Here is a 72,089-nt window from a genome sequence, read left to right as displayed (position 1 = left end):
GAGGACATTTGGGTGTCAAGAAGACACTCGGTAAACTGGCAAAATATTTTACTTGGCCAAAGATGAAGGAAACAGTAGCTGATCATGTGCGACGTTGCCACGTCTGTCAAGTGACAGGCAAGCCAGCACACACACCTGCAACTCTCATTAACATCACCGTGGATGGTGAACCATTCTCACGTCTTATTATTGATTGTGTTGGTCCTTTGCCTAGAACCAAACTGGGGAATCAAAACTTATTTACTATTATGGACACTGCAACACGCTATCCCGAAGCTATTCTTATGAGAAAAATTAATGCACGTGCTATTGTGAGAGCGCTGATGAAATTTCTCTCCCAGGTTGGATTGCCACGAGAGAGACAGTCAGATCAGGGATCTAACTTCACCTTCATCTTCCCACCTAGGAATAAAGTCTGTACTTTCAACCAGCTATCATCCACAGTCACAAGGTGCTCTAGAGAGATTTCATCAGACATTGAAGTCTATGATGAGAGCTTATTGTGAACATTTTTCTAGAGACTGGGATGAGGGTATACCTTTTCTTCTGTTCGCTATGAGAGAAAGTGAGCAAGAAAGTCTCGGGTTTAGTCCATTTGAATTAATATTCGGACACCAAGTGCGTGGTCCTCTCGCAGTGTTAAAAGACGTGTGGACAGGAAAATCAAATCCATTATTGAGCACTTCACCTTCATTAATGCGGCAACATTTGACAGCCGCTAGAGAGCTAGCTTCGAAAAATCTAGTTTCAGCCCAAGCTAGAATGAAGCAACATTATGACAAGCGTGCTGTCTCTCGCTCTTTTGAAGCAGGAGATAAGGTGATGGCTCGGAAATTAGTACCAGGTCATGCTCTACAAGCCAGGTATGATGGTCCCCTGGAAGTAGTGAAAAAGCTTAGCGACGTAAATTATTTGGTACGTACGCCAGGGAAAAAGAGATCTAATCATGTGTACCATGTTAACCAGCTTAAGACATACTACGCTAGTCCTCTACCTGCTACATCTATTCTTCCTAGAACAGAGGAAGAAAACGTCAGTCTACCTGACATCTCTAGAGGTACAGAGGTGCGTTTAGAAAATTCAGTGACTCTACAATCACTAGACGATTTTCTTAGTAACCTTGGGATTGATAAAGCTGGTGATATTAAAAACATGATTTTGCATTTCCTTGAATTGTTCAGTGATGTTCCTAAACGTTGTACTCTGGGTGTACATGCCGTTGATGTACAGGGAGCGTCACCCATTAAGCAATCACCATATAGGATGAGTCCAACGAAGCATAAAGCATTGAGAGAAGAGGTTGATTTTCTGTTGTCTCACGGACTTATTGAGCGCAGTAAAAGTCCATGGGCATCTCCATGTATTTTAGTGCCTAAACCTGACAGTAGTTTCAGGATGTGCACTGATTACAGGAAAGTGAATTCTGTCACCTTACATGACGGTTATCCTCTTCCTCGCATTGACGACCTTATTGACTGTGTGTCAGGAGCCCAGTTTGTCAGCCGTTTAGATCTCTTACGAGGCTATTATCAAGTCCCGCTTACTGAACGTGCTCAAGAAATATCTGCTTTTACTGTTCAAGATGGATTGTTTAACTACCTCGTCACCCCCTTCGGCCTATGTAACGCGGCTTCTTCATTCCAACGTGTAATGAACGAGTTGACCCACAACTTAGAGGGAGTGGAAGCCTACCTTGACGACTTAGTGGTGTACAGTGACGAGTGGGAACAACACTTGACGCATCTCAGAGCATTGTTTGAGAGACTGGCGCACTACAACTTCACTGTTAACTTAGCTAAATGTAGTTTTGGTCAAGCCAAGATTACCTATCTAGGCTTTTGTATCGGCCAAGGTGAGGTTGCTCCTATTGAGGCTAAGGTTCGTGCAATTTCTGAATTTCCAGTGCCACAGGATAGGAAGGGAGTACAGAGATACCTGGGTATGGCAGGATATTATCGCAGGTTCTGTCCAAACTTTTCTCAGATTGCAGCTCCTCTCACTGAGCTTACTAGTAGCAAAGTTCAGTTCATCTGGACTAGAGATTGTTCATCTCGTTCAAAAGATTGAAACGTTTGCTCTCCTCTGCTCCTGTGTTGAAGAGTCCTAATTTCAATCTTCCCTTCTTTTTCCATATAGATGCGAGTGCTTATGCAGTGGGTGCTGTGCTGCTCCAACAGTCAACATCCACTGACATTCTCCATCCTATATGTTACTATTCATCTAAGCTTAAACGACACCAGAAAAATTATGCCACTATTGAGAAAGAAGCTCTAGCTCTTGTGGTGTCCTTGGAACATTTTGACGTGTATTTAGGCACTTCCCCATTTAAAATTAACGTTTTTTCAGACCACAATCCACTCACCTACATAAATACAACGAAGTGTAAAAATGCTAGGATCATGAGGTGGGCACTCAGAATCCAGCCTTACTCTATTAGTATAAAACATATCAGTGGTCATTGTAATGTAACTGCTGACGCTCTGTCACGTTCTTAGTAATTATCAGTTACATTAAATTAATGTAATTTTATACCCAAGTACCTTTTGTTACTTGCTATGTCAAATTCAGTAAAGTAACGCAATCTCTCTAGCCCATGTTAATTATGTATACTCATGTCTAATTAATCTATTTATATATTCACAGTAGTGGGGATATGTGTGTAAGGCGACAGAAGCTGAGTGATGAGTTTGTAGTGTTGGTGTTGTGTGGGCGATGCTACTGCATGGCGGAGCAGTCCTGCCGCAGAGTCCCCCCCACTACACACCTTAAGCTGTTTCATACTCAGATGTCCATACTGCATAGCATTCCACAACCACTACTTAAGAGTGGAATGCTGTCTCCTGTCTATCGCACAAGACTATTGTTTATATGCAGTCTCCTCTACTATGACCGAGCCTCAACAAGTCATGCTTGTCTACTCTATCCTGTCTCTACACTGATGTACATAACCACGAGTATGCAGAGATACGATACTGAGTATTGCCCTAGTACCAGGGGCATAATAGTGATATAGACACTAAAATATAGAAGTGCTTGGCACAAGATTGACTCTCATTTATTTTTATATTAAATTATTAATGTGACATGAGTAATCAGTAATAATGTTAAAGACATTAACGCAACTCCTAGTGCGACCATTTGTCGTGTTGGGGGGGAGTGTTGCAACCCCTGAATGGGTCACAATGTATATCATGTATATTATGTATATGTATATAATGTATATTACCTCTTCATATAATTTTATATTGCTTATATTTGCGATAATAGCTAAATCGTAAATATATTGCTTTATATTATTATTTGACTTAGTTACTTTTGTTAGGTAGGATGTAACATATTATGTGCTCATAGTTCAAGTCTTGATTGTCTAATTACTGTAATTTTCGCTGGTGGCTCGTTACTCTGCCGGCTTCTCATTGTTGCTGAGCAGCAACTGTCCACGGAGATATCACGTGATCGAGGGGGGGGTGATCACACCTCGCCTGAAGTATTCAGTCTGGCCTAGACTCGCTTGGTGGTTGGACGTATTCCTGACAAGTGCCTAAATCTCCCTTATTGGCCCTTGTTGGAAGATCGTCTGTCTGATTATTGTTGTAGGTTCTGGAGACTCTGTTCACAGAACATTGTATAGACTTAGTGATTTTCGACGTTGTACTGAGGTTGTGTGTCGCATAGACACTCTGAGCAACTCAGGTCCTGAGCTGTAGCTTCTGACCTAACTTGTACTGGTATCTGTGTACTGTCACCGTCGGGGATTTTCTTATGCTGAACTTAGATTCAGTAGTATGGGAGTTTTGTGACTTTTGTGGAGGATCTAGCTGTCGTTATATTATCTCCTTGTTCCTGATTGTGTCGCAGTTGCTTGTTATATTGTTGTTCGGCTTATCAGTCGTTTTATTGTTCAAGCAGACTGTTCTGATTGCCAGTTGGTCAAGAAGTTAGTTTATGTGAGGACTTTGTCAGTCACTTGTTTAAGTCTAGTCGAGTCGTGAGACATAGCGAACTACTTAGAGCACTTACACACATACACACAAACTTATTTGTATTTTGTATTATTAAATGTTAATGTACCAGATGGTACTTAAGACATAAATATGTGATATGTGCTTTCAGCACAATAATACTGTACACGAGAGAAGTGATTAATATTATTTTGATTACTGTGATTAATTTAATTTAATTTAATTTAATTTGATGTACGCCTAGACAACTTAATTTTTAATAAATTTATTAAATTTTAATTTCTCTAGTTAGTAGCCTACCAGTTGTAATCCTGAAGCACTATTGAATCATACTGAATTCTAATGGATAATTGGACCAGGATTCTGACTAATTGTTGCTAAAACCCAGTAACAGGCTGGATGCTAGAAGGGCAGTCCTTTCTGGTATTCACTGGAGATCTCTAAGCTTTTTAGAATCGCGTTTTTTGTAACAAGCAGCAACTTCAAATTAATGGAAAGTTGAAAGACCTAGGAGTGAATATCACTTCGATCGTCGTTACTCATGTACTCACAATGATCGTCGTTACTCATGCACTCACAATGATGGTCGTTACTCATGCACTCACAATGATCGTTGTTACTCATGTACTCACAATGATCGTTGTTACTCATGCACTCACAATGATATTCGTTACTCATGCACTCACAATGATCGTCGTTACTCATGCACTCACAATGATCGTCGTTACTCATGCACTCACAATGATCGTCGTTACTCATGCACTCACAATGATCGTCGTTACTCATGCACTCACAATGATCGTCGTTACTCATGCACTCACAATGATCGTCGTTACTCATGCACTCACAATGATCGTCGTTACTCATGTACTCAAAATGATGGTCGTTACTCATGCACTCACAATGATCGTCGTTACTCATGCACTCACAATGATCGTCGTTACTCATGCACTCACAATGATCGTCGTTACTCATGCACTCACAATGATCGTCGTTACTCATGCACTCACAATGATCGTCGTTACTCATGCACTCACAATGATCGTCGTTACTCATGCACTCACAATGATCGTCGTTACTCATGCACTCACAATGATCGTCGTTACTCATGCACTCACAATGACCGTCGTTACTCATGTACTCAAAATGATGGTCGTTACTCATGCACTTACAGTGGAATTAACAGGATCTGAAATAAGACATTGTGAATCGTGAGGGAAATTACGAAAATAGGGATAATTGTATATTGCATGTCGGGCCCAGGAGATAAGACTCGACCCCAGCATCAATAAGTGAAAGAAGGCAGACAGCCGTTCCTCGTAGCAGCAGCTCTTGGACTAAGTCAAGAGAGGAACAAAGTAAACGAGAATCTGGAGAAGTATTGGCTGGATTTATTGGCTTTTCTTTCTCCAGACCTCTTCAATATTGGTGTGTCTCGCCTCTCCCTCTTCTTCCCTTCACACACTCCTGCTAGTTTATGTATTTAGGGTCTAGGAGAAAGAAAGGGAAGATTGTGAAGATAAGAAACATGAAAAACTGAGAGAAATAAAGTAAGAGAAAACAAAAGAACAGACATGTGGAACAGGATTCGCTGATAGATTATTGATTTCTCTGGTAACTCAGGTGGAGAGAAACAATAAAATAGAAGATGGAGATGGCTCAAAAAGAGGAGAGAGGAACAGGAAGAAAGGGTTTGGGAGAAGATGGATCGAGGGGAAAATGGACAAAGGGAGGAAAGAATGATACAGAAGATGCTGAGGTGTTCCTGAGGGGGAGAGGGGATACAACTTGAAGAGAAGGGTACAGAATAAGAGGGTTACAGAAGAAGAGGGATTGAGGAGTAGATGGACACAGAGAGAGATGCGAGATATAGGAGGTGAGAGGTACAGACATGGAGGAAAGAATACCTGGAGGGTGGATCGGGGGTCAACGCCCCCGCAGCTCGGCCCATGACCAGGAATTGAACATGGGAACAGAAAGAGAAAGAAAGGGATACGGGAGTAGAAGAAATGAGTGAGAAGAATAAAATAGGGTAACAGTTGGTAAAGAGGGAAACATAGAAATGAGAATTATATAGGAACAGGAGAATGATTCAATATATTAAGTGTAAAGAAAGAATTCAGAGCTATTAGTAATGCAAAAAGAAAAGAATTCAGAAGATAGAGAAGAATAAAACATGAGAAAATGAATACATGATGAGGACAGGGATACAATAAAACAAGGATACCGTAGGGTGGGAAGAGAGCAGGAACAAGTGAACATTAAAATGGTATAAAATACCGACAGGTTGTTAGGTAACACACATATGCAACAGTTAGGTATCTTTATTTCGAAACGTTTCGCCTACACAGTAGGCTTCTTCAGTCGAGTACAGAAAAGTTGATAGAAGCAGAAGATACTTGAAGACGATGTAATCAGTCCATCATCCTTGAAGTTTTGAGGTGGTCAGTCCCTCAGTCTGGAGAAGAGTATTGTTCCAGACTGAGGGACTGACCACCTCAAAACTTCAAGGGTGATGGACTGATTATATCGTCTTCAAGTATCTTCTGCTTCTATCAACTTTTCTGTACTCGACTGAAGAAGCCTACTGTGTAGGCGAAACGTTTCGAAATAAAGATACCTAACTGTTGCATATGTGTCTTACCTAACAACAGGAACAAGTGCGGTGAAAAGGAAGAAGAAAAGGGTGTGGGAGGAGCAGAAGTTTACAGGAGGACAAGGAGAGTCAACAGGAGTAACCAAACTGTAGAGAATTTTTTTGTTTTGCAGTTAAACTGTGGCTCTCAGAAGACTAATAAAGCCTTTTAATTCATACAGAATTTATGAGAAAGTATATTCTGAGAGTTGAGTCCTCCATTAATAGTGTTCATTACCGGCAAGTAGATGATCATGACTTACGTTGTTCCTGTACTACAGACTAAGAGACTCATTACTTTCTATCAAGTCTGTGTTACTGATCACCTCAAAACTACCTCTCCACTTTACCATCTCCAGTGTTGTTTTATTGTATTCGATTGAAGTATTTTGTTTTGCAATAATAATACCTAAATGTTGCGACGTGTCTGATTCATGAATTTGTCGGTATTGTGTACCGACTGAGCAACACTGCAGTATTGTGTACCGACCGAGCAACACCACAGTATTGTGTACCGACCGAGCAACACCACAGTATTGTGTACCGACCGAGCAACACCACAGTATTGTGTACCGACCGAGCAACACCACAGTATTGTGTACCGACTGAGCAACACCACAGTATTGTGTACCGACTGAGCAACACCACAGTATTGTGTACAGACTGAGCAACACCACAGTATTGTGTACCGACTGAGCAACACCACAGTATTGTGTACCGACTGAGCAACACCACAGTATTGTGTACCGACTGAGCAACACTGCAGTATTGTGTACCGACCGAGCAACACCACAGTATTGTGTACCGACTGAGCAACACCACAGTATTGTGTACCGACTGAGCAACACCACAGTATTGTGTACCGACTGTGTACCGACATTGTGTACCGACACCACACCGAGCAACACCACAGTATTGTATTGTGTACCGACTGAGCAACACCACAGTATTGTGTACAGACTGAGCAACACCACAGTATTGTGTACCGACCGAGCAACACCACAGTATTGTGTACCGACTGAGCAACACCACAGTATTGTGTACCGACTGAGCAACACCACAGTATTGTGTACCGACTGAGCAACACCACAGTATTGTGTACCGACTGAGCAACACCACAGTATTGTGTACCGACTGAGCAACACCACAGTATTGTGTACCGACTGAGCAACACCACAGTATTGTGTACCGACTGAGCAACACCACAGTATTGTGTACCGACTGAGCAACACTGCAGTATTGTGTACCGACCGAGCAACACCACAGTATTGTGTACCGACTGAGCAACACCACAGTATTGTGTACCGACTGAGCAACACCACAGTATTGTGTACCGACTGAGCAACACCACAGTATTGTGTACCGACCGAGCAACACCACAGTATTGTGTACCGACTGAGCAACACCACAGTATTGTGTACCGACCGAGCAACACCACAGTATTGTGTACCGACTGAGCAACACCACAGTATTGTGTACCGACTGAGCAACACCACAGTATTGTGTTCCGACCGAGCAACACCCCAGTATTGTGTACCGACCGAGCAACACCACAGTATTGTGTACCGACTGAGCAACACCACAGTATTGTGTACCGACCGAGCAACACCACAGTATTGTGTACCGACCGAGCAACACCACAGTATTGTGTACCGACCGAGCAACACCGCAGTACTGTGTACCGACCGATCAACACCGAGCAACACCACAGTATTGTGTACCGACTGAGCAACACCACAGTATTGTGTACCGACCGAGCAACACCACAGTATTGTGTACCGACTGAGCAACACCACAGTATTGTGTACCGACTGAGCAACACCACAGTATTGTGTACCGACCGAGCAACACCACAGTATTGTGTACCGACCGAGCAACACCACAGTATTGTGTACCGACCGAGCAACACCACAGTATTGTGTACCGACTGTGCAACACCACAGTATTGTGTACCGACCGAGCAACACCACAGTATTGTGTACCGACCGAGCAACACCGAGCAACACCACAGTATTGTGTACCGACAACACTACAGAGCAACACCACAGTATTGTGTACCGACCGAGCAACACCACAGTATTGTGTACCGACCGAGCAACACCACAGTATTGTGTACCGACCGAGCAACACCACAGTATTGTGTACCGACCGAGCAACACCACAGTATTGTGTACCGACCGAGCAACACCACAGTATTGTGTACCGACCGAGCAACACCACAGTATTGTGTACCGACCGAGCAACACCACAGTATTGTGTACCGACCGAGCAACACCACAGTATTGTGTACCGACTGAGCAACACCACAGTATTGTGTACCGACCGAGCAACACCACAGTATTGTGTACCGACCGAGCAACACCACAGTATTGTGTACCGACCGACTAACACCACAGTATTGTGTACCGACCGAGCCGACCGACTAACACCACAGTATTGTGTACCGACCGAGCAACACCGCAGTAACACCACAGTATTGTGTACCGACCGAGCAACACCACAGTATTGTGTACCGACCGAGCAACACCGCAGTATTGTGTACCGACCGAGCAACACCACAGTATTGTGTACCGACCGAGCAACACCACAGTATTGTGTACCGACCGAGCAACACGGCAGTACCGACCGACCACCACAGTATTGTGTACCGACCGAGCAACACCACAGTATTGTGTACCGACCGAGCAACACCACAGTATTGTGTACCGACCGAGCAACACCACAGTATTGTGTACCGACTGTGCAACACCACAGTATTGTGTACCGACCGAGCAACACCACAGTATTGTGTACCGACCGACTAACACCACAGTATTGTGTACCGACCGAGCAACACCACAGTATTGTGTGCCGACCGAGCAACACCGCAGTATTGTGTACCGACCGAGCAACACCACAGGATTGTGTACCGACCGAGCAACACCACAGTATTGTGTACCGACCGACTAACACCACAGTATTGTGTACCGACCGAGCAACACCACAGGATTGTGTACCGACCGAGCAACACCACAGGATTGTGTACCGACCGACTAACACCACAGTATTGTGTACCGACCGACTAACACCACAGTATTGTGTACCGACCGAGCAACACCACAGTATTGTGTACCGACCGACTAACACCACAGTATTGTGTACCGACCGAGCAACACCACAGAATTGTGTGCCGACCGAGCAACACCGCAGTATTGTGTACCGACCGACTAACACCACAGTATTGTGTACCGACCGAGTAACACCGCAGTATTGTGTACCGACCGAGCTAACACCACAGTATTGTGTACCGACCGACTAACACCACAGTATTGTGTACCGACCGAGCTAACACCACAGTATTGTGTACCGACCGACTAACACCACAGTATTGTGTACCGACCGACTAACACCACAGTATTGTGTACCGACCGACTAACACCACAGTATTGTGTACCGACCGACTAACACCACAGTATTGTGTACCGACCGACTAACACCACAGTATTGTGTACTGACCGACTAACACCACAGTATTGTGTACCGACCGACTAACACCACAGTATTGTGTACCGACCGACTAACACCACAGTATTGTGTACCGACCGACTAACACCACAGTATTGTGTACCGACCGACTAACACCACAGTATTGTGTACCGACCGACTAACACCACAGTATTGTGTACCGACCGACTAACACCACAGTATTGTGTACCGACCGACTAACACCACAGTATTGTGTACCGAACGACTAACACCACAGTATTGTGTACTGACCGACTAACACCACAGTATTGTGTACCGACCGACTAACACCACAGTATTGTGTACCGACCGACTAACACCACAGTATTGTGTACTGACCGACTAACACCACAGTATTGTGTACCGACCGACTAACACCACAGTATTGTGTACCGACCGACTAACACCACAGTATTGTGTACCGACCGACTAACACCACAGTATTGTGTACCGACCGAGCAACACCACAGTATTGTGTACCGACCGACTAGCACCACAGTATTGTGTACCGACCGAGCAACACCGCAGTATTGTGTACCGACCGACTAACACCACAGTATTGTGTACCGACCGACTAACACCACAGTATTGTGTACCGACCGACTAACACCACAGTATTGTGTACCGACCGACTAACACCACAGTATTGTGTACCGACCGACTAACACCACAGTATTGTGTACCGACCGACTAACACCACAGTATTGTGTACTGACCGACTAACACCACAGTATTGTGTACCGACCGACTAACACCACAGTATTGTGTACTGACCGACTAACACCACAGTATTGTGTACCGACCGACTAACACCACAGTATTGTGTACTGACCGACTAACACCACAGTATTGTGTACCGACCGACTAACACCACAGTATTGTGTACCGACCGACTAACACCACAGTATTGTGTACCGACCGACTAACACCACAGTATTGTGTACCGACCGACTAACACCACAGTATTGTGTACCGACCGACTAACACCACAGTATTGTGTACTGACCGACTAACACCACAGTATTGTGTACTGACCGACTAACACCACAGTATTGTGTACTGACCGACTAACACCACAGTATTGTGTACTGACCGACTAACACCACAGTATTGTGTACTGACCGACTAACACCACAGTATTGTGTACTGACCGACTAACACCACAGTATTGTGTACCGACCGACTAACACCGCAGTATCTTGGTAAAGGGAATATTTTTGTTATGCTGATAACATGTGTTCAGCATTACCTGCTTCCATTAGGGACGTTCCTCGCCAGAGACCTCAACTTCGGCTGCTACAAATCACTTCTGATTCAATACATAGCCTCAGGCGAGGCCTCTACCTCAAATTAAGGGGCTGATCTTCTATGAAGGCTAAGGGACTGATTCCTACTCAAAATTACCTCTCTTCTTCTACTGTCTCCAGTGACAATCTCCAATATTCAAGCTTGTTACGCAAACGAAACGATTCACCCACAAAGACACCTGAATGGTGGACATGTGATGTTCTCTTCAACTCGGTGCTTTTCCGATAATGTCAGACTTTTCTGCTGGTGTGGCTAGTTTATTGTGCTTCTAATATCCATACAATAGATGGGATCGGAGGAACATGTACATTCCCAGTTAGCCTCAGAGCAAAGTTGTAAAATCTATTGTAAGTATACATTAAGAAAAATATGACTTACAAATTATCGTATTAACCTATTACAATAAATATTACGAAATATAATCCAAATCTTTTTGTCATTTTAATTATAAATGAAAGTTTACAGATCTCAAATGATAGTTCACTATCATTATATTACATTATTATTTAACAATAATGTACAAAGTGTCGAAGATAAATATGATATTGATTCTATACCTTGCCATTAGTTTGAGAATTTTTTGTCATGTATCAAACTGCCAAAAGAACTTGTAATTCTTCCTATATCTGGTTATTACAACATCAGTTGCTTTGTTTACATTGTAAATTTCTCGGCAATAATGCATATTTAATTCAACATTTCACAGTGGCGGGAGTGTTTTGAATGGGACTTAACAGGCTGGGGAAAAAATGGGAGCAGGAAACTGACGTTCACGGCGGCCTAAGGATTGATATAGGCCTCACTTCATAATAGGAAGTGTGGTAACTGTTTCTGGTGAAGAGTGAGGGAACGTAATTTGCGGGACCACTGTAATAAAATGGTAAAATTAGTGAATAATGGTAGATGTCTGGGGGAACTAGCGCGACGCCATGACGAGTGTTCAAAGGAAAATACCCGTGATTTAGTCACCACTCATAGGGCTCAAATCTTAATGTATCGACTTCTAACGTGTGCAGAATTAATGATACGTTAACTCGTATTGTGAACTGTGAAGTAATCTGTGATAATAACACTAAGTTTAAGGGAATGTGTGAAGTGAACTGAGTCGCCGTTCTCCGAGTGAACACATCTAAGTGTGCGTAGAACCCGGAGGTGTTCGGAGTTTTGTCTTCTAAAGTCGAACCTACCCAAGTGATATCATAACCCTGATGAAAGACGAACCGTATCGGTTTAGAAGGACATCGAAAGGAGATGGTGAATGGAGGAAAGAAGGAGCATCAACCACCCACAGTTAAGTAACCTTTCTAGTTATAGCAGACTGATACTGGCCAGTTAGTTATGTTATAATATGATAGGTATTGTGGGTGATCCAACTGCATCAAGGGACCACCAGAGAAAATCTGGTAAGTGGTGGTATTATATACAAGTGTTTTCCATTGATGGATATATATTTGTGTAACCTACTCCACCTTTTCCTTCAGTCAATCTAATATAATGCATACAGTCCACAAGTAATTAGTAGTACCGTACCTGTTTGTGCTATCCTCTTCAAAGTATAGTACTGGTCTAGGATAGATATGGGTAAGATTCATTCATATGATAAAAGAAACGACCTAATTAAAGCTGCAATTACAATGAAAAATGGAGTGTACATCAACGAGTGTCTGACAAGAAAACGTCAAAACCTTCTGATAAGGTTGAGAAAATTTAAACAGGAAAACAAAATACATCAGTGTTTCACTCGAGATGGGAAAATACTAGTTAGGAAAACATCAACAGGACAACAATACACCATCTCAAATGAACATGATTTTTCTACCTTCCTTAGAAAAGCTGACATTTCTGTAACAAATTAAAAAAGTGTACTTAACACATATATACGTGTGGTGCATATAGTGTATGTTACTATTATATTATTATGCATTTTTATCTTTTTTACTAGCTAATACCAGCTACCTCAAATACTTTTTATTTATTTTTAATTGCTATTAATTGCTCATAATTTCGTGTTGCAAGTCAAATCTTACTCCTAAATTAATGTTATTCATGGTTACTACCTGTCCATTTAATTTTGTTTACCACTACTTGTTTTAGTCTCTTTTATATTGTGTGTTCAATTAGTGTATATTACAATTACATTATTGTGCAATTCCCAAAACTATCATTTGCTAGCTAGTACCAACTACCTCATATATTTTTTTTTTTACTTTTTATAGTGCAATTAATTGCTCAACTTATTATATATTACAAGTCAGATCTTACTCCCAAATCAATATTATATCATAGTAACTATCTGTCCATTGAACTTTGTTTAACACTACTTAGTTTAGTCCCTTATATATTTTCTCCTTTATTTTAGCTTTATATAACTACCTTAGTTCATATATTCACAATTGTTAAAATAATCAAGGTGCTATTCTCAGGTGCTAAAGTGTAATAAGTTCACTATTTTGCTATTATATTCCCAAGCTACTTTATTTGATCATCACTTTATTTGTTCACCACAAATTATTTTAGTTCCTTTTATATTGTCACCTTTATTTTAGGTTTAAAGAACTACCTTAGTTCATGTATTTACATTTGTTAAAATAATTCAGGTGCTATTTTTTAGCTTTAGAATATTTACTTTGTCTTATACTTAATTCTAACTATAGATTCACTATAAATCTTATGATTACAAGCATTGATCCTGATACAAACCTCTTATTTAATGACTTAAATGAATCAAACAGTAACTGTAACTACACAATAGAACAATCAAAGGCACTTCTCAGAGCCAACAATAACATAAATGATTTAACTACAATATCAGATCTTTAAGCAAACATTACGATGACCTCATAGCATTACTAAATTCCCTGCATGCCAGTATGTCCATCATTACTCTCACTGAAACCTGGCTAAAGCCTGATACTACAGATGTCTATGTCATTCCTGGTTACACAGCCATACACAACTATAGACCAGATCAACAAGGGGGTGGCACAGCTATGTACTACTCAGACCAACTAGAATGCATCAATAATACTTGCACAAGGGATGAACGTGGGAATATATAATAGCTAAATTCAAATCCAAATACCTACAAAAACCTCTCACAGTGATAAACATCTACATAGTTCCACAGTCAAACATTAGCTGTTTTAGTGACAACCTAGAAAGTATGATAACTGATGCACGCATGAACAAAGGTCACTTACTACTCTCAGGTGACTTCAGTATAAATCTCCTGCAAGACCAGGACCCACACGTTACTGAATTCACAAACACTATGAGTAACTGCATGTTACTACCAACAGTAACAAAACCTACAAGAATTACAGAGACTAGTGTTTCCCTACTAGACCACATCTGGACCAACATCATATCCCCTTTAAAGTCAGGCATAATCACAGATAATACCACACCATTACCCTACCTTCCTCATAATTAATCTAGGCAAATTACCCCAAGACACTACTAAAGTCACTTTCAGACTTCACAATGAGGCAGCCATTAATAACTTCACAACAGCAGTGACAAACATTGACTGACACACTGAGCTAGAAAACAATACAGATATTGACGAATGTATTAATAAATTTCTATAAAAGACCCAATACCTTTATAACAAGCACTGCCCTAAAAAAAATAAACAGATGACAGCGAAGAGACTGAACAGTCCCTGGCTAACACCCAGCATCCTCAAATCCATAAATACAAAGCACCTATACGAAAACAGTACAGAATGGGTCACATATCCAGAGACCAAACAAAACGTTACTCGTCAATCCTAACCAGCCTGATAAGAAGGGCTAAAAAATTGTATTATGAGAACAGATCATCCAACTTAAAAGGTGATATAAAAAAGACGTGGAAAACCCTATCAGAAATTCTAGGAACAAAAAAAGATATCAGGAAATAGCGCAATTGAACTAACTAAACCAGATGAACCCCAACTCCCACCAACTGAAACAGCAAACAGACTCAATGATTTCTTCACCATAGGAAAAAAACCTTGCCAATAAAATCCCAAGCTCAAATACCCCACCCAATAACTACCTCACTGGCAACTACCCAGACACACTGTTGTTCCTAGTTCCGACTAACCCAACAGAAGTCTCCCTTATCAACACACTTAAAAACAAGTCAGGAGATTTAAATACCTTACCACCCTTGATACACAAAAAAAAAGCGTCGCAAGTGCTGTCACCAATCATTGCAACACTCGAACAAATCCATCGAATCCTCTACCTTCCCTACAGTTCTCAAAATAGCGAGGGTCACCCCGATACATAAAGGAAGAGACCAAACAGACTTGAATAACTATAGGCCAATATCCAGCTTACACCCTCTCTCTAAAATCTTCGAAAAATTAATTCATAAGCGAATCTATTCCTGCCTCATCTCCCACAACATACTCAACCCCTGTCAGTTCGGGTTCAGGCCTAATAAAAATACGAATGATGCTATTATACACATGCTAGAGCAAATATACACCGTACTAGAGAAAAAAGAAGTCCCACTGGGGATCTTCATTGATTTACGTAAAGCTTTTGATACAGTTGACCATGACTTGCTCCACATAAAATTGTCACACTATGGTAAGAGAGGGCACTCCCTCAACTACCTCAAGTCATACCTCAGCAACAGAAGCCAATATGTGAACACAAATGGAGCAAACTCTTCCACACAGCTAATTACAGTTGATGTCCCACAGGGAAGTGTCCTTGGTTCTCCTCTCTTTCTCGTTTACATAAACGACCTACCAAATGCATCGCAACTACTCAAACCCACACTATTTGCAGATGACACTACATTCGTCTTCTCTCACCCGAGCCCAGTCAGTCTAGCCAATACTGTAAATACCGAATTACAGAAAATATCTGCCTGGATGATGACTAACAAACTTACTGTCAACATTGATAAAACTTACTTCATTCAGTTTGGAAACAGAGCTACAGATGTCCCTCTAAACATAATGATAAACGGATCACCTATCACAAACCTCACAGAGGGAAAATTCTTAGGAATCCACCTTGATAGTAGACTCAAATTTCAAACACATGTACAACAAATTTCCAATTATTATTATTATAATAAAAAATAAGCGCTAAGCCACAAGGGCTATACAGCGCTGCAGGGTAGGGAGGGAAGCGAGGGTATCGGGCGGCAGAAGGGGGGAGGGATGATTAGTAGGTTACAGAAAACAGCAGGGCAGGGGGTAGTGCAGGGGTAGAGGGAAGCAAGAGATTGAGGTTGAAAGGGCTGAAGGTATCATCAGAGTTTGTGGAGTAAGTCAGTTGTTGTTAAAAAGTCAATGAGAGAGTCCGGATGAAAGGTGGGTCCATCAGCGAGAAGGGAAGGTAGAGAAAGAGAAGACGGCGTTGGAGGTAAATTCTGCATGCTCGTTGATAAAGTGGGCAGTCTAACAGAATGTGGCTGACCGATAATGAAACCTGACAATTCTCACAGAGAGGAGCAGGGCGCCTCTCCACGAGATATCCATGAGTAAGACGAGTATGGCCAATGTGAAAGCGGGAGAGAGTAGGCTCCCAACCTCGACACTGGTGGCAAGAAGACGGCCAGTAACCTATACTCGGTTTAATAGAACAAAATTTGTTATTGAGCAGAGCAGATCAACGGTGTTGCCAACGGGTGTGAAGGTAGGTAGCTATTACAGCAAAACAGTCCGGAAATGGAACACCTCTACATGAAATTGGTAGGTCATGTACTGTTGACCTCGCAGCAGTGTCTGCTTGGTCATTGCCCTGTACGTCAACATGACCAGGGACCCAACAAAAAACAATATGTTTATGCTTGGTAGAGATACGGCGTAGCCAAAATTGGATAAGGAGGACTAGAGGGTGAAGTGTATCAAATTTCCGTATAGCCTGTAGAGCACTAAGGGAGTCTGAGACAACCACAAATGATGACACAGGCATAGATGCAATACGAATAAGTGCTGCAAAAATGGCATACAATTCAGCAGTAAAAATGCTAGCCGAAGATAGTAAATGCCCTTGTACGATGCTGTCTAGAAACACTGCTGCGAATCCGACGCCATCAGAAGATTAAGAGCCATCTGTGTACACAGCGATGGCATGAGAATGAGAGTGGAAGTGGTCAAAAAAAAGAGAGCTGGAAGCGACCGTAGGCAGTTGGGCTTTCGAGCAAGGGAGTGAGAAAGAACAGACCCGAACAGCTGGAACTTCCCAGGGGGGTAGGGAAAAGTGAGATGCTACATGAACATATAAAGGCGGTAACTGAAGGAAAGACAAGAGCGAATGTAGGCGAAGAGAGAAGGGACGGAGCAAACAGGGGCGGCGAACAAATAAAGAATGTCTACTAATATCATTGATCATTCTATAAATGGAAGGATTGCGGAGATCGTAAGAGCGTACATAGTAGCGAAGGCAATGGGTATCACGGCGATCAGACAAGGATGGAACATTCGCTTTTGCATAGAGGCTCTCAACAGGGGAAGAGCGAAAAGCACCAAGTCATAAACGTAATCCTTGGTGATGGATGGGGCTAAGGCTAGAAAGAGCAGCAGGAGAGGTTGCTGAATAGATCTGGTCACCATAATCGAGTTTTGATAAAATGAGGGCTGAATGTAGGAGGAGAGTTCGATGATCAGCTCCCAATGAAAGATGAGCAAGGGTTTTAAGAAGGCTCACCGGCTGTGACAAATTGCCTTCAGAGAGGTAATGTGAGGTTTCCAGGATAACCTACGGTCAAAGAGAAGGCCTAGAAACCTGACTGTATCACGTTCAGGGATACGGGAGCCATAGAGGTACAAAGGATGATCGGAGATGACAGAGCATCTAGTGAAAGTAATTTGGTGAGTTTTGGTACTGGAAAATTTAAACCCATGCATGGTGGCTCAATTGGAAACACGGTTGGCCGCATGCTGGAGAGAAACTGGGATGAGGTCCTGGTAGACAGTAATGGTGAAGCTGGAGGTGCTGTCCTGGGAGACAGTAATGGTGAAGCTGGAGATTTTGTCCAGGAAGTCGGGAATTATACGCAGGAAGGAATGCATAAAAATTACCTCATTGGAGACAGGAGCCGTAGTGGGGAAACAAGTGTAGTCAAAGTTAAGATAAAACCAATATTGCAAAATAGAAATACCACAGGAAATAGCAAACAAGAGGACTCCACTAGCAATAGTGAGGATATATTACCAAAAACAACTGGTGGGAGCTCCATTGTTGGTGCTAGGGAGGATAGAAGTAAGACAGGGAAACATGCACCAACAGGGAATACAGTCACAGAAACCCAAGGCAAACGGAAACCAAGCCTGTGCACATACTATGCACTTGGTATCTGCTGGCATGGGAAATCTGGAAAAACAGATGGGACGTGCAACTATGACCACCCTAGAAAATGCCTTGCCCATATGACAACAGGAAAATGCAAACTCCCTTCCTGTAAGCTTTTTCACCCAGAAATGTGTGCCTCTTCAGTACAGGAAAGACTGTCCTATAACTTAAATTGCCAGGCACACCATCTAAAGGGGACAAAAAGATACAAAGCATCCAGGCCATGGGAAAACCTGGGTAGCCACAGCCACTCAAGAGGGAGAGGTTTTTTAGTGCCAGGAAGGAAAAAAAAAAATGGCAGGAAATGACAGAAATCGTACACCAAATCCAGTCATTCCTGGAGTGGAACCACAGTCGATGGCCTCCACTCCAAACCAACAGATACAGTTACTAATGCCGAACCCCCCCCACCCCCAGTACCAACAATACCACCAGTCCGATGACATTCTTCTTGGCAAATATACAGGGTCTAAAGCCAGCAACAAACAACAAAATACCTTTCATCCGTGGACTGCTTGCAGAGGCAAAGGCAATGTTCGCGGCTTTCACTGAGACCCACATAAAGGATCACTTGGACAACGAAATAAGGATCCCAGGTTACAACCTATACAGATGTGACAGAGTGAACAGGCAAAAAGAGGGGAAGGGGGGTTGGCCTGTACATTGCAGAGTCACTTGTTTGCACAGAACTGCTTTGCCTCAAATGATGTAGTGGAAGTTTTAGCAGTAAAGATCGAGAACCAAAACCTAGTCATTGTGGTAGTCTACAAGCCTCCGGATGCAACATCCCAGCAATTCCAGGAACAGCTGTTAAAAATTGACCACTGTCCGGAAAATCTTCCAGCTCCTGCACCCAACATCTTGCTCCTGGGGGATTTCAACTTAAGGCACCTAAAATGGAGGAATATAGTAAATAATATTGTTGCAGTAATAACACCAGGAGGCAGCTCTGATGAAAACTCACACTCACACGAGCTTTTAAATCTCTGCACAAAATTCAATTTAAACCAGCAAATAATAGAGCCTACTAGACTGGAGAATACACTAGACCTCATCTTCACTAATAATGATGATCTGATACGAAATGTCACCATATCAAAAACAATATACTCAGATCACAACATAATTGAAGTGGAAATATAAACACATATGCAGTATAATGTGATCCTTTATTGACAACGTTTCACCCACACAGTGGGCTTTTTCAAGTCACACACAGATCTACCTGGGGTGGAAGGTACGGGAGTATTTATAGTCATGTTCAGAATGTTGAGGTCAGGTGGAGAATGCTGCATCTGATGATCTACCGGGTGGAGTTATAGAGTCTTGGGTAGCTTGGCAGGGGTATTGGACAAGTTGTGAGTAGACCTTCTGTAGTGTTCTATGTTCTTATGTGGGATAGCGATGAAGAAGTTTCTTGGCGAGTTGTTCAGCTATGTTATAGAAGCCGTTGTTCTGGTTGAAATTGTTGGTTATAGAGATAAGCGATGATTCCAGGATTCTTCGGTATTGAGTGTTGTTTTCTGTGGCGATAAGTCTTGAGTTTCTGTAGTTAATTAAATGGTTTTGTGAATTGCGATGTTGTACACAGGCATTCCTTGTATCGTCAGTCCTGCTTGCATATTGGTGTTCTGAAATACGTGTTTGGAGGTCTCTTGATGTTTCGCCCACATATAATTTGTTGCAGTCATTACAAGGGATTATGTATACCCCTGCAGAGGATGGAGGCTTGTCCTGTCTACTACTGGTGATGTCCTTGATGGTCGTGGTTGTGGAGGTAGATACTTGGAATGATGTATTGGAAAAGATGTTGGAAACATGTTTGGCATTCGTAACATCAATATCAGGAACAAGAAACTTTCCAACCTTGACGTGACTTCCCTATTCACCAAAGTACCTACTACACATGGCTGCTCTCGCTTACAAGTTGTACATCTTAGCAGGTATAAGGATGTAAAGCTCTTAAACTATATCATCAAGGTCGTCATCCGAGGCGGAGTCTTGATGGAAGGGATATTAACCTTACATGTCACTTGTTCACTACTAATCAGGAATTCTTTAATCCTTAATATAAGGAATAATGTAGGTTAGGTAAGACTGGCCAGGAAATAGAATACATGTTCCCTGACGTGGGGGTTGGTCATATTATGATGTAGTTCAGCTGGGCTTGTGAGGTCCCTGGGGAGACCTAAATTAACCAATTATATGGTCACCTTGCCTTGGCAAATGTCTGTCAGAGACACGCCTTTTCGGGTTATGTATCAGCTCCTTTGTTCGTCACTGGCGTCAGATCTCGGCGTCAGGTCGTACACGTGGTGCACACCTCATTGTGGAGAGTGTTTGGACCACCATGTAAGCCCAAGGAACAGCTGAGCAGAAGAGATTCGTGCGGAGCTCTGGCCTCGGTGCAGAGCTCTGAGCAGAGAGACTTTGAGCAGAGCTGCTGCTGGGGTGCAGGGCTCGGGAGAAGGCTGCTGAAGTCTCTTGAGGAGACTGTTGGAGACATTGGGCAGAGTACTGGCTTCGAGCAGTACTCGCAGTACTCGTGCTGTGTAGGTCTTGTGACCTTTGACTTAGTTCCTGTGGTGAACTGTCCTCTGAACCCTACTGTAAGTTATATTCTCTTTCGTCTAGTTGATTGTATTCCCTGTCTCATTGCTTATATGTACCATCCCATTTATCTAAACACAGTAATGTTCTCCTGTTCCCAAATATATTATTGCACAAAGACTTAATAATAAACTGTGTTTGAGTAGAATAGTGATATTCACTGTCCCCGTTATTTGCTCTTTTATCCATTATTTTATTTCAAGTAGTGAGAGGGTGAGTAGTGTGGTGAGCAGAGTTAATGAGAGGTGACCTCACATTACCGACCTCAGCACTCATCTCTCCTACCTACCTCCGCAGCGCGTCACCTACCTCCGCTAATCATACCTACCTACCACCTCGCCTGCCTATCCCCTGCCTATACATACTCCCTTACTCCCATATTCCCCGATTATGCTTACGTTCCATTACACCCACCTACATAACAATATGATGACCGGCCATGTAACTTTTCATCATCTGACTAAGACCTTCCACTGGCTAACTCAGTTTTTTACATGTATGTATAATGTTTGTCAGAAAACAGGACAAGAGTTTCCTGACGTTAGTCTTAGTCATATAATGACCCCCAGAGTCTTTTTTTACATGTGTATGCAGATTATTAAATGCAAGCCATTAAACTGACAGGTAAAGAGTTAAAATCAATACTGCGAATAGTTAGATCAAAGTCTTATTACATAAAAAGTCTGCAACATTACTGGAAAAGTCTACATACATTTATATTCATATACACGACAAAAACATTGATATACCTAGCTTAATGTTAGAGATGGGAACACTAACTTAGTTACCATTCTTCTTTGTAATGTTGTAAACGTTACTAGTTAAATAATTAGCAAATGTTGGCACATCATTTCACAAATTGTAATATACATAAAAATATACAGACTATATTACACAAAGGAAGATGTAAATAAAATTAATATGCATTAAATATGTATAATAGGGAGATGAATTGCCAATAATAACGAAAGTGTTTTTCAAGTCTTTTTTTTAACTAAAGAAATAAAGATATATAGAGAAGAGAAATATTTTTTAGTAACATAATTTAACATTTAAAAAAAGGACTATAAAATTATGTCACTGCAGACAGGGTCACCGCAGAGATAAAGCAAACACGGTGACAGCAGCAGACAGGACACAAAGAGGGCAGAAGCAGGGAGAGGCGGGGGGAGAAAGAGGAAAAGGTCAGGAAAATGTCCAAGGAGCTACCACAACGACCCGATGAAAGACTGTTGATTGCTCCACTCTCCCTCACAGTCTCTCTCACTTGATTTTTGTCCAATTTTATTTATTTCTTAATGAAAGTTTTGTTACTATTGCTTCTACTTTCTATGTTTCTTAATCTTTTTCAATTTTTTTTTTTATATTTTATTTAAAACTTCATGTACAAATATTAATAGGTACATATATAAAAAAATGATCAAGGACAACATCAGTAAAACAATATATAAACACAAAACAATCCAGACAACATCTGACAGTCTACTATATACAAGTTTTTATAACATATCACAATTTAAGAAGGAATAAAGTTATAATAACAAAGGCCACAAAATGGCTATTAATAAAACTCCTAAAATTACAACCTCAACACAATAATGCACCAAGCTTAATGACAATCACCCATAATACCACTCGCAACAAATACACCAGACCTACAATATGCCTTATTAAGAAACCTGTGCTGCAACACAGGTGACCCAACATCCCTCCCCCCCCACTCACACACACACCTTGAAAACTAACCCTATCACCAACCTGAATAATCATGACATTAATTATCCTCAATTTAGGATTATTATGACACATGTCACTTGAGGAAACATTATTTACACCATGAATGGTACAGGACTACCAAAATGACAATACCTTAAATAAGAACAATAATAATAGGTAATTACGTCAAAACTGATGCTGGACCATGTTGCAACAAAAAGGCAAAAATAACTCAGTGCTTCAAGGAAATAGTGAAAGGAAAACCCTCTCAAGAAAATTCAAATTCAATCGCAATACCAGTGCAAGTGGAACATAATACTCTACCAAAGAAATATACATGTTATATAATTTATAGGTTATACATTAATACATGTTATATATTTAATCTGCTCCTTACACCTTCCCAATCAAGGGAACTAAGCAAAACTTATCTTGCACTACCTCTCATCTGGTCACACACTAGTACCTCCAATCACACCCAACCACATCACTGCATTCCCAAGGAGGTGAGCCCGTTGAAATCCCCTGAAGCCCCCCCCCCCCTTTTACCAACCCACTCACCCCGGCAGTTAAAGCCCCTTATAACGCCAATAAATTCCCTATTGTTAGTCCTCTATAACCCTCAGAAAAATACTCTTCCCACCTTTTCCCAAAAATGTCTCTGTTGCGACACAAAGTTCGATAAAACGTCGCCGCCAAAGTCCTTCTCAGCACATCCCCACCCACCTTTCCCCTCATACCCCATAAAACATATATGTAGTCCACGATAACATATGCTAAACCTCTTACCACACTCTCCTCCACACCACTCATATCAAGACTCAACGCTCCCAATACCGCCACACCTTGACCCCCCACCCTCACCACTACCTTACGTATCCATACCCTGATGCACTCCAAACCTTCACAAAAATAGACGACATGATACGCAGTCTCTTCCCCACTGCATCTGCCACACCCCCCACCCTCAATAACCCTCCTATCTCGGAGCATCGCTCCCGTTGGCAAAATCCCATGCAGGAAACGGTACATAACCTCACGCGCCCTAGGTCGTATCCTTAATTTACTAAATCTTCACCATATTACATCCCATGCATACATGGGGTAGATCCCTTCAACCGGCGCCACTACATGTCTCTCTAACAATTTACACAAAGTTCCCACCTTTACTTTTCCTGGTTCCCTGGCTAACATTAAGGCGCGTAACACTGTCTCGCATTCCTTCATTTCCGCCCCTCCATACCATTTCCTCAGGTGAGCATGTACCTTATCTAGCTGACCCTCCCTCCATCCACCTGCACTCATCACTTCCCTCTTAATAAACACACATTTCACGCGCTTTCTCAAGTCCAACAAACCCAACCCTCCCCTACATACCGGCAATGTCACTACCTCCCTTCGCAACCAGTTGCACCCTGAACCCCACAAAAATTTGAACACCATTCTAAGAATACTCGTGATCGCCGTTCCTGTTAACGGCATCACAGCCGAAACAAACCAGACTTTACTATATAGTAATACATTGATGACAATTACACGTTGCCTAAGGGTTAAATGGTGAGGTCGCAGCATTCCCAACCGTCGCTGCACCTGTTCCACCATCCTATTCGAATTGCTAACCCTTGCAGCACTCAGGTCAGCCTCATACATGACACCGCAGATTTTCAGACTCCCGGTCCTCCGCTGCACAACATCACATCCCCAATCTAATCTCTCTGTCCACTCTCCCAGCCCCATGATCATTGACTTTTCCAGATTTACCTTCATCCCAGTAGCTCTCCCAAAAGTGTGTACAACTTCCCCCAAAAGTCCTAACCGTGTCTCCTCACTTGCCAAAATAGTGGTATCATCAACATAGCCCACCAAACCAGGCCACGGCTTCAGCTCACCATCCCTCCCCCCCGTCCTTAGACGATCCTCCACCATCCTATAAAAGGGATCCTGAACACATGCAAACAATATTTGTGATAAAGGACATCCCTGCCGAAGACCCCGCTCCATGTTGACTCCCCCCCCCCCACACACCCATTGATTTGCACCCTTACCTTCGCGTTTGAGTACAACGTATCCACCCACCCCACTATTTCTTCGCCAAACCCCTGTCGTAGGAGAATATCCCTCAAAGCCTTTCTTTCCACCCTATCATATGCCCCTTGCCAATCCAACGCCACCAACGCCCCTCTTTCCCTTTCCATGTCCTCCAGGAACCCCTTGATAATCCCGTGGCCCACGCTCATTGACCTACCAGGTAAACCAAACTGAGACTCAAACACGACCCTCCCCACAACACATTTAAGCCGATTCCCAAGAATTTTCGCAAATAATTTATAATCAGCACAAAGCAATGAAATGGCTCGATAATCCCAAAGGGTACTCTGCTGTTTACCCTTTGGGACCAACACCACCACCGCTGTTGCCTGAGATTCTCCCATCTTACCTCCGTCTTTCATGGCATTCATTAACCTTACTAGGAAACCCCTAAGCAGACCCCAGTGCTGTACATAAAATTCGCTAGGTAAACCATCGATCCCGGGTGCCTTACCCTTCCTCATGTCCATAAGGGCTCTCCATATTTCCCCCTCCTCAATGACCCCACCCTGTGTCTCCCGATCACTCCTCCCCAGTTTGCACGGCACATACTCACATACCTTCCCAAGAACCTCACCATCCACCCCACTACTTTTCCCGTATTCCTCAAACCATCTATCTGCATATGCACTCATCCCCTTGGTGTCCCTTAATACCTGACCCTCTCTAAAACCCCCCACAGAAGATATGACTTGCAAACCCGGTATTGTAGTCGTTCGCTGTCGTACCTTCTGTCCTCGCAGCACACAAGCTGATGGCTTGTCGCCCCAGAGTACTTCGTCTAACCCCGCCTGTACCCCTTCAGCTGCAAAACGTTCTTCTTGCAAATCCCGTATTCTGTCCTTCAACATGTGTATATCCTCCACCGGGTACACCCCGGCCACCGCCCCCCCCCCCTCGTAACAATTCCGTAATCTAGATTCTAAGTAATTTGACAGACCATACCGCAATTGATTAATGCGTTTGCCCTCCCTCACATAAAAATGACGTATTCGTAACTTAGCCACACTATCCCACCATCCTACCACGTCTTCCTCAGTTCTTCTGTCGGCACAGAGCTGTTCCCAAAATATTGCAAACGCTTCCACTCCCTCCCTATCCTCCAAAACCATCGTGTTCAGTTTCCAATAACTTCCCTGCCTACGAGCCAAAGCATCCCATCCCACCTCCACTAATACCGCCCTATGATCGGAAGACACCATCTCTATAGTTTTAAAAGACTCTACCAAAACCCTCTGAGATAAATATAACCTGTCCAAACAAGCCGCATATCCCCTTCTTATAAACGTATGTTCCACCTCCCACAGACCTCCCCCGAAAGCATCACATAACTGAAGATCTCTAAGCAGGCCCCCCAAGACTGAGGAAAAATATCCCGCTCCTCTGGGTTCCACGTCTGTCTTCTTAATTACACAATTCCAATCCCCCCCCACAATCGCGACAGACGGTAACGTGCGTAGGTAATACACGAGCTCCTCCCGCACAAAATCCATCTTCACTTTCACGTCACTTTCTGCTGGGGCATACACACACACAAACGCCACTCTCTCTCCCATCCACCATCCTTCCACACGTAATACTCTCCCCCCTCCCCCCCCTCTTTCCTATGCAATACAAACGGGCCCGCCTCCCTGATCAACACACCCACTCCTCCTTTTAAACGCTCAGACGGCAACACATAAGCCTGATACCCAGGGACCACTAATTCACGACCAAGCTTAAAATTGTGCTCCTGCACAAAAGCTACGTCAACCTTATACCTATTCAAAAACATCCTGAAGCACTCCCGTTTAACACCATCACACAGACCATTAATATTTATTGTTACACACCTGAGGCCAGTTTAAGGTTTCCTTCCCCGCCTCATGTCAAGATTCTTCCCTTTCAAACCGTTCCCCTGGACTGTGCCTTTGCCACAGATTCCCCCCTCCTTCCCAACCATCCTCCCCCCTTCTGTTGTGGCCCTCTCGCAGAGTCACTCTGGGTACCATAACCCCATGTCTTTTTCCCCGGCCTTTGCGCCGGTGTCAGAACATCGTCCGAATCTGACGCTGCTGCCCTTTTCCTTGTAGCTCCCTCAGTTTCCATATCTGAGTCCTGGGAGCCAGCACAATGGACTTCCACCTCTACCACCCTTAATCCGCCTCCATGCCCCTCCATGGCACTCGCACTGTCCACCACAGGTGCCACCTGATCCTCCCCTTCCCCACACACACCTTCTGCCCTGATCCCAGGGTCTTGTTCGCTGTAACTCTCCACCTCCGTAGACTGTAACATAGCCTGTATCACCGTCTCCAACTCCTCCTCAATAGCCTTCACTGCTGCGCCCTCCTGTACCTCCTCACTTGACAACTGTACTGTTGATGGGCCAGGTGATTCATGGATCACCACTTCTTCCGATTCCCCAGGAGGAGCCACCACCACTTCACTCCACATGCGACCACGCCCTCCTCCTTGCACCCGTTCTTCTTTAGGCATCGGGTGCTCATGCGCAGGTGCTCCGCCCCTTGCCGGCCCAGGAGCCACTGTTGATGGGCCAGGTGATTCATGGATCACCACTTCTTCCGATTCCACTGGAGGAGCCACTACCTCTTCACTCCACATGCGACCACGCCCTCCTCCTTGCCCCCGTTCTTCCTTAGGCATCGGGTGCTCATGCGCAGGTGCTCCGCCCCTTGCCGGCCCAGGAGCCATACTCCGCTTGCCACAGTCTGCCGCCATATGGTCAAATTCGCCACACAGTCGGCACGTACGTCTCTGCCCCGCATACGCTACCATTACCTGGGTTCTAAACTCTTCGAGATATACATACGAGGGTATAGGATGCCTAAGCGTCATCTTGAGATTAAAAGAACCCTCAGGAAATCCTGTGTAAGCACCTTTTACCCATTTGCCAGGTTGGGCCAGATGTACAGTTCCATAACGTTCGAAAACATTTCGAATATCTACCTCATCAGCCTCAAAAGGCACGTTGAGGAGCTTAACCCACGAATAATGTCGTGATACATCAATCAACTTGACCCTCACTGCCGGTGTTACAGTAATGCTGACATCTTGGTAACGATCAACCAAAGCCTCGTATACTTGAGCAGTTAGCACTTTCACGAAAATTCTATATACACCGTTCAGTGCCACTCCATATAAATCCTCGTCTCTGATGCCATATGTCTCTCGTATAATTTTGGGCAATAACACATCGACTGACGTAGGTGTTAAAGCCCCACTAATAAGTTCAATGCCCACAGTATTCACTCTCCTGCGCACACCTGGCGCCATGTCGGTGACTGATTAGCCCTCTGGTGTCTACAGCACTACTGTCCGCCCTCTGGTGTCTGCAGCACTACTGTCCGCCCTCTGGTGTCTGCAGCACTACTGTCCGCCCTCTGGTGTCTGCAGCACTACTGTCCGCCCTCTGGTGTCTGCAGCACTACTGCCCGCCCTCTGGTGTCTGCAGCACTACTGTCCGCCCTCTGGTGTCTGCAGCACTACTGTCCGCCCTCTGGTGTCTGCAGCACTACTGCCCGCCCTCTGGTGTCTGCAGCACTACTGCCCGCCCTCTGGTGTCTGCAGCACTACTGTCCGCCCTCTGGTGTCTGCAGCACTACTGTCCGCCCTCTGGTGTCTGCAGCACTACTGTCCGCCCTCTGGTGTCTGCAGCACTACTGCCCGCCCTCTGGTGTCTGCAGCACTACTGTCCGCCCTCTGGTGTCTGCAGCACTACTGTCCGCCCTCTGGTGTCTGCAGCACTACTGTCCGCCCTCTGGTGTCTGCAGCACTACTGTCCGCCCTCTGGCGTCTGCAGCACTACTGTCCGCCCTCTGGTGTCTGCAGCACTACTGTCCGCCCTCTGGTGTCTGCAGCACTACTGTCCGCCCTCTGGTGTCTGCAGCACTACTGTCCGCCCTCTGGCGTCTGCAGCACTACTGTCCGCCCTCTGGCGTCTGCAGCACTACTGCCCGCCCTCTGGCGTCTGCAGCACTACTGTCCGCCCTCTGGCATCTGCAGCACTACTGCCCGCCCTCTGGTGTCTGCAGCACTACTGCCCGCCCTCTGGCGTCTGCAGCACTACTGTCCGCCCTCTGGTGTCTGCAGCACTACTGCCCGCCCTCTGGCGTCTGCAGCACTACTGTCCGCCCTCTGGCGTCTGCAGCACTACTGCCCGCCCTCTGGTGTCTGCAGCACTACTGTCCGCCCTCTGGCGTCTGCAGCACTACTGCCCGCCCTCTGGTGTCTGCAGCACTACTGGTGTCTGCAGCACTACTGCCCGCCCTCTGGTGTCTGCAGCACTACTGTCCGCCCTGCCCGCCCTCTGGTGTCTGGTGTGTTGTCCGCCCCCTGGTGTCTGCAGCACTACTGTCCGCCCCCTGGTGTCTGCAGCACTACTGTCCGCCCCCTGGTGTCTGCAGCACTACTGTCCGCCCCCTGGTGTCTGCAGCACTACTGTCAGCAGCACTACTGTCCCGCCCTCTGGTGTATGCAGCACTACTGTCCGCCCTCTGGCGTCTGCAGCACTACTGCCCGCCCCCTGGTGTCTTGAGCACTACTGGCCCTCTCGTGTATGCAGCACTACTGCCCGCCCCCTGGTGTCTGCAGCACTACTGTCCGCCCTCTGGTGTCTGCAGCACTACTGCCCGCCCCCTGGTGTCTGCAGCACTACTGCCCGCCCTCTGGTGTCTGCAGCACTACTGACCGCCCTCTGGTGTCTGCAGCACTACTGTCCGCCCTCTGGTGTATGCAGCACTACTGTCCGCCCTCTGGCGTCTGCAGCACTACTGTCCGCCCTCTGGTGTCTGCAGCACTACTGTCCGCCCTCTGGTGTCTGCAGCACTACTGTCCGCCCTCTGGTGTCTGCAGCACTACTGCCCGCAATCTGGTGTCTGCAACACTACTGCTACTGCCCGCCCTCTGGTGTCTGCAACACTACTGCCCGCCCTCTGGTGTCTGCAGCACTACTGCCCGCTCTCTGGTGTCTGCAGCACTACTGCCCGCCCTCTGGTGTCTGCAGCACTACTGTCCGCCCTCTGGTGTCTGCAGCACTACTGTCCGCCCTCTGGTGTCTGCAGCACTACTGTCCGCCCTCTGGTGTCTGCAGCACTACTGTCCGCCCTCTGGTGTCTGCAGCACTACTGTCCGCCCTCTGGTGTCTGCAGCACTACTGCCCGCCCTCTGGTGTCTGCAGCACTACTGCCCGCCCTCTGGTGTCTGCAGCACTACTGTCCGCCCTCTGGTGTCTGCAGCACTACTGTCCGCCCTCTGGTGTCTGCAGCACTACTGTCCGCCCTCTGGTGTCTGCAGCACTACTGTCCGCCCTCTGGTGTCTGCAGCACTACTGTCCGCCCTCTGGTGTCTGCAGCACTACTGTCCGCCCTCTGGTGTCTGCAGCACTACTGTCCGCCCTCTGGTGTCTGCAGCACTACTGTCCGCCCTCTGGTGTCTGCAGCACTACTGCCCGCCCTCTGGTGTCTGCAGCACTACTGCCCGCCCTCTGGTGTCTGCAGCACTACTGCCCGCCCTCTGGTGTCTGCAGCACTACTGCCCGCCCTCTGGTGTCTGCAGCACTACTGCCCGCCCTCCTGCAGCACTACTGTCCGCCCCCCTGGTGTCTGCAGCACTACTGCCCGCCCTCTGGTGTCTGCAGCACTACTGGTGTCTGCAGCACTACTGTCCGCCCTCTGGTGTATGCAGCACTACTGTCCGCCCTCTGGTGTCTGCAGCACTACTGTCCGCCGTCTGGTGTCTGCAGCACTACTGACCGGTGTCTGCAGCACTACTGTCCGCCCTTTGGTGTCTGCAGCACTACTGTCCGCCCTCTGGTGTCTGCAGCACTACTGTCTGGTGTCCGCCCGCCCTCTGGTGTCTGCAGCACTACTGCCCGCCCTCTGGTGTATGCAGCACTACTGTCCGCCCTCTGGTGTCTGCAGCACTACTGTCCGCCCACTGGCGTCTGCAGCACTACTGTCCGCCCTCTGGCGTCTGCAGCACTACTGTCCGCCCTCTGGCGTCTGCAGCACTACTGTCCGCCCTCTGGCGTCTGCAGCACTACTGTCCGCCCTCTGGTGTCTGCAGCACTACTGTCCGCCCTCTGGTGTCTGCAGCACTACTGTCCGCCCTCTGGTGTCTGCAGCACTACTGCCCGCCCTCTGGTGTCTGCAGCACTACTGTCCGCCCTCTGGTGTCTGCAGCACTACTGTCCGCCCTCTGGTGTCTGCAGCACTACTGTCCGCCCTCTGGTGTCTGCAGCACTACTGTCCGCCCTCTGGTGTCTGCAGCACTACTGCCCGCCCTCTGGTGTCTGCAGCACTACTGTCCGCCCTCTGGTGTCTGCAGCACTACCGCCCGCCCTATGGTGTCTGCAGCACTACTGCCCGCCCTCTGGTGTCTGCAGCACTACTGCCCGCCCTCTGGTGTCTGCAGCACTACTGCCCGCCCTCTGGTGTCTGCAGCACTACTGCCCGCCCTCTGGTGTCTGCAGCACTACTGCCCGCCCTCTGGTGTCTGCAGCACTACTGCCCGCCCTCTGGTGTCTGCAGCACTACTGCCCGCCCTCTGGTGTCTGCAGCACTACTGTCCGCTCTCTGGGTGTCTGCAGCACTACTGCCCGCCCTCTGGTGTCTGTAGCACTACTGCCCGCCCTCTGGTGCCTGCAGCACTACTGCCATCCCTCTGGTGTCTGCAGCACTACTGCCCGCCCTCTGGTGTATGCAGCACTACTGTCCGCCCTCTGGTGTCTGCAGCACTACTGTCCGCCCTCTGGTGTCTGCAGCACTACATCCACCGATCTCTGGTGTCTGCAGCACTACTGTCCGCGCTCTGGTGTCTGCAGCACTACTGTCCGCCCTCTGGTGTCTGCAGCACTACTGTCCGCCCTCTGGTGTCTGCAGCACTACTGCCCGCCCTCTGGTGTCTGCAGCACTACTGTCCCCCCCCCTGGTGTCTGCAGCACTACTGTCCGCCCTCTGGTGTCTGCAGCACTACTGCCCGCCCTCTGGTGTCTGCAGCACTACTGTCCGCCCTCTGGTGTCTGCAGCACTACTGTCCGCCCTCTGGTGTCTGCAGCACTACTGCCCGCCCTCCGCCCTCTGGTGTCTGCAGCACTACTGTCCGCCCTGGTGTCTGGTGTCTGGTGTCAGCACTACTGTCCGCCCTCTGGTGTCTGCAGCACTACTGTCCGCCCTCTGGTGTCTGCAGCACTACTGTCCGACCTCTGGTGTCTGCAGCACTACTGGTGGTGTCTGCAGCACTACTGTCCGCGCTCTGGTGTCTGCAGCACTACTGTCCGCCCTCTGGTGTCTGCAGCACTACTGTCCGACCTCTGGTGTCTGCAGCACTACTGTCCGCCCTCTGGTGTCTACAGCACTACTGTCCGCCCTCTGGTGTCTACAGCACTACTGTCCGCCCTCTGGTGTCTGCAGCACTACTGTCCGCCCTGTGGTGTCTGCAGCACTACTGCCCGTCCCCTGGTGTCTGCAGCACTACTGCTCGCCCTCTGGTGTCTGCAGCACTACTGTCCGCCCTCTGGTGTCTGCAGCACTACTGCCCGCCCTCTGGTGTCTGCAGCACTACTGCCCGCCCTCTGGTGTCTGCAGCACTACTGCCCGCCCTCTGGTGTCTGCAGCACTACTGTCCGCCCTCTGGTGTCTGCAGCACTACTGGTGTCTGCAGCACTACTGCCCGCCCTCTGGTGTCTGCAGCACTACTGTCCGCCCTCTGGTGTCTGCAGCACTACTGCCCGCCCTCTGGTGTCTGCAGCACTACTGTCCGCCCTCTGGTGTCTGCAGCACTACTGTCCGCCCTCTGGTGTCTGCAGCACTACTGTCCGCCTTCTGGTGTCTACTGCACTACTGTCCGCCCTCTGGTGTCTACAGCACTACTGTCCGCCCTCTGGTTTCTGCAGCACTACTGCCCGATCTCTGGTGTCTGCAGCACTACTGTCCGCGCTCTGGTGTATGCAGCACTACTGTCCGCCCTCTGGTGTCTGCAGCACTACTGTCCGACCTCTGGTGTCTGCAGCACTACTGTCCGCCCTCTGGTGTCTACAGCACTACTGTCCGCCCTCTGGTGTCTGCAGCACTACTGCCCGCCCTCTGGTGTCTGCAGCACTACTGTCCGCCCTCTGGTGTCTGCAGCACTACTGTCCGCCCTCTGGTGTCTGCAGCACTACTGTCCGCCCTCTGGTGTCTGCAGCACTACTGCCCGCCCTCTGGTGTCTGCAGCACTACTGCCCGCCCTCTGGTGTCTGCAACACTACTGTCCGCCCTCCTGCAGCACTCTGGTGTCTGCAGCACTACTGTCCGCCCTCTGGTGTCTGCAGCACTACTGTCCGCCCTCTGGTGTCTGCAGCACTACTGTCCGCCCTCTGGTGTCTGCAGCACTACTGCCCGCCCTCTGGTGTCTGCAGCACTACTGTCCGCCCTCTGGTGTCTGCAGCACTACTGTCTGCCGTCTGGTGTCTGCAGCAGTACTGTCCGCCCTCTGGTGTCTGCAGCACTACTGTCCGCCCTCTGGTGTCTGCAGCACTACTGCCCGCCCTCTGGTGCCTGCAGCACTACTGCCATCCCTCTGGTGTCTGCAGCACTACTGCCCGCCCTCTGGTGTCTGCAGCACTACTGCCCGCCCTCTGGTGTCTGCAGCACTACTGCCCGCCCTCTGGTGTCTGCAGCACTACTGCCCGCCCTCTGGTGTCTGCAGCACTACTGCCCGCCCTCTGGTGTCTGCAGCACTACTGTCCCCCCCACTGGTGTCGTCAGCACTACTGGTGTCCAGCCCCGCCCTCTGGTGTCTGCAGCACTACTGTCCGCCCTCTGGTGTCTGCAGCACTACTGTCCGCCCTCTGGTGTCTGCAGCACTACCGACCGCCCTACTGTCCGCGCTCTGGTGTCTGCAGCACTACTGTCTCTGGTGTCTGCAGCACTACTGTCCGCCCTCTGGTGCCTGCAGCACTACTGCCCGCCCCCTGGTGTCTGCAACACTACTGTCCGCCCTCTGGTGTCTGCAGCACTACTGTCCGCCCTCTGGTGTCTGCAGCACTACTGTCCGCCCTCTGGTGTATGCAGCACTACTGTCCGCCCTCTGGCGTCTGCAGCACTACTGCCCGCCCTCTGGTGTCTGCAGCACTACTGTCCGCCCTCTGGTGTCTGCAGCACTACTGTCCGCCCTCTGGTGTCTGCAGCACTACTGCCCGCCCCCTGGTGTCTGCAGCACTACTGTCCGCCCCCTGGTGTCTGCAGCACTACTGTCCGCCCCCTGGTGTCTGCAGCACTACTGTCCGCCCCCTGGTGTCTGCAGCACTACTGTCCGCCCCCTGGTGTCTGCAGCACTACTGGTCTGGCGTCTGCAGCACTACTGTCCGCCCTCTGGTGTCTGCAGCACTACTGCCCGCCCCCTGGTGTCTGCAGCACTACTGTCCGCCCTCTGGTGTCTGCAGCACTACTGTCCGCCCTCTGGCGTATGCAGCACTACTGTCCGCCCTCTGGTGTCTGCAGCACTTCTGTCCGCCCTCTGGTGTCTGCAGCACTACTGTCCGCCCTCTGGTGTCTGCAGCACTACTGTCCGCCCTCTGGTGTCTGCAGCACTACTGTCCGCCCTCTGGTGTCTGCAGCACTACTGCCCGCCCTCTGGTGTCTGCAGCACTACTGCCCGCCCTCTGGTGTCTGCAGCACTACTGCCCGCCCTCTGGTGTCTGCAGCACTACTGTCCGCCCTCTGGTGTCTGCAGCACTACTGCCCGCCCTCCTGCAGCACTACTGTCCGCCCTCTGGTGTCTGCAGCACTACTGTCCGCCCTCTGGTGTCTGCAGCACTACTGTCCGCCCTCTGGTGTCTGCAGCACTACTGTCCGCCCTCTGGTGTCTGCAGCACTACTGTCCGCCCTCTGGTGTCTGCAGCACTACTGCCCGCCCTCTGGTGTCTGCAGCACTACTGCCCGCCCCCTGGTGTCTGCAGCACTACTGTCCGCCCCCTGGTGTCTGCAGCACTACTGCCCGCCCCCTGGTGTCTGCAGCACTACTGTCCGCCCCCTGGTGTCTGCAGCACTACTGTCCGCCCCCTGGTGTCTGCAGCACTACTGTCCGCCCTCTGGTGTCTGCAGCACTACTGTCCGCCCTCTGCAGCACTACTGTCTGCAGCACTACTGCCCGCCCTCTGGTGTCTGCAGCACTACTGTCCGCCCTCTGATGTCTGCAGCACTACTGCCCGCCCCCTGGTGTCTGCAGCACTACTGTCCGCCCCCTGGTGCCTGCAGCACTACTGCCTGCCCCCTGGTGTCTGCAACACTACTGTCCGCCCTCTGGTGTCTGCAGCACTACCGCCCCCCCTTATGGTGTCTGCAGCACTACTGGTGTGTCTGCAGCACTACTGCCCGCCCTCTGGTGTCTGCAGCACTACTGCCCGCCCTCTGGTGTCTGCAGCACTACTGCCCGCCCTCTGGTGTCTGCAGCACTACTGCCCGCCCTCTGGTGTCTGCAGCACTACTGTCCGCCCTCTGGTGTCTGCAGCACTACTGCCCGCCCTCTGGTGTCTGCAGCACTACTGTCCGCCCTCTGGTGTCTGCAGCACTACTGCCCGCCCTCTGGTGTCTGCAGCACTACTGCCCGCCCTCTGGTGTCTGCAGCACTACTGCCCGCCCTCTGGTGTCTGCAGCACTACTGCCCGCCCTCTGGTGTCTGCAGCACTACTGCCCGCCCTCTGGTGTCTGCAGCACTACTGTCCGCCCTCTGGTGTCTGCAGCACTACTGCCCGCCCTCTGGTGTCTGCAGCACTACTGTCCGCCCTCTGGTGTCTGCAGCACTACTGTCCGCCCTCTGGTGTCTGCAGCACTACTGTCCGCCCTCTGGTGTCTGCAGCACTACTGTCCGCCCTCTGGTGTCTGCAGCACTACTGCCCGCCCTCTGGTGTCTGCAGCACTACTGCCCGCCCTCTGGTGTCTGCAGCACTACTGTCCGCCCTCTGGTGTCTGCAGCACTACTGTCCGCCCTCTGGTGTCTGCAGCACTACTGTCCGCCCTCTGGTGTCTACAGCACTACTGTCCGCCCTCTGGTGTCTACAGCACTACTGTCCGCCCTCTGGTGTCTGCAGCACTACTGTCCGCCCTCTGGCGTACGCAGCACTACTGGTGTGTCTGCAGCACTACTGTCCGCCCTCTGGTGTCTGCAGCACTACTGTCCGCCCTCTGGTGTCTGCAGCACTACTGTCCGCCCTCTGGTGTCTGCAGCACTACTGTCCGCCCTCTGGTGTCTGCAGCACTACTGCCCGCCCTCTGGTGTCTGCAGCACTACTGCCCGCCCTCTGGTGTCTGCAGCACTACTGTCCGCCCTCTGGTGTCTGCAGCACTACTGTCCGCCCTCTGGTGTCTGCAGCACTACTGCCCGCCCTCTGGTGTCTGCAGCACTACTGCCCGCCCTCTGGTGTCTGCAGCACTACTGTCCGCCCTCTGGTGTCTGCAGCACTACTGGCCGCCCCCTGGTGTCTGCAGCACTACTGCCCGCCCTCTTGTGTCTGCAGCACTACTGCCCGTCCTCTGGTGTCTGCAGCACTACTGCCCGCCCTCTGGTGTCTGCAGCACTACTGTCCGCCCCTTGGTGCCTGCAGCACTACTGCCCGCCCCTGGTGTCTGCAGCACTACTGTCCGCCCTCTGGTGTCTGCACTACTGTGTCTGCAGCACTACTGTCCGCCCTCTGGTGTCTGCAGCACTACTGTCCGCCCAGCACTACTGGTGTCTGCAGCACTACTGTCCGCCCTCAGGCGTCTGCAGCACTACTGTCCGCCCTCCGCACTCTGGTGTCTGCAGCACTACTGTCCGCCCTCTGGTGTCTGCAGCACTACTGCCCGCCCCCTGGTGTCTGCAGCACTACTGTCCGCCCTCTGGTGTCTGCAGCACTACTGCCCGCCCCCTGGTGTCTGCAGCACTACTGCCCGCCCTCTGGTGTCTGCAGCACTACTGCCCGCGCTCCGCCCTCTGGTGTGTCTGCTGCAGCACTACTGCCCGCCCTCTGGTGTCTGCAGCACTACTGCCCGCCCTCTGGTGTCTGCAGCACTACTGTCCCGCCCTCTGGCTTCTGCAGCACTACTGCCCGCCCTCTGGTGTCTGCAGCACTTCTGCAGCACTACTATCCGCCCACTGGTGTCTGCCGCACTACTGTCCGCCCTCTGGTGTCTGCAGCACTACCGCCCCCCCTTATGGTGTCTGCAGCACTACTGCCCGCCCTCTGGTGTCTGCAGCACTACTGCCCGCCCTCTGGTGTCTGCAGCACTACTGCCCGCCCTCTGGTGTCTGCAGCACTACTGCCCGCCCTCTGGTGTCTGCAGCACTACTGTCCGCCCTCTGGTGTCTGCAGCACTACTGCCCGCCCCCTGGTGTCTGCAACACTACTGTCCGCCTCTGCCCTCTGGTGTCTGCAGCACTACTGCCCGCCCTCTGGTGTCTGCAGCACTACTGCCCGCCCTCTGGTGTCTGCAGCACTACTGCCCGCCCTCTGGTGTCTGCAGCACTACTGCCCGCCCTCTGGTGTCTGCAGCACTACTGCCCGCCCTCTGGTGTCTGCAGCACTACTGCCCGCCCTCTGGTGTCTGCAGCACTACTGCCCGCCCCCTGGTGTCTGCAGCACTACTGTCCGCCCTCTGGTGTCTGCAGCACTACAGCACTACCGCCCGCCCTATGGTGTCTGCAGCACTGTTGTCCGCCCTCTGGTGTCTGCAGCACTGCTGTCCGCCCTCTGGTGTCTGCAGCACTACTGTCCGCCCTATGGTGTCTGCAGCACTACTGTCCGCCCTATGGTGTCTGCAGCACTACTGCCGCTGCCTCTGGCCCTCTGTGTCTGCAGCACTACTGCCCGTCCCCTGGTGTCTGCAGCACTACTGTCCGCCCTCTGGTGTGTGCAGCACTACTGTCCGCCCTCTGGTACTGTCTGCAGCACTACTGTCCGCGCTCTGGTGTCTGCAGCACTACTGTCCGCCCTCTGGTGTCTGCAGCACTACTGTCCGACCTCTGGTGTCTGCAGCACTACTGTCCGCCCACTACTGGCCCTCTGGTGTCTGCAGCACTACTGCCCGCCCTCTGGTGTCTGCAGCACTACTGTCCGCCCTCTGGTGTCTGCAGCACTACTGCCCGCCCTCTGGTGTCTGCAGCACTACTGCCCGCCCTCTGGTGTCTGCAGCACTACTGTCCGCCCTCTGGTGTCTGCAGCACTACTGTCCGCCCTCTGGTGTCTGCAGCACTACTGCCCGCCCTCTGGTGTCTGCAGCACTACTGCCCGCCCTCTGGTGTCTGCAGCACTACTGTCCGCCCTCTGGTGTCTGCAGCACTACTGCCCGCCCTCTGGTGTCTGCAGCACTACTGCCCGCCCTCTGGTGTCTGCAGCACTACTGCCCGCCCTCTGGTGTCTGCAGCACTACTGCCCGCCCTCTGGTGTCTGCAGCACTACTGCCCGCCCTCTGGTGTCTGCAGCACTACTGCCCGCCCTCTGGTGTCTGCAGCACTACTGCCCGCCCTCTGGTGTCTGCAGCACTACTGTCCGCCCTCTGGTGTCTGCAGCACTACTGCCCGCCCTCTGGTGTCTGCAGCACTACTGCCCGCCCTCTGGTGTCTGCAGCACTACTGCCCGCCAGCACTACTGTCCGCCCCCTGGTGTCTGCAGCACTACTGTCTGGTGTCTGCAGCACTACTGTCCGCCCGCCCTCTGGTGTCTGCAGCACTACTGCCCGCCCTCTGGTGTCTGCAGCACTACTGGTGTCTGCAGCACTACTGCCCGCCCTCTGGTGTCTGCAGCACTACTGCCCACCCTCTGGTGTCTGCAGCACTACTGTCCGCCCTATGGTGTCTGCAGCACTACTGCCCGGTGTCTGCAGCACTACTGGTGGTGTCTGCAGCACTACTGCCCGCCCTCTGGTGTCTGCAGCACTACTGCCCGCAGCACTACTGGTGTCTGCAGCACTACTGCCCGCCCTCTGGTGTCTACAGCACTACTGCCCGCCCCCTGGTGTCTGCAGCACTACTGCAGCACTACTGTCCGCCCTCTGGTGTCTGCAGCACTACCGCCCGCCCTATGGTGTCTGCAGCACTACTGCCCGCCCTCTGGTGTCTGCAGCACTACTGCCCGCCCTCTGGTGTCTGCAGCACTACTGCCCGCCCTCTGGTGTCTGCAGCACTACTGTCCGCCCCCTGGTGTCTGCAGCACTACTGCCCGCCCCCTGGTGTCTGCAGCACTACTGTCCGCCCTCTGGTGTCTGCAGCACTACTGTCCGCCCTCTGGTGTCTGCAGCACTACTGTCCGCCCTCCTCTGCAGCACTACTGTCCGCCCTGGTGTCTGCAGCACTGTCCGCCCTCTGGTGTCTGCAGCACTACTCTGGTGTCTGCAGCACTACTGCCCGCCCTCTGGTGTCTGCAGCACTCTGGAGTTTATGTAATAATAATAATAATAATAATAATAATAATAATAATAATAATAATAATAATAATAAATCTGGAGGGCATTCCGGGGACCAACATGTCCGCAGCCCGGTCCATGACCAGGCCACCTGGTGGATCAGGACCTGATCAATAAGGCTGTTACTGCTGGGCGCACACAGTCCAACGAACGAACCACAGACCGGCTGATCTGGCATTGACTTTAAGTATCTGACCGGCTCCCTCTGTTGAGTGTACCTGGTAAAGTGTATGGTAGAGTTATAATTGAAAGAATTAAGAGTAAGACGGAGAATAGGATAGCAGATGAACAAGGAGGCTTTAGGAGAGGTAGGGGGTAAAGGAGGCTTTGTGTGTGAGGTGCTTGGTTGTCCAGCAAGCATGCGTGAGCGTGTTAGATAGGAGCGAATGGAGACAAATAGATTTGAAGGCTTGACATGCTGTTGGAGTGTGAGCAAAGTAACATTTATGAAGGGGTTCAGGGAAACTGGCAGGCCGGACTTGAGTCCTGGAGATGGGAAGTACAGTGTCTGCACTCTGAAGGAGGGATGTTAATGTTGCAGTTTTATAACTGTAGTGTAAGCACGCCTCTGACAAGACAGTGATGGAGTGAATGATGGTGAATGTTTTTCTTTATCGGGCCACCCTGCCTTGGTGGGAGACGGCCGATGCGTTAATAAAAAATAAACATTATTATTATTATAACATCAATAACAACAATATTAATAATAATAACATTAATATTAATAATAATAGTAACAAAATAATAATAATAATAATAATAATAATAATAATAATAATAATAATAATAATAATAATAATAAATAAAAATAATGTAGGATAATAATATAATAACAATATAGGATAATAATAATAATAATAATAATAATAATAATAATAATAATAATAATAATAATAATAATAATAATAATAATAATAATAATAATAATAATAATAATAATCCCTGACTTCAATATGGGGGTTGCCTAATATTACCTGATAATATAAATTATTGAATGCACCTTCCTTCTTATTAAGCTGTCATATACAGTATATTTCCATGTATCTTCAAATCATCAGATGAGAGAGTGAGGATTATTGACAGAGTAAATTGGATCAATTTCATTATTCTTAAACTTGTGTTATGTGTTAGTTATCTAGAAATGTTGGAATACTGTTGTCCTTCCTGATGGGATCAAATAATTTTGTGTAGACCAAAAATTTAACAATAAATATTTATTACTTTTGCTCTGTTTTTTGTGTTTGTCATTATTATTATTATTATTATTATTATTATTATTATTATTATTATTATTATTATTATTATTATTATTATTATTATTATATTATTAATTTTATTGTTAAGTAAATGGGCACAGATGTAAATAGTGTGATATTTTTTGTGGCAACGTTTCGCTCTCCAGGAGTTTTGTCAAGCTGTTAAAAACGATACATGGATAGAGGACTAATACCTCCGAAATGATGAGGTTACCTTTATTTTATTTAATGGTGTTTGAAATGGCAATTAAAAATGAGTCAAGACATTCACGCCTGCAGAAGTTTGCTTTGATTACCAGATGAGCGTCAGTGAATCTCTTCTGTGCTGCCCACATGCACTGGTCAAGTTGTCGATTCTACATAAATCGATAAGTTCACTGAGAAGTGATTGAAGGGTATGTGCTGTTTCACCGAAGTATATGTTGTCACAGCCTCCGTAAGGGATTGTGTAAGCACCTGTACTAACTGGTTCAAAGGTCTACATTTTCGTCAGCTCCTTGATGGATGTACCGGTTGCGATGGCGACTCTAGTGTTGGCTGTGCAAGTACTTTGGAGACGATCAAGGCAACTTGGCTCCTGGGAAGTATTATAATTTTGGTTAAAGTGGTGTTAGTGCGTGTGAAGTGATGATTTGTGGGACCTTTTCTTACGGTTCTTGATGGAAAAGGAGGGAAATTGTAGCTCACTGAAGGTTTGCGCTGCAAATACGGTATGATCTCGAGAAAAGTCCGTCGCGAACGTCGATGTTAGGTCATGTTAGGTCTGCCGTGAACGTCGATGTAATGTATAACCCTCCTAGATAGTACTTCATACAGGTATCGTAAGGTTACAGGTACTCCAGGTGGTGTGCTGCAGTCACACACTGCACCCTGAGTAATATAACATCAGTAGTAAAGACGTAAGCATGGGGGTTCATTTAGGTATTGGTGCGCATGTGCGAATATCCTAGGATAGCCCCAAAGATGAGGTCCTAACCTGTCTAGGTACGGCTGAATAATGAATACTAAGGAACATTGAAATTTTGGTCAATGCTGCACACTTCAGGCATTGTTTCTTATATACATTTTAGATTAGTGCCAAATATGAAGTTGATTGGTTGAGGTTTAGCCTACAGCATTTGAGATTGAAATTTTTTAAAATGTCTGTATTACTGAGTAGTGCAGCACAGTGTTTTATGTTCTGTATCTATGTACTCTGCAGTATTTATAAACATTAACTAACTTTCTCAGTGATTATGCTGGAGCTGCCGTTGCTACCACCACCTTAATGGACTCTGGCATTATCACCAAGGATAATAAAAGTCAAGTTATTGGACCACAGAAGTTACGAGATGCCAGATACAAATAAGGAATGGAGAGGCAAGAAATCTCTCAGTCTGGAAGATGACCAGAGCTGTCGTAAGAAGAGAATGAAGAAGATGGGGAAGGATGGAAATACTGGAAAAGGATGGGAGGAGGAGAGGAGAAGAAAGGTAAGTGACCCAACCACTTTGGTGCATGTGGTACAAATGTACTGCAGACTTGAATGGCGAGGGATGAAGGACGTCGGTACTTCGTTCTCAAGGAGGGGATGGTTAAGGCGGTGGCAGAAGAGTCAAGGAAGGCCCAGAAGGCAGCCATCAGGACAATTTGGACAGTGAAGGGTTGGCGGGAGGCTTGCTAAATTATTGTCCCAGATTGGAGAGAGGTGAACTTCGGTCTGGAGAGACGATGTAATTTAAACAATTAGGTGGGGTTCGTCGCAGGATCCTCAAGAATATTGAGTAGTTCAATGGTGGTAGCGTGTGCGGCAGTACAGTTAAATTTAGCAGTCCCGGCCTCGAGAGATCATTCAGTTCGTTAGGAGAATGTCGAGTGGTGTAGATAGTGATTTCAGTCATACATTGGCATGGAGGTTTAGCATTAGAGGTAGAGGCAGGTTGATTCGCTGGCTGGGCAGTTGCAGTGGTGGGTCGAGAGGAGGCAAGGAAGGCACTTCATTGGCTGGAGGTGGAGTGACGTCACTTGCAGTTAATGGTGGTGGTGGTGAATCCTGCTGATGCTGGTGTTGTGACATTAACTAAATCTTTTGTGAACTTGAGAATGTCTGCAGATGGTGGAAAGGCTGGGAAGACGAACTTGGGCATGTTGTTGAGTTCAAAAAGTTCGTTCATAGCAACGTTAAAGGAGATAGGCTGTGCCATGTTATGCAGGTGAGCATTCAGCAGACAGTAATGTATCTTCGTAGGGTCACAAGCTGGAGGAGTGGCGGTGGTGGTGGTGAAGGGTAGAGTGACCTTGAGAAGTTTTGAAGTGTCAGACTGCAGTTTGGCAATAGCAACATAGTAGATGTGGATGGTATCTGTTTCTGTTCTGCTTCTGGGGTCTTCAGAGCTTCACGGCGGATGGTGCATCTTGAAGCAAGAGTATGATCGTCTGTTTTGCAGTGAAGTCATTTAGGTGGAGTAGTAGCAGTGCAGGACTTGAAGTCGTGTCCCTCAGACCCACAGGTTGAGCAGAACTTGGTATCCTTAATGGGGCATGGGGCAGTCTTGTGTGGTATGTTGATAGGAGTAGCAACTCCAGCATTGAGCGACATGATGGTAACGTTCAGCTTCAATGTGTTAAGAGTTGATAAAATGATAGTGTATAGCCAGACCGTCAGCCATAGCTTGGGCAGCCATAGTCACATCGGTGAATGCAATCTTCAACATAAATGATGCTGTCAATCTTTGCCCAGGGATTTTGATCTTCAATTGAAGTCTTCAGGTCTCCGAGAGATTGAGAGGTCATTAATTTATCAAGCCTCTTTAGGAAGATAGATCGTTTGGCTCGATTCGCTGGAGATGACAGGCAACAAATGAGCTGGCAAACTTGGAAAATATCACATCAGTATATTGATGGTACGAAGATCTCCACTCGTTTAATGACAAAGAATCAGAAGACCAAGAAATGGAGTCCAAAGAGAGTGGTGAAAGATCATTACGTCATCATGGTGGAGCCCGGCACTGAATATCTCACTCATGTGACTCCCAAGTCAGGCCATGGAAAGGAGATTGATAAGACTATTTATACATTTCTGGCAGAACGAAAACTAACTTGGCAGCTTGTTGTATGTGTTGGTAGTGACGGAACCAACGTAAATGTCGGAGCTGACAATGGAGCCATTCATCGTCTTGAAATGTTACTTTGTCATCTGGTCCATTAATTCAACTGTCAGCTTCATGGAAACGAGCTGCCATTCTGGGCTATTTTCTACCACTATGACGGTAAGCCAAGTGGTCATGATCATTGAAGAAGTTCCAGTGGCAAGGAAATCAAGGATCCTCTTCTGAGCTGCCAGTTGTTGCTTTACGGCCAGCTAATTTCACTGATTTCCCTGCTCTGAATGACAAGGTGGCAGAGGATCTGTCCTGGGATAAGAAGTACTTGCATAGGATTTGAAAAGGAGTGATCACAGGTGTGGTTGATGATGACTTGGCCGCCATCCGAGGGCATACGGAGGTGTGGGAGCTTCTAAGCTAATTTCATTCTCATACCTGTTTGGTGTACTAACTTGACAAGCAGCGTTTATATATTATTGTAACCACAGACTAGTGGTTACAATAACATATTGATCAATACCACTCGTTCATGGTTACAATAATATATAAATGCTGCTCATCAGGCTAGTACACCAAACAGGAATGACAATGAAATTAGCTTAGACGCTCCCACACCTCTGTATGCCCTCGGATGACGGTCCAACAGCTAGCTCTGCTGGCTGCGCCATTCTTGTAGGGTTGGGTGGTCCTGAGGTTTAAAGCGTCACGTGGTTCTCGCTTACCATGAGGCAGGCCAGTACAACATGGGCTCGAATCCTTGGCTAGCACAGTGTTGATATATATATATATATATATATATATATATATATATATATATATATATATATATATATATATATATATATATATATATATATATATATATATATATATATATATCGTGCCGAATAAATAAAACTGGTCAATTAGCAAGAACTCATTTAAAATTAGGTTCTTTCTAAAATTCTCTCTTATACGTTTAAAGACTTTTTTTCATTTATGTTAATCTTAAAATTAATAACTTTGTACCAAAAAAACTTAGAAAACCTACCTAACCATAATATAACAAGAGCAATGTAATTTAGCCTAATCCAGGAAAATATATTTTAGATAAATTTGCAGTAATTTAATAATAAACAGACGCAATGAAATATATTTTTTTCGTTAGGTTCAGAAAGATTTTTGCTAAAATATTGCAGACACAAATTTTCGCTTGCCATATTCGGCAAGAAGAGGGTTGCTATTTAAGTCAAAATCACAAGATTTTACTTATATATATTTATATATATATATATATATATATATATATATATATATATATATATATATATATATATATATATATATATATATATATATATATATATATATATATATATATATATATATATATATATATATATATATATATATATATATATATATATATATATATATATATATATATTTATATATATATGTATATATATATATATATAAATATATATATATATATATATATATATATATATATATATATATATATATATATATATATATATATATATATATATATATATTTATATATATATTTATAGGTAGTAGGTTGGTAGACAGCAACCACCCAGGGAAGTGCTACCGTCCTGCCAGATGACTGTGAAACAGAAACCAGTAACTGTTTTGCATGATGGTAGGACTGCTGGTGTCTTTTTATGTCTCATAAACACGCTAGATAACAGGGATATCTTGCTACTCCTACTTACACTTTGGTCACACTTCACAGACACGCACATGCACACATATATATATATATATATATATATATATATATATATATATATATATATATATATATATATATATATATATATATATATATATATATATATATATATATATATATATATATATATAGGTAGTAGGTTGGTAGACAGCAACCACCCAGGGAAGTGCTACCGTCCTGCCAGATGACTGTGAAACACAAACCAGTAACTGTTTTGCATGATGGTAGGATTGCTGGTGTCTTTTTCTGTCTCATAAACACGCTAGATAACAGGGATATCTTGCTACTCCAACTTACACTTTGGTCACACTTCACAGACACGCACATGCATATATATATACATACATCTAGGTTTTTCTCCTTTTTCTACATAGCTCTTGTTCTTCTTTATTTATTCTATTGTCCATGGGGAAGTGGAAAAGAATCTTTCCTCCGTAAGACATGCGTGTCGTATGAAGCGACTAAAATGCCGGGAGCAATGGGCTAGTAACCCCTTCTCCTGTAGACATTTACTAAAAAAGAGAAGAAGAAAAACTTTATAAAACTGGGATGCTTCAATGTGCGTGGATGTAGTGCAGAAGACAAGAAACAGATGATTGCTGATGTTATAAATGAAAAGAAGTTGGATGTCCTGGCCCTAAGCGAAACAAAGCTGAAGGGGGTAGGGGAGTTTCGGTGGGGGGAAATAAATGGGATTAAATCTGGAGTATCTGAGAGAGTTAGAGCAAAGGAAGGGGTAGCAGTAATGTTGAATGATCAGTTATGGAAGGAGAAAAGAGAATATGAATGTGTAAATTCAAGAATTATGTGGATTAAAGTTAAGGTTGGATGCGAGAAGTGGGTCATAATAAGCGTGTATGCACCTGGAGAAGAGAGGAATGCAGAGGAGAGAGAGAGATTTTGGGAGATGTTAAGTGAATGTATAGGAGCCTTTGAACCAAGTGAGAGAGTAATTGTGGTAGGGGACCTGAATGCTAAAGTAGGAGAAACTTTTAGAGAGGGTGTGGTAGGTAAGTTTGGGGTGCCAGGAGTAAATGATAATGGGAGCCCTTTGATTGAACTTTGTATAGAAAGGGGTTTAGTTATAGGTAATACATATTTTAAGAAAAAGAGGATAAATAAGTATACAAGATATGATGTACGGCGAAATGACAGTAGTTTGTTGGATTATGTATTGGTAGATAAAAGACTGTTGAGTAGACTTCAGGATGTACAAGTTTATAGAGGGGCCACAGATATATCAGATCACTTTCTAGTTGTAGATACACTGAGAGTAAAAGGTAGATGGGATACAAGGAGAAAATAAGCATCAGGGAAGAGAGAGGTGAAGGTTTATAAACTAAAAGAGGAGGCAGTTAGGGAAAGATATAAACAGCTATTGGAGGACAGATGGGCTAATGAGAGCATAGGCAATGGGGTCGAAGAGGTATGGGGTAGGTTTAAAAATGTAGTGTTAGAGTGTTCAGCAGAAGTTTGTGGTTACAGGAAAGTGGGTGCGGGAGGGAAGAGGAGCGATTGGTGGAATGATGATGTAAAGAGAGTAGTAAGGGAGAAAAAGTTATCATATCAAACGTTTTTACAAAGTAGAAGTGATGCAAGGAGGGAAGAGTACATGGAGAAAAAGAGAGAGGTTAAGAGAGTGGTGAAGCAATGTAAAAAGAGAGCAAATGAGAGAGTGGGTGAGATGTTATCAACAAATTTTGTTGAAAATGAGAAAAAGTTTTGGAGTGAGATTAACAAGTTAAGGAAGCCTAGAGAACAAATGGATTTGTCAGTTATAAATAGGAGAGGAGAGTTATTAAATGGAGAGTTAGAGGTATTGGGAAGATGGAGGGAATATTTTGAGGAATTGTTAAATGTTGATGAAGATAGGGAAGCTGTGATTTCGTGTATAGGGCAAGGAGGAATAACATCTTGTAGGAGTGAGGAAGAGCCAGTTGTGAGTGTGGGGGAAGTTCATGAGGCAGTAGGTAAAATGAAAAGGGGTAAGGCAGCCGGGATTGATGGGATCAAGATATAAATGTTAAAAGCAGGTGGGGATATAGTTTTGGAGTGGTTGGTGCAATTATTTAATAAATGTATGGAAGAGGGTAAGGTACCTAGGGATTGGCAGAGAGCATGCATAGTTCCTTTGTATAAAGGCAAAGGGGACAAAAGAGAGTGCAAAAATTATAGGGGGATAAGTCTGTTGAGTATACCTGGTAAAGTGTATGGTAGAGTTATTATTGAAAGAATTAAAAGTAAGACTGAGAATAGGATAGCAGATGAACAAGGAGGCTTTAGGAAAGGTAGGGGGTGTGTGGACCAGGTGTTTACAGTGAAACATATAAGTGAACAGTATTTAGATAAGGCTAAAGAGGTCTTTGTGGCATTTATGGATTTGGAAAAGGCGTATGACAGGGTGGATAGGGGGGCAATGTGGCAGATGTTGCATGTGTATGGTGCAGGAGGTAGGTTACTGAAAGCAGTGAAGAGTTTTTACGAGGATAGTGAGGCTCAAGTTAGAGTATGTAGGAAAGAGGGAAATTATTTCCCAGTAAAAGTAGGCCTTAGACAAGGATGTGTGATGTCACCGTGGTTGTTTAATATATTTATAGATGGGGTTGTAAGAGAACTAAATGCGAGAGTCATGACAAGAGGCGTGGAGTTAAAAGATAAAGAATCACACATAAAGTAGGAGTTGTCACAGTTGCTCTTTGCTGATGACACTGTGCTCTTGGGAGATTCTGAAGAGAAGTTGCAGAGATTGGTGGATGAATTTGGTAGGGTGTGCAAAAGAATAAAATTAAAAGTGAATACTGGAAAGAGTAAGGTTATGAGGATAACAAAAATATTAGGTGATGAAAGATTGGATATCAGATTGGAGGGAGAGAGTATGGAGGAGGTGAATGTATTCAGATATTTGGGAGTGGACGTGTCAGCGGATGGGTCTATGAAGGATGAGGTGAATCATAGAATTGATGAGGGGAAAAGGGTGAGTGGTGCACTTAGGAGTCTGTGGAGACAAAGAACTTTGTCCTTGGAGGCAAAGAGGGGAATGTATGAGAGTATAGTTTTAAAAACACTCTTATATGGGTGTGAAGCATGGGTGATGAATGTTGCAGCGAGGAGAAGGCTGGAGGCAGTGGAGATGTCATGTCTGAGGGCAATGTGTGGTGTGAATATAATGCAGAGAATTCGTAGTTTGGAAGTTAGGAGGAGGTGCGAGATTACCAAAACTGTTGTCCAGAGGGCTGAGGAAGGGTTGTTGAGGTGGTTCGGACATGTAGAGAGAATGGAGCGAAACAGAATGACTTCAAGCGTGTATCAGTCTGTAGTGGAAGGAAGGCTGGGTAGGGGTCGGCCTAGGAAAGGTTGGAGGGAGGGGGTAAAGGAGGTTTTGTGTGCGAGGGGCTTGGACTTCCAGCAGGCGTGCATGAGCGTGTTTGATAGGAGTGAATGGAGACGAATGGTTTTTAATACTTGACGTGCTGTTGGAGTGTGAGCAATGTAACATTTATGAAGGGGTTCAGGGAAACCGGCAGGCCGGACTTGAGTCCTGGAGATGGGAAGTACAGTGCCTGCACTCTGAAGGAGGGGTGTTAATGTTGCAGTTTAAAAACTGTAGTGTAAAGCACCCTTCTGGCAAGACAGTGATGGAGTGAATGATGGTGAAAGTTTTTCTTTTTCGGGTCACCCTGCCTTGGTGGGAATCGGCCAGAGTGATAATAAAAAAAAATTATATATTATCTATATATCAAATTAGCTAGGAACAAAATAAACCATACAATATACAGTCAACGTCTTTGAATTGAAAGGCAAATATTTTTGCTCGTGGTTATATTAATATATTCTGTACTGGCACAAGAAATACAAAAAAAATATTATTAATAAAAAAATTGCAGTTGTTACTTTATGATGGAATCATTCTGGTTGTTGGTGTGTACCTTGACACACACACCTTGTGTACCTTGACACACACACCTTGTGTACCTTGACACACACACCTTGTGTACATTGACACACACACCTTGTGTACCTTGACACACACACCTTGTGTACCTTGACACACACACCTTGTGTACCTTGACACACACACCTTGTGTACCTTGACACACACACCTTGTGTACCTTGACACACACACACCTTGTGTACCTTGACACACACACCTTGTGTACCTTGACACACACACCTTGTGTACCTTGACACACACACCTTGTGTACCTTGACACACACACCTTGTGTACCTTGACACACACACACCTTGTGTACCTTGACACACACACCTTGTGTACCTTGACACACACACCTTGTGTACCTTGACTCACACACCTTGTGTACCTTGACACACACACCTTGTGTACCTTGACACACACACCTTGTGTACCTTGACACACACACCTTGTGTACCTTGACACACACACCTTGTGTACCTTGACACACACACCTTGTGTACCTTGACACACACATCTTGTGTACCTTGACACACACACCTTGTGTACCTTGACACACACACCTTGTGTACCTTGACACACACACCTTGTGTACCTTGACACACACACCTTGTGTACCTTGACACACACACCTTGTGTACCTTGACACACACACCTTGTGTACCTTGACACACACACCGTGTGTACCTTGACTCACACACCTTGTGTACCTTGACACACACACCTTGTGTACCTTGACACACACACCTTGTGTACCTTGACACACACATCTTGTGTACCTTGACACACACACCTTGTGTACCTTGACACACACACCTTGTGTACCTTGACACACACATTTTGTGTACCTTGACACACACACCTTGTGTACCTTGACACACACACCTTGTGTACCTTGACACACACACCTTGTGTACCTTGACACACACACCTTGTGTACCTTGACACACACACCTTGTGTACCTTGACACACACACCGTGTGTACCTTGACTCACACACCTTGTGTACCTTGACACACCCACCTTGTGTACCTTGACACACACACCTTGTGTACCTTGACACACATCTTGTGTACCTTGACATGCACACCTTGTGTACCTTGACACACACACCTTGTGTACCTTGACACACACACACCTTGTGTACCTTGACACACACACCTTGTGTACCTTGTCACACACCTTGTGTACCTTGACACACACACCTTGTGTACCTTTACTCACACAACTTGTGTACCTTGACACACACACCTTGTGTACCTTGACACACACACCTTGTGTACCTTTACACACACACCTTGTGTACCTTGACACACACACCTTGTGTACCTTGTCACACTCCTTGTGTACCTTGACACACACACCTTGTGTACCTTGACACACACACCTTGTGTACCTTGACACACACACCTTGTGTACCTTGTCACACACCTTGTGTACCTTGACACACACACCTTGTGTACCTTGTCACACACCTTGTGTACCTTGACACACACACCTTGTGTACCTTGACACACACACCTTGTGTACCTTGACACACACACCTTTTTGTACCTTGTTACACACACCTTGTGTACCTTGACACACACACCTTGTGTACCTTGACTCACACACCTTGTGTACCTTGACACTCACACCTTGCGTACCTTGACACACACACCTTGTGTACCTTGACACACACACCTTGTGTACCTTGTCACACACCTTGTGTACCTTGACACACACACCTTGTGTACCTTGACACACACACCTTGTGTACCTTGACACACACACGTTTTTGTACCTTGTTACACACACCTTGTGTACCTTGACACACCTTGTGTACCTTGACTCACACACCTTGTGTACCTTGACACACACACCTTGTGTACCTTGACTCACACACCTTGTGTACCTTGACACACACACCTTGTGTACCTTGTCACACACCTTGTGTACCTTGACACACACACCTTGTGTACCTTGACACACACACCTTGTGTACCTTGACACACACACCTTGTGTACCTTGACTCACACACCTTGTGTACCTTGACACACACACCTTGTGTACCTTGACACACACACCTTGTGTACCTTGACACACACACCTTGTGTACCTTGACTCACACACCTTGTGTACCTTGACACACACACCTTGTGTACCTTGACATACACACCTTGTTTACCTTGACACACACACCTTGTGTACCTTGACACACACACCTTGTGTGCCTTGACTCACACACCTTGTGTACCTTGACATTCACACCTTGTGTACCTTGACACACACACCATGTTTTCTTTGACACACATACCTTGTGTACCTTGACTCACACACCTTGTGTACCTTGACACACCTTGTGTACCTTGACTCACACACCTTGTGTGCCTTGACACACCTTGTGTACCTTGACACACACACACCATGTTTACCTTGACACACACACCTTGTGTACCTTGACACACACACCTTGTGTAGCTTGACACACCTTGTGTACCTTGACACGCACACCTTATGTACCTTGACACACACACCTTGTGTATCTTGACATGCACACCTTGTGTACCTTGACACACACACCTTGTGTACCTTGACATACACACCTTGTGTACCTTGACACACACACCTTGTGTACCTTGACATACACACCTTGTGTACCTTGACACACACACCTTTTTGTACCTTGTTACACACACCTTGTGTATCTTGACATACACACCTTGTTTACGTTGACACACACACCTGTGTACCTTGACACACACATTGTGTACCTTGACACACCTTGTGTACCTTGACACACACACCTTGTGTACCTTGACATACACACCTTGTCTACCTTGACTCACTCACTGTGTGTACTTTGACACACACACATTGTGTACCTTGGCACACACACTTTGTGTACATTGACACACACACCTTGTGTGCCTTGACACACTCACCTTGTGTACCTTGACACACACACCTTGTGTACCTTGACATACCAACCTTGTGTACCTTTACACACAGTCACCTTGTGTACCTTGACACACACACCTTGTGTACCATGACACACACACACACACCTTGTGTACCTTGACATACCAACCTTGTGTACCTTGACACACACACACCTTTTGTACCTTGACACACGCACCTTGTGTACCATGACACACACACCTTTTGTTCCATGACATACACACCTTGTGTAGCATGACACACACATCTTGTGTACCTTGGCACACACACCTTGTGCACCATGACACACACACCTTGTGAGCCATGTTACTGTCACTGTTAATTTTAAAAGAGACTTATGCACACTATATCAAGATCCATACACACACTGTGTGCCATGATCCATACACACACTTTGCCATGATCCATAAACACACTGTATGCCATGATCCATACACGCACTGTGTACCATCATCCATAAACACACACACTGTGCCATGATATACACACATATTGTGAGCCATGATTCACACACACACTCTGTGCCATAATGCATGCACACACTCTTTGCCATGATCCACACACACTGTGTGCCATTATCCTTACGCACACTCTGTGTGCCATGATCCACACACAGACACACACGCACACACACACACACACACACACACACACACACACACACACACACACACACACACACACACACACACACACACACACACACACACACACACACACACACACACACACACACACACACACAGATTCATGGAAGGCAAATCCTGTGTCACAAACCTACTAGAGTTTTACGACAAGGTAACTGAAGTAAGAAATGAGAGGGAGGGGTGGGTTGATTGCATTTTCTTGGACTGCAAGAAGGCCTTCGACACAGTTCCTCACAAGAGATTAGTACAAAAGCTAGAGGAACAGGCACGTATAGCAGGAAGGGCACTGCAGTGGATCAGAGAATACCTAACAGGGAGGCAACAGCGAGTCATGGTCCGTGAAGAGGTATCAGAGTGGGCGCCAGTGACGAGCGGGGTCCCACCGGGGTCAGTCCTGGGACCAGTGCTATTTTTGGTATATGTGAACGACATGACGGAAGGAATAGACTCAGAAGTGTCCCTTTTTGCAGATGACGTGAAGTTAATGAGGAGAATTAAATCAGACGCGGACCAGACAGGTCTACAAAGAGACCTGGACAGGCTGGATGTGTGGTCCCGAAACTGGCTCCTAGAATTTAACCCCGCCAGATGCAAAGTCATGAAGATCGGAGGAGGGCAAAGAAGACCGCAGACAGAGTATTGGCTAGGAGGCCAAAGGCTGCAAAGCTCACTCAAGGAGAAAGACCTAGGAGTGAGTATAATGCCGAGTACATCGCCAGAAGCACACATTAACCAGATAACTGCTGCGGCTTATGGGCGCTTGGCAAACCTCAGTAAGGAATCGTTCAAGACTTTATACACTGTGTACGTCAGGCCCATACTGGAGTACGCAGCACCAGTTTGAAACCCACATCTGGTCAAACACGTCAAGAAATTAGAGAAAGTGCAAAGGTTTGCAACAAGGCTAGTTCCAGAACTAAGGATAATGTTATATGAAGAAAGGTTAAGGGAAATCGGTCTGACAACACTGGAGGACAGGAGGGTCAGGGGAGACATGACAACGATATACAAAATACTGCGTGGAATAGACAAGGTGGACAGAGACAGGATGTTCAAGAGATGGGACACAGAAATAAGGGGTCACAATTGGAAGCTGAAGACTCAGATGAGTCAAAGGGATGTTAGGAAGTATTTCTTCAGTCATAGAGTAGTTAGGAAATGGAATAGTCTGGCAAGCGATGTAGTGGAGGCAGGAACTATACATAGTTTTAAGACGAGGTATGATAAAGCTCAAGGAGCAGGGGGAGAGAGGACCTAGTAGCAGTCGGTGAAGAGACGGGCCAGGAGCTGAGTCTCGACCCGTGCAACCACAATTAGGTGAGTACAATTAGGTGAGTACACACACACACACTGTGTGTCATGATCCACACACACACACTGTGTGTTATGATCCACACACACACACACACACACACACACTGTGTGTCATGATCCACACACATACTGTGTGCCATGATCCATGTTTGTAGATGAATGGTTCAGAGAACCGACATGTTGATAAATTGGACACATGTGCAACTCTTGGGTATCTTTTTTGAGGAAACGTTTCGCCACACAGTGGCTTCATCAGTCCATACGTAGGAGAAACTTGAAGAACAGGAGGAGAATGAGGTAATCAGTCCCTCAACCTTGAGTCGATGTGTTCAGTCCATCAATCTTGAATAGAATACGGCATATGAGCGGACAAGCAGCTTATAAACCGTTGGTAGGAGAGGTGCAGCAGTCATAGGTGGTGTTAAATTTGTTCAATGTGGAAGTAGGTCGTGCCCAAGAATTAGGCAAGCGAAGAATTCCTAAGTATTAAGATCCCAAGAAGTTGCAGTGTCTGACAGGTTTGTAGATGAATGGTTCAGAGAACCGACATGTTGATAAATTGAACACGTGTGCAACTCTTGGGTATCTTTATTGAGGAAACGTTTCGCCACACAGTGGCTTCATCAGTCCATACGTAGGAGAAACTTGAAGAACAGGAGGAGAATGAGGTAATCGGTCCCTCTACTTCCACATTGAACAAATGTAACACCACCTATGACTGCTGCACCTCTCCTGCCAACGGTCTATAAGCTCCTTCTCAGCACGTATGCCGTATTCTATTCAAGATTGATGGACTGAACACATCGACTCAAGGTTGAGGGACTGATTACCTCATTCTCCTCCTGTTCTTCAAGTTTCTCCTACGTATGGATTGATGAAGCCACTGTGTGGCGAAACGTTTCCTCAATAAAGATACCCAAGAGTTGCACATGTGTCCAATTTATCGCCATGATCCATACACACACACACACTGTGTGCCATGATCCATACACACACACTGTGTGCCATGATCCATACACACACACTGTGTGCCACGATCAATACACACACACTGTGTGCCATGATCCACACACACACACTGTGTGCCATGATCCATTCACACACACACTGTGTGCCATGATCCATACACACACACTGTGTGCCACGATCCACACACACATACTGTGTGCCATGATCCATACATACACACGCACTGTGTGCCATGATCCATACACACACACTGTGTGCCATGATCCATTCACACACACACTGTGTGCCATGATCCACACACACATACTGTATGCCATGATTCATACATACACACACACTGTGTGCCATGATCCATACACACACACTGTGTGCCACGATCCACACACACACACACACTGTGTGCCATGATCCACACACACATACTGTATGCTATGATCCATTCACACACACACACTGTGTGCCATGATCCACACACACATACTGTGTGCCATGATCCATACATACACACACACTGTGTCCCTGATCCATACACACACACTGTGTGCCACGATTCATACACACACACTGTGCGCCACGATCCACACACACACAATGTGTGCCATGATCCATACACACACACTGTGTGTCACGATCCATACACACAGTGTATGCCATGATTCATACACACACACACACACTGCTTACCAAGATACATATGCATTCCAAGGAACATGTATATTGTTTTTGCCCTGATATGTTCACGAACAATGTAAACTGATAATCGCACAGAGTTATATAAAAATCACATCATCTGTTTTTTTATGATAAACACTTAATCAGTCTGCTATTTAATATATACACACAATCTACCATCATACTGTCAATACACATACAGTATACGTAGATACACTTAAACAATGTTCACACAACACATTCCCTCACAGTGTACAATGATTCATTCAAACATGAAAAATGTGATTATCTGTGCATGATGTTGCATAGAGACAGTGTCTGCAATAATGTCCACTCTGCAATATGAAGCGTACCAACACTACTCCATATTTATAAGGACAATGCAATCATAAATTCATGACTGTGCTATTGTTTTCCCATTTCATTCGAGTATATTTGTCACTTTCATTTATCTTGTAATGCCTCCCATTGCTGTGAAATCCCCTTTTATTCTGCCACAAAGCCCAGTTCCGTTCAAAACTTGCAACATTTTCATGGCGATAATAAAATCGGTTGGCTGGGTATCCCCTGCCATTAGTGGTTCATGGTTCGGTTTTATTGCATGGCGCATTTTGGTCTATTATTAAACTGTTCTATAACGTAAGGTCACTGACCGGTATAACGAAATATACGAATTGGTACATAATTATTTTTGTATGCAATAAGACATTTGCAATTATCACTGATGTTTTAAGAGGCACCTAAATTCCCCTGTCTTCTAATAACATGTACATTTTACCACTATAATCTACCTTGTCTATTATTACTCAGGTCTCAACAACACCATTGTCCTTAAAGATTTGTTAAGTTATACCATGAATTAAGGAAGATCCTGGACTTCACCTTACGAAACAGACAAAGCAAATGCAATAGTAATTATGGATAAGGTAAATTACAGTGGAAAAATATATATGTTATTAGAAGAAGGAGGAACTTACGTGCTACTTAAGGTGTACTGTACACTGCCCAGTGTAGGGGCAAAAAACATTAAGATAACTAGATGTACTATGATCAACGCGATACACAGTGTGACTTTGTAAATGGTCCAAGTCGGACCGAAACGTCGTCGTAAGCTTCTCTCTTTTATGTGCGGGTTATTTGTGTATCGTTCCAGTCACGGTATTGTGACTTTTTTTGTTATTTATGGATCAACGCGAGATACGAGAAATATATCCCAGTATACCACTAGCTCAGCTGTCTCTTTCTCAACGGATATATAAGAAGCAGTGCGTGGAACTGATAAAATATGTACATATGTACGCGTGTGTATACATTCATGTACATATGCACGCGTTCATGTATACATTCTTATATGTATGAACGTATATATGCATAAGCGTATGTACGTGTGTCTGCATTCTTATGCATGTATTGATGCACGCTTTCATACATATGCATATGTATAAATATTCTAGTCTGAATGTATGTATTTACACTTTTTAGTATGTATGAATGGGTATATACATGTGCACATAGGTATTCTCTTTCTTCCCTCTCATATATTAACCTCTTCGTAGCTGTGTTTACTCTCGCATCATCTCTGTTTACTCTCGCAGCATCTCTGTTTACTCTCGCAGCATCTCTGTTTACTCTCGCAGCATCTCTGTTTACTCTCGCAGCATCTCTGTTTACTCTCGCATCATCTCTGTTTACTCTCGCAGCATCTCTGTTTACTCTCGCATCATCTCTGTTTACTCTCGCAGCATCTCTGTTTACTCTCGCAGCATCTCTGTTTACTCTCGCAGCATCTCTGTTTACTCTCGCATCATCTCTGTTTACTCTCGCAGCATCTCTGTTTACTCTCGCAGCATCTCTGTCTAGTCTTGCAGCGTGTCTGTTTACTCTCGCAGCATCTCTGTCTAGTCTTGCAGCATGTCTGTTTACTCTCGCAGCATCTCTGTCTAGTCTTGCAGCATGTCTGTTTACTCTCGCAGCATCTCTGTTTACTCTCGCAGCATCTCTGTCTGCTCTCGCAGCATCTTTGTCTAGTCTTGCAGCGTGTCTGTTTACTCTCGTAGCATCTCTGTCTAGGCTTGCAGCATGTCTGTTTACTCTCGCAGCCTCTCTGTTTACTCTCGCATCATCTCTGTTTACTCTCGCAGCATCTCTGTCTAGTCTTGCAGCGTGTCTGTTTACTCTCGCAGCATCTCTGTCTAGTCTTGCAGCATGTCTGTTTACTCTCGCAGCATCTCTGTCTGCTCTCGCAGCATCTCTGTCTGCTCTCGCAGCATCTTTGTCTAGTCTTGCAGCATGTCTGTTTACTCTCGCAGCATCTCTGTTTACTCTCGCAGCATCTCTGTCTGCTCTCGCAGCATCTTTGTCTAGTCTTGCAGCATGTCTGTTTACTCTCGCAGCATCTCTTGCAAGCCTGTTTTGGCTGGTACTCACGGTGCTGCTGTTCACTGGAGCCTCTCCTGTGTGGCTTTCATATTATAATTCCTTTAGGCTGCTCTTAACCATTGCCTCTATTTTCTTACTTGATTTTATTCCCTATGTGACCAGATGTTAAAGATATATTTATTTCCTCTATTGTGTCCCTTTGATTCTGGGACAAATCAATGGTTCTCTACCTGGCTCAGGGACAGCTGCTCCACACTAATTACCACTCTCTCCTTCCTCTGGTTCAGTCAGGGGAGAAAATAGGAAACAGGAGGAAGAGAGCTGACTAGGATGGATTGAACGGAAAGGAATGTTAATCCAGTAAAGATACTTAGAAGAGACGGAATTTGGAGCAAGAATGAAGTGTGGAGAGAAGATTAGGATGAGAGAGGATTAGACTGTGCCTGGTAAGAGAGAAAACTTAAGATATAAAGGCGACATGAGGGACTTGAGCTTTGGTCGATAGAAGGAGGGATTGGATGAGAGCATGAAGGATTGCTGAGTTGAAGACTGGTAGGTTTACTGGAGCTAAAATAATATGTCGTGCTTGTATTGGCTAGGACTGGTTTAGATCACAGTGGCAAAGTTACACTGAGAGGAAATACACCTGAGAGGGATTAGACCGTGGGGAATGCCATCAAAGGTAAAAAACTCATTACAGATGTTAAAGTTCAGAAAAGAAATTGGAAGTAGAAATGGTGGAGGAAAGATTGGGAGGAACACTGCAGGTGTAACAGCATTGATAAGTACGATTTGGCCATAGACCCCATTTCTCCCCTCACAAAGAAGTATTTGAAAGAAGAACGAAAACACGTAGAGGAAATACTGGTATTGGAATGGGATTGATAATCGAACACTTATTGAGGAACTGTAAAGTAGCATAACTGGGCAAAAGAGAAGAAAGCGACGCTGGAACTGACCACAGTGGACGAGTTAGGACCGACGAATCAGGTAGGTGTGTGGATAGCAATTAAGTAGAAGAGGCCAAAGAAACACCAGAAATTATGACGCATGTCTGAGGTGGATTGGACAGTAATCGTCCCTGGGAGGAAAGAAGGAATATGAGAATTTCTTAGGAGAGGTGTTGAAGATTGATGAAGTAAGTGCGGATTAATGGCTGATGAATTGAAATAAAGACCACAAGGGAGGGTGATGGAAACAAGCACTGTGAGAGGTCTTGGGTCGGAGATGGAAGGAAGAGGAAGAATCATGGAATATAAGGAACAGGAAACATTTGCGTGGGTTGGATTAGGGTATCTAAGTGGGAATAATCTGCTCAGTAAGATTCGGAAGGCACCGGTTTACTGGGAAGTTGTTAACACAAGGAAAGCAATGTGAGAGGGATGAGTAGTAATGAAAGAATTGAAAAAATAGAGCCGTTAGTGTCAAGGCATTGTGACACAAAAAGAAGCAGGAACTAGTAAGAAGGACTTGAAGCACAGGCAGAAATGCGGAGTTCAAGGGCGGACTGGTAACTCAGTCATAGACTTGACACTGAGTGAATAGTCGTGTCTGGGCTGATTGGAACAGTAAGCAGGAGATCAGAACTTGTTGGAAAAGTATTACTCACCTAGTTGTACTCACCTAGTTGAGGTTGCAGGGGTTGAGTCCAAGCTCTTGGCCCCGCCTCTTCACTGGTCGCCACTAGGTCACTCTCCCTGAACCGTGAGCTTTATCATACCTCTGCTTAAAGCTTTACTATGTATGGATACTGCCTCCACTACATCGCTTCCCAAACTATTCCACTTCCTGACTACTCTGTGGCTGAAGAAATACTTCCTAACATCCCTGTGATTCATCTGTGTCTTCAACTTCCAACTGTGTCCCCTTGCTACTGTGTCCAATCTCTGGAACATCCTGTCTTTGTCCACCTTGTCAATTCCTCTCAGTATTTTGTATGTCGTTATCATGTCTCTCCTATCTCTCCTGTCCTCCAGTGTCGTCAGGTTGATTTCCCTTAACCTCTCCTCGTAGGACATACCTCTTAGCTCTGGGACTAGTCTTGTTGCAAACCTTTGCACTTTCTCTAGTTTCTTTACGTGCTTGGCTAGGTGTGGGTTCCAAACTGGTGCCGCATACTCCAATATGGGCCTAACGTACACGGTGTACAGGGTCCTGAATGATTCCTTATTAAGATGTCGGAATGCTGTTCTGAGGTTTGCTAGGCGCCCATATGCTGCAGCAGTTATTTGGTTGATGTGCGCTTCAGGAGATGTGCCTGGTGTTATACTCACCCCAAGATCTTTTTCCTTGAGTGAGGTTTGTAGTATCTGGCCCCCTAGACTGTACTCCGTCTGCGGTCTTCTTTGCCCTTCCCCAATCTTCATGAATTTGCACTTGGTGGGATTGAACTCCAGGAGCCAATTGCTGGACCAGGTCTGCAGCCTGTCTAGATCCCTTTGTAGTGTGTGTGTGTACTCACCTAGTTGTACTCACCTAGTTGAGGTTGCAGGGGTCGAGTCCGAGCTCCTGGCCCCGCCTCTTCACTGATCGCTACTAGGTCACTCTCCCTGAGCCGTGAGCTTTATCATACCTCTGCTTAAAGCTATGTATGGATCCTGCCTCCACTACATCGCTTCCCAAACTATTCCACTTACTGACTACTCTGTGGCTGAAGAAATACTTCCTAACATCCCTGTGATTCATCTGTGTCTTCAGCTTCCAACTGTGTCCCCTTGTTACTGTGTCCAATCTCTGGAACATCCTGTCTTTGTCCACCTTGTCAATTCCTCTCAGTATTTTGTATGTCGTTATCATGTCCCCCCTATCTCTCCTGTCCTCCAGTGTCGTCAGGTTGATTTCCCTTAACCTCTCCTCGTAGGACATACCTCTTAGCTCTGGGACTAGTCTTGTTGCAAACCTTTGCACTTTATCTAGTTTCTTCACGTGCTTAGCTAGGTGTGGGTTCCAAACTGGTGCCGCATACTCCAATATGGGCCTAACATACATGGTGTACAGGGTCCTGAATGATTCCTTATTAAGATGTCGGAATGCTGTTCTGAGGTTTGCTAGGCGCCCATATGCTGAAGCTGTTATTTGGTTGATGTGCACTTCAGGAGATGTGCCTGGTGTTATACTCACCCCAAGATCTTTTTCCTTGAGTGAGGTTTGTAGTCTCTGACCCCCTAGACTGTACTCCGTCTGCGGCCTTCTTTGCCCTTCCCCAATCTTCATGACTTTGCACTTGGTGGGATTGAACTCCAGGAGCCAATTACTGGACCAGGTCTGCAGCCTGCCCAGATCCCTTTGTAGTTCTGCCTGGTCTTCGATCGAGTGAATTCTTCTCATCAACTTCACGTCATCTGCAAACAGGGACACCTCAGAGTCTATTCCTTCCGTCATGTCGTTCACAAATACCAGAAACAGCACTGGTCCTAGGACTGACCCCTGCGGGACCCCGCTGGTCACAGGTGCCCACTCTGACACCTCGCCACGTACCATGACTCGCTGCTGTCTTCCTGACAAGTATTCCCTGATCCATTGTAGTGCCTTCCCTGTTATCCCTGCTTGGTCCTCCAGTTTTTGCACTAATCTCTTGTGTGGAACTGTGTCAAACGCCTTCTTGCAGTCCAAGAAAATGCAATCCACCCACCCCTCTCTCTCTTGTCTTACTGATGTCACCATGTCATAGAACTCCAGTAGGTTTGTGACACAGGATTTCCCGTCCCTGAAACCATGTTGGCTGCTGTTGATGAGATCGTTCCTTTCTAGGTGTTCCACCACTCTTCTCCTGTGTGTGTGTGTGTGTGTGTGTGTGTGTGTGTGTATGTGTGTACTCACCTAATAGCACTCACCTAATTGTGGTTGCAGGGGTCGAGACACAGCTTCTGGCCCCGCCTTTTCACTGACCGCTACTAGGTCCTCTCTCTCCCTGCTCCATGAACTTTATCATACCTCGTCTTAAAACTATGTATGGTTCCTGCCTTCACAATCACTTGCCAGACTATTCCACTTCCTGACAACTTTATGACTGAAGAAATACTTCCTAACATCCTTTCGACTCATATGAGTCTTCAACTTCCAAGTGTGACCCCTTGTTTCTGTGTCCTCTCTGGAACATCCTGTCTCTGTCCACCTTGTCTATTCCACGCAGTATTTTGTATGTCGTTATCATTTCTCCCCTAACCCTCCTGTCCTCCACTGTGAGAATCTATCATGGTACAGAAATTTGGAAAGCAGATTTTTTGTGGATGTTTCTCTATGCAGGAAATAACGTGCACACTGTTTAAGACACAAATATCCCGCACATGCATAGCAGAAAGACGCCTTATAGCGACGTTTTGGTAGGTTATTTATGTATCGTTCTAGTCACGGTATTGTTTATGTTCTTTGTTTCAGATACCTCGTTAAAAAGGATATTTTTGTATTATTCAGTGTGTCAATATATACTGATACATAATGTATCATGGTACACCGTGTGTGTTCCTTCAACCGGTATGTAAATATTTGCATATTATTACTGACGCCTTTATGAGTGTTGTAATGATATTCATGTCTGAAATTGCTTACTCATTATTGTAAATATTGAATATGAACACATTCATTTAACTTCTTTCGTATTTCATGTGTATTCAATGTTCTATATTACTATATGTTCTAAATTAATTATACTTTGCCTTGGGAAGCCATTTTTATAGAACTAAATTAAGCAATATACATACAATGTTGCTGCAACAGTTGTAAACAAAGTTCAGAGTTGCTGTGCAATTGTTTTTGTGTACGTATCTTTGGCCATCGACTGGTAACTGTAAAGAAAATGTATTCCACTTGTCTATTTCTGCAACAATTGTGGTTGATCCAGAAACGTCCACAGTAGTGTCACCACTATACACAGGTAGCAACATTAGCACTATAACCATCATTACTATACAAGGTAACTCTAGTATACCACCAGAACTACTATACTCATTTAATTGTACTGGAACAACCACTCCAAGAAATCAACTTGCATGACCCACGAAATCGTAATGACACGATTGCAAACAAACCATACCACGATTACGATTTCGTGAGTCATGTTGACGGCTTTGAGGGGACTTGAGCTAGAGTTCGTCACTGCCACATTACCTGGAGATTCGTCTGTAAAAACTTACATTTGTGGTCACAGTGGTGCCTATGCTAACCTTCCTATGGTGTATTAATATACCTAGTTGGATGAATCTTATTGTAGCCAGCTGGTCCAGTGGCTAACGTGTCGGTCTGGAGTTTTATGACTCTCTGATCGCGGGTTCTAACCCCGCCCCTGGTATGGTTTGATCAACTTACATAATAACAGCACAAATACAAGCAAGAAACTTTTTATTAACACATCAGCCGTTTCCCACCGTGGCAGGGTGACCCGAGAAAGAAGAAACACTTTTAGCATCACTCATTTAATCAGTCTTACCAGAGGCGTACCTACACTGCAGTTAAAAAACTGCAGCATATCTCTACCCCTCCTTCAGAGCGCTGGCACTCAAGTCCGGCTACACGGTTTTCTTGAATCCTTTCATAAATTTTACTTTGCTCACTCTCTAACAGCACGACAAGGCAAAAAAAAAAAATTCCCTCCAGTCTCTCATATCCAACACACTCACGCATGCTTACTTTAAGTCTAAGTCCCTTTCACACAAAATCTCCTTTACCCCCTCCCTCCAGCCGTTCCTAGGACGACCTCCTCTCTCACCTTTTTTCCACAACAGATTTATACACCCTCCAAGTGATTCTATTTTGTTCCAGCCTCTCTAAATATCTGAACCATCTCAATAAACCTTCCTCAGCCCTCTAGATAATGTTTTTAGAAACCTCGCACCTCCTTCTAATCTCTAAGTTACACACTATATGCAGATGCTTTTGCCCTCAGACATGACATCTCCACTGCCTCCAACCTTCTCCTTGTTGCAACATTCACAACCCATGCCTCACACCCATACAAGAGCGTTGGTATAACTATACATTCATACATTCCTCTCTTTGCTTCCATGGATAATGTTCTTTGTACAGATTAATCGGTGCAACACTCCCCTCGTCTGTTCCGTCCTTCACCTCATCTTTCATAGACCCATTGGCTGAGAAGTCCTCCAATCTGATATCCAATCGTTTATTACCTAATTTTTTTTGTTATCCTCATTACTTTGCTCTTTCCTATGTTCACTTTTAATTTCCTTCTCAATTTCGTCCACCACCTTCTGCAATTTCTATTCAGAATCTCAAAAAAAACAGTGTCATCAGCAAACAAACAACTGTGATAACTCCCACTTTGTGTTAGATTCTTTATCTCTGAACCCCACACCTCTTGCCAACACCCGAGCAGTCACTTCTTTTACAACTCCATCTATAAATATATTGGACAACCATGGTGACGTCACGCATCCCTGTCTAGGCCTACTTTTACTGCGAAATAATCATCCTCTCTCCTACATACTCTAACCTGAGCCTCACTATCCTTGTAAAAACTCTTAACTGATTTCAGTAACCTTCCATCTATTACAAACACTTGCAACACTTGAGAATTTGCCTCCCTATCCACCCTACAGCAGTAATGCACTACAAACCGGTTGTGAGTCGACTACTAAATGCAAGATTTTCCTCTACTGCTAAACAAAATTTAACTGATTTATCAGAATAATTATATATATTAAATCAATTCGACAAGATAGTTGGTTAATTAAGGTTGCATATCACCTGTTAACCACCTTTCAAAAGTACTCTAATCCTTAAGTTCATCGTACTTATCTTTCTTAGATAATGAATATGATAATGGTATACAGTACCGACAAGTTGATCAGTAAGACACATTTGCAATAGTTATCTAATTTTCATAGCTGGTCATTACGTAGGTACTTAAACTGTAACAGTATTTCCCCAGCTAGTTATGTGGTACATCAAAGAACTATACCTTAACCTCCTCATGTATTCATTGGGTAACTTCAAAAACTGTAAAACAACTGATTCATCTTCATAAACTAGGCTTGGAAATGGTATAAAACACCGACTCAATAGAAAAATAAACACATAAACAGTATAATGTGATCCAGAGACCTCCAAACACGTATTTCAGAACACCAGTACACAGGCAGATCTGAGGATTTAAAGAATGCTTGTGTTCAACACCGAAATTCACACAACCATTTAATCAACTACAGAAACGCAAAACTTATCGCCAGAGAAGACAACACTCAATACCGATGAATCCTGGAATCATCACTTATCTATTTATCCAACAACTTCAATCAAAACAACGGCTTCTATAACATAGCTGATCTCCTTACCAAGAAAGCTCTTCATCGTTATCCCACATAACTACATACACACCCGCCAGTCCCGTGCAGGTCCTTATCAGATCAAACCTACCCAGCATTCTCCACCGGACTCCATACTGTAAATACTCACGTACCTTTCATCCAGGTAGATCTGTTTGTGACTTGATAAAGCCCACTGCGTGAGCGAAACGTTGTCAATAAAGGATCATGTTATACTGCTTAAGTGTTTTTTTTCCATAAGCTAGGCTTCAAGTTGGCTGCGGTAGATGAACTCTTAATTAACGATTTCAACTAGACAAATGGTAGGTCCAGTAGGTGTACCTGGGCTTCGACTCTACCATGCCTTTCCTCTCATTAATTTGTCGACCCTTTCTACCCTCCTTTTGTCTCTTTTTCCTCCCAGATCGTCGTTCTAACTTTTACCATATATCATTGGTTTTCTTCTATCTCTCTTTCTTCCCCTCCTTTCTTAAATCTCACCAATTCTCCCTCCCTTTTTATCTCTTCAATCCTATATTCTTCCAACCCATTTTGCTTTACCACTATAGACATCTCGTTATTGCTCCTTCCTTAGCTCTTCTTTCCTCATTCTCTTCACAGACTTCCCTTTCTTTCCCTTCCTATCTTCTTTCTTACTTTTCTCTTCCTCTCTCTCTCTCTCTCTCTCTCTCTCTCTCTCTCTCTCTCTCTCTCTCTCTCTCTCTCTCTCTCTCTATCTCTCTCTCTCTCTCTCTCTCTTTCTCTCTCTCTCTCGCTCTGTCTCTCTCTCCCTTACCTCTTCCTTCAAAATTTCAGAAATAAACCAGTGTTATTCATATCTATATCACTGTTAACTTCATTTTGTAGGAAAGATGGAAGCGAGATTGGTAAGAAGAAATGAAAGAGGGAAGCAAGGAAGAAGAAAGGATGGGGTGAGAGATGCAGATATATAAGAAAGGAAGTAATGAAGGAAACAATTATTAGATGGGTGTACATAGAAAAGAGAGACGGAAGAAGATGTAAGAGTCAACACCGAGGCTGTGATGAAGTGAACTATAATCCTCAGATTAAGGTGTGGGACTGAAGTACAGAAAAAAAAAGAAACTGCATCCCCTTTCACCACTTTATCTACAACTGGTATAAAAAAAAATCTAGTTATCTGGAGTTTAGTTTTGGAGGTGAGAAGTACAGTCGCCGCATGCAGAAGGTAAGGGGGGATATAATGCAGTTATAGAGGTGTATAAGAGCTGTTATGTTGGCAGGCTTCTAACAATACAACAATAGAACAGGTGATGGTGAAAGTGATTTTTCTTTTTTTCGAGTCACCCTGAGTAAGTGGGAGATGGTCGGTTATTAAAAAACGGCATAATGGCATGGAACTTACGTGAGCTTGAACTTGTTACACTAGTTTGGTTACTCCACTGATTCACTGCTGGTCAAAGAATGGAGAGATGGAGTAAAGGAAGGAGAGAAAGGTAGATGGAGGCTGGTAGGGAAGGAAGGATAAATGAAGTGGGAAGGGGGGAATCAGGGTGAATATGATGAAAGGGAGGTACGAAGGAGGGTAGGAGGGTGGAGGAAGATAAAGTAAATGAATGTTGGGAGAACTTGCACAATATGACCGACCAAAACCAAGGATTGTGTATCGGCCACACCACACACTTTACACAACCCTTCTCAGTGCCCTGACTGCAACACACGACTCTCTCATCTCTCCCACACAATAACTACAATAACTTGCTCGGCTAATTCGTCCTCGAGCTCGTCTTTCCTCTGCCCAGTTCAATAGGAAGATCAAGACACTGCAGTTTAATTTGCGCAGTCAGTCCTCTGGAAGGTACAACATATGAATATCCTGGACCATATTGATGGTCCAGAATATGCAGATCAAATTCCACAAATAGTCATGGGGTAAGGATCTTCCATAAATATTACTCTATTCACGCTGTCAACTTACTCTTGAACTAGGGCAGAATTATGCATTAGCCACAGAATTATGCATTTACAACATAAGAAAGAAGGAACACTGCAGCAGGCCTACTGGCCCATGTGAGGCAGGTCCAATTTTCCCGCCGGCTTAAGCCAATGCCTTAACCTAGTCAGGTCAGTCACTTTCATTTAAGGGAGCAGCACGGCATCTGGCTAGTATCACAAGCTAGTCAGGTCCAACTCACACCCACCCACACCCAATCATGTATTTATCTAACCTATTTTTAAAACTACACAACGTTTTAGCCTCAATAACTGTACTCGGGAGTTTGTTCCACTCATTCACAACTCTATTACCAAACCAGTGCTTTCCTATATCCTTCCTGATACACAGATAACCCGCACATAAAAGAGAGAAGCTTACGACGACGTTTCGGTCCGACTTGGACCATTTACAAAGTCAAAGTCACAGTGTGACTTTGTAAATGGTCCAAGTCGGACCGAAACGTCGTCGTAAGCTTCTCTCTTTTATGTGCGGGTTATTTGTGTATCGTTCCAGTCACGGTATTGTGCCTTTTTTTGTGTACCTTCCTGAAACTGAATTATTCCAACTTGAACCATTGCTGTGAGTTAAAAACCATTGCCTACGAAATTCTTAACAGCTACGAAAAACTGGGTGAATAAAATATTATTTATCCGAAAATCTGAAAACTCATATTTTTCTAAGGTACAAATAGCATTTATTACACTTATCCATTGTAAATTTAATTCCATGACAAGATTTTAAAACTTCGAAACTTTTAAAGAATATTGCTACTATTATGCTGTGTATTGTATTAAAAATCCTGGCTGATGCTCGGGATACCCTCCAGGTAGACTCCTGGTAGATATTATATCAGTTTCCGGGATTTGTTCAGAACAAGACGTGTATTATTCCTGGTCAGAGTGACCAGGGGAGGAGAGTGAGGCGTATTAAGAGACATTAAGTGCAGCGCAGCAGCTGGAGCAAGATGTCGTAAGGTGTAAGTTTAAACTATAGGTTATTTTACTGGGTTAAGTGCTCTCACTTTTACCTGTAAGGCCCTAGTGTGCAGAGGCCTGTTTAAGTTTTGGGAGAGTACTCGTACAGCCTGCAGGTTGAGCAGCCTGCAGGTTGAGCAGCCTGCAGGTTGAGCAGCCTGCAGAAGAATGGGGGGTGTCATGGAGCCTCTCTGTTTATAAATATTTGTTTTTTACTCACTAGTAGCAGTGTGCTAGTGAGCTAATGTGAGTACTGGGTAAAGGTAAACTGGAATGTGGTTAGTAATACATCGGCCGATTCCCACCAAGGCAGGGTGGCCAGAGAAAGAAAAACTTTCACCATCATTCACTCCATCACTGTCTTGCCAGAAAGGTGCTTTACACTACAATTTTTAAACTGCAACATTAACACCCCTCCTTCAGAGTGCAGGCACTGTACTTCCCATCTCCAGGACTCAAGTCCAGCCTGCCCGTTTCCCTGAATCCCATCATAAATGTTGCTTTGCTCACACTCCAACAGCACGTCAAGTATTAAAAGCCATTTGTCTTCATTCACTCCTATCAAACACATTCAAGCATGCCCGCTGGAAGCCCAAGCCCCTCGCACACAAAACCTCCTTTACCCCCTCCCTCCAACTTTTCCTAGGCCGACCCCTACCCGGCCTTCCTTCCACTACAGACTGATACACTCTTGAAGTCATTCTGTTTCGCTCCATTCTCTCTACATGTCCGAACCACTTCAACAACCCTTCCTCAGCCCTCTGGACAACAGTTTTGGTAATCCTGCACCTCCTCCTAACTTCCAAACTACGAATTCTCTGCATTATATTCACACCCCATATTGCCCTCAGACATTACATCTCCACTGCCTCCAGCCTTCTCCTCGCTGCAACATTCATCACCCATGCTTCACACCCATATAAGAGCGTTGGTAAAACTATACTCTCATACATTCCCCTCTTTGCCTCCAAGGACAAAGTTCTTTGTCTCCACAGACTCCTAAGTGCACCGCTCACCCTTTTCCCCTCATCAATTCACCTCATCTTTCATAGACCCATCCGCTGACACGTCCACTCCCAAATATCTGAATACATTCACCTCCTCCATACTCTCTCCCTCCAATCTGATATCCAATCTTTCATCACCTGATATTTTTGTTATCCTCATAACCTTACTCTTTCCTGTATTCACTTTCAATTTTCTTCTTTTACATACCCTACCAAATTCATCCACCAACCTCTGCAACTTTTCTCCAGAATCTCCCAAGAGCACAGTGTCATCAGCAAAGAGCAACTGTGACAACTCCCTCTTTATGTGTGATTCTTTATCTTTTAACTCCACGCCTCTTGCCAAGACCCTCGCATTTACTTCTCTTACAACCCCATCTATAAATATATTAAACAACCACAGTGACATCACACATCCTGGTAGATCGACACCATGCCTAACCCTTCTAGGGTAGGGTAGGTGCCTGAACCCGAGCCTTTAGCTCATAAGACTGTCATTCCCATTATCCCCCTTGGGGCGGGGATGGCAGACCAGAGAGGCCTAGCTTGTGGCTAGGCCTAGGGACAGTTGGTCCCAAAGATGAGGATGAACTTGTGCCTCCTCCCATGGCAGACTTAGGTCTCAGACACTCCCTAAAGAGGGAGCCAAGGCCGGGCCACCACTTGGAAAAGGCCCGGGCCGGGAGAATGCCGGCGAATCTTTAATAATAATAAATAATCACACATCCTTGTCTAAGGCCTACTTTTACTGGGAAATAATTTCCCTCTTTCCTACATACTCTAACTTGAGCCTCACTATCCTCGTAAAAACTCTTCACTGCTTTCAGTAACCTACCTCCTACACCATACACTTCCAACATCTGCCACATTGCCCCCCTATCCACCCTGTCATACGCCTTTTCCAAATCCATAAATGCCACAAAGACCTCTTTAGCCTTATCTAAATACTGTTCACTTATATGTTTCACTGTAAACACCTGGTCCACACACCCCCTACCTTTCCTAAAGCCTCCTTGTTCATCTGCTATCCTATTCTCCGTCTTACTCTTAATTCTTTCAATAATAACTCTAGGACCAGCTTGTACCTTCATATTATATGTGGAGAGAATACTAAATTTATTATAAGGACACAAACACTTACCTACACAAATATATATATATATATATATATATATATATATATATATATATATATATATATATATATATATATATATATATATGTGTGTGTGTGTGTGTGTGTGTGTGTGTGTGTGTGTGTGTGTGTGTGTGTGTGTGTGTGTGTGTGTGAGTGTGTGTGTGTGTGTGTGTGTGTGTGTGTGTGTGTGTGTGTGTGTGTGTGTGTGTGTGTGTGTGTGTGTGTGTGTATGTGTGTGTGTGTGTGTGTGTGTGTGTGTGTGTGTGTGTGTGTGTGGTGTGTGTGTGTGTGTGTGTGTGTAGGTAAGTTTTTGTGTCCTTATAATAAATTTAGTATTGTCTCCACATATAATATTAAGGTACAAGCTGGTCCTAGAGTGGTTTCTTTTTCTATTTTAAACAATATAAATGCCCTCAGACAAGGCACGCTGTTTACCCTCTAAGATTTAGGACTTTTATTTACTTTACACAGTCAAAAGCGTAACCGATACAATATTAACAAAAAAAAAAAATGTATTAATGTAAGTTTCAATTCCGATTTTTTTCATTTGGTACTTTGCTCAGAATTGGGTAACTTGTAGCCTCCAAAACTTCAAATTGATGTTTTCCCCCAGAGCTCTGGGGTCCCCAGAAAATAGTTAGCAAACTTTTTAAGACCTAAAATATTGTGAACGAGGATTTTTTTAAAAATATTATTTTCTTCATTTTTTTTGACTCCTCTAGAAATGGATAGTTATTGCATCACGGGTGTTACAGTTTTTTGTTTTATAACTGTAGTGCGAACCTGCCTCTGGCAAGACGGTGATTGAGTGAATGATGAAAGTTTTTCTTTTTCGGGCCACCCTGCCTTGGTGGGAGACGACCCGAATTCTAAAAGACGTCACATTGTAATATATAATCACAATAAACTCAAACAGTAAATTAAATGCAAACAGCTGTTATATAAAATAAATTAATATATTTAACATTGCTTATAAATATAATCGAAAACAATGGCAAGAAAAAAAAAATATAAATATCATTTATATATTTGCCATCGTCTTTAACATTCAACTGATATTAAACAATTTAATAATACTTCATGGCGTGTCAAGTCTTCCAACATTAAACACTGGTAGAATTTTGCTTTTACATTTTTATTTTTGCAGCTTTTCCTAAGAGGAAATTCACTAATTGTATCGTCAACGTTATTTGTAACAATTAATTTTTATAGGGGTGAACTGGTAAGCCAGTGGAAGGCTTCGGTCAGATGACC

The sequence above is a fragment of the Cherax quadricarinatus genome, chromosome 19, assembly GCF_038502225.1.
Source record: "Cherax quadricarinatus isolate ZL_2023a chromosome 19, ASM3850222v1, whole genome shotgun sequence".
In the NCBI taxonomy this organism is placed as follows: domain Eukaryota; kingdom Metazoa; phylum Arthropoda; class Malacostraca; order Decapoda; family Parastacidae; genus Cherax; species Cherax quadricarinatus.
This window is presented reverse-complemented; position numbering follows the sequence as displayed.